General features: G+C 39.7%; 1 protein-coding gene across 14 annotated transcripts; it reads left to right on the top strand.

Moving 5' to 3' along the window:
• The first annotated feature begins 17,012 nt into the window (after positions 1-17,012).
• RIMKLB (ribosomal modification protein rimK like family member B) lies at positions 17,013-62,963 on the top strand. Of its 14 annotated transcripts, none has more exons than XM_060413451.1 (9): positions 17,013-17,078; positions 33,080-33,310; positions 45,142-45,372; positions 47,817-47,903; positions 48,907-49,110; positions 52,652-57,179; positions 59,386-59,463; positions 59,911-60,070; positions 62,102-62,963. In XM_060413451.1, the coding sequence occupies exons 2-6, from the start codon at positions 33,136-33,138 to the stop codon at positions 53,113-53,115; spliced, it is 1,161 nt and encodes a 386-aa protein (XP_060269434.1). In that variant the 5' UTR covers positions 17,013-17,078; positions 33,080-33,135; the 3' UTR covers positions 53,116-57,179; positions 59,386-59,463; positions 59,911-60,070; positions 62,102-62,963. The 14 variants fall into 14 exon arrangements, with proteins under 14 accessions (XP_060269434.1, XP_060269433.1, XP_042103515.1 ...); XM_060413448.1 differs by lacking the exon at positions 17,013-17,078 and adding an exon at positions 17,692-17,801; XM_042247579.2 differs by lacking the exon at positions 17,013-17,078 and adding an exon at positions 17,956-18,163.
• Positions 62,964-72,089: the final 9,126 nt, after the last annotated feature.

Below are 72,089 nucleotides of genomic sequence, written 5' to 3'. Positions count from 1 at the left end.
GAGTGACTTCACTTCACTTCACTCTAATTTAGAATGCTGTCCATTATGTGGGTTTTGACAAATGTGTACTGATACGCATCCACCATTATAGTATTGTACAGAGTAGTTTTACTGCCTTCAAAGTACTCTGTGCTCTGCATTTTCATGACCCCTTCTCTGAGTCCCGACAACAACTGATCTTTTTGCTGCCTCTTAGTTTTGTTTTTTTTTTTCAGGATACATATAGTTGGAATCATACGGTATGTGGTTTTTTTCAGATTGCCTCTCTTACTTGATCATAATACATTTAGGTTCAGTCCATGCCTTTTCATGCTTGGTAATTTATTTCTTTTTAGTGTTGAATAACAGTTAAACCACATTCACCTACTCGATTGTTTCTGTTTGGGCAAGTATGAAGCTGCAATAAGCAGACATGTGCAATTTTTTGCATAAGTTTTTCCTTTGGATAAGTACCAAGGAGCTTGAGACTAGATCATATGGTAAGGGTATGTTTAGTTTTATAAGAAACTAATCTGTCTTACAAATTGGTGGTACCATTTTGGATTCTCAGCAGTGAATGGGAGTTCCTGTTGCTCGACATCCTTGCCCTTGTTTCATGCTATCGGTATTTTGGGTTCAGCCACTCTAATAGTCATGTAGTGTTGTCTGATTGTTTTTTAATTCTTCCTTCTCTAATGACATAGGGTATGGAGCGTTTTTTCATTTGCTTATTTGGCATCTTATTTTTTATTGGTGAGGTACATGTTTCAGGTCTTTTGCCCATTTTAAAATCAGTTGCTTTCTTTTAATATTTACTTATTTGGCTGCATCGGGTCTTAGGCGTGGCTCTCGAGGACTTGGGCTCAGTAGTTGGACCCCTCCGGCTGCGTTGACCCATGGCAGGTGGGATCTTAGTTCCTCAACCAGGGACAGAATCTGAGTTCCCTGGACTGAACCCAAATCCCTGCGTTGGAAAGTGGATTCTTAACCACTGGACCGCTAGAGAAGTCCCTGTTTATTTGTCTTATTGTTGATTTTTAAGAGTTATTTGTATATTTTGGATACCTATTCTTTTTCTGATATGTATTTTGCAGATATTTTCTGCCAGTCTGTGGTTTGTCTCCTCATACTCTTGAGACCATGTTTTGCTAAGCAGAATTTTGGAATTTTAATGAAGTTTCAGCTTATTAATGACAGTGACTTAGTATGTGAAAAAGTCAGCACCATATCCAAGGTCATTTATCTATGTTATCTTCCAGAAATTTTATAGCTTTTCATATTAGGTCTATGACACATTTCTCTAAATCTTTTAGAGAAGAGCATAAGGTCTGTGTCCAGCTGTTCCATACCATTAAAAAAAAATTTATTTATTTATTTATTTTTGGTTGTGCTGGGTCTTTGCTTTATGAGGATTTTTCTCCAGTTGTGGTGAGTAGGGGCTTCTGTCTGGTTGTGGTGCAAGGGCTTCTCATTGCGGTGGCTTCTGTTGTAGCAGAGCACAGGCTTTTGAGCTAGCAGGCTTCAGTAGCGCTTGCGCTCAGTAGTTGTGGCACACGGGCTTAGTTGCCCTGCAGCATGTGGAATCTTCCTAGACCAGGGATTGAACCCATGTTCCCTGCATTGGCAGGCAGATTCTTAACCACTGACCACCCGGGAAGTCACAGGACCATTTCTTAATAAAGACTGTCTTCGCTCCATTGTATTGCCTTTTATTCTTTGTTCTAGATCACCTGATTGTTATTTATGTAGGCCTATTTCTGGACTCTATGATGTATCTTTGATCTTTTGTTGCCAATACCACACTGCCTTAATTACTGTAGCTTTCTACTGTTTGATGCACAGAAAGCCAAATGCTGAGACACAGGTGTGCTGCAGAGAAAGGGTATATTCATGAAGCAGCCAAGCAAGGAGCACCAAGCTCAAATACACCTCCCGGAGGTGAAGGGCTTAGGATGTTAATGAGACAAAGAAGCAGGGTGGCCTGAAGTGGGGCTTCCTACGGGGAGAAGGATGGGAGGCAAGGTAAAGGTGAAGTAATCAGTGTTCTGTGAAGGTATATCTGATTTTCATGCTTCTCATGGGATGCTTGTTCAGAAAGAAGCATCAGCATGATCCGAGGGTGGAAGTTTTGACCCCCTGATGTCAAAGGTTATCAGGCCCAGTGGTTGGTTTGACCTGGACAAGACTAGCTCCCAGTTTCTGAAAAACAATTTAAGCAATTGTAGTGTAGCATGCATACATCAGAGGTGTTATTTATAAGGGCTGTTAAAGAAGTCTTATGACGTTTCATCTAAGCTACGTGAAGTTTTGAGCGTATGCAATCTGCAAGAACAATTAAAGCAAGCTTGGTCAATGAAGGCAGGTTACGGGTTATCATTTATTAAGCAAGTTGTAGTTCAAAGGATCTCAATAGTAAGTCTTGAGGTCAGTTAGTTTCAGTCCTCCATTTTGTTGTCTGTTCTTGGTCTGGGTCAGTCTGTGGACATTCAGAAAATAACTTGCTGGAATTTTGATTGGGATCATATTGAGTCTATAGATCAACTGGAAAGAACTAACATCTCTTTTTTCAGAGCTTATGGTTTCCTTTGATCATTTTTATATATTCTGTTAGGTTTATACCTGTGTGTTCAGTCACTCAGTCGTGTCTGACTGTTTTCGACCCCATGGACTGTAGCCCACCTCTGTCCATGGGAATTTTCCAGGCAAGAATACTGGAGTGCTTGCCACTTCTTCCTCCGGGGGATCCTCCCCACCCAAGGATGGAAGCCTCTTCTCTTGCATCTCCTAAGTAGTTCCTTTTATTGGGTTTCTGCTGCCCCCATCTCCCTCCCTCCTAGTACACAGCACATAAAACCCTGGGAATATCAAATGTTACTTGTCTATTCTAAGCTAATGAGATGACTGGTGTTGGGGACTCTAGGATCATCATGGGATGAATGTTCATTGCTGGGTTAATTACCCATGTGATTAGAAGGTTGAAAATTTCAGCCATCTCCCCATCTCCAAGGAGGTATGAATTATTGTTGATGGACTATGATTTAATCCTCCCCCATATCATGGAGCTCCATAAAAATTACCTGATGGAAGGGGTTTGGAGAGTGTATCGTGTGGGGAATACATCCCAGTGCTGTCACAGTACAGTGCCCAAGGATGGCACAGGAGCTCTGCGTATTCCGCCCTCATACCTTGCCCAACATGCCCCGTCCCTTTGGCTGCTCCTGTTTCTAGCCTTTACAATGAATGGGTAATACTGAATAAGTAAAATACTTTCTTGAGTTCCGTGAGTCATTTAACAAAATTATTGAACTTGAGGAAGATTGTGAGAACACTGATTTATAGCCCAGTGTTCAGAAGTACAGGAGGCAGGACTTGTAACCGGCAGCAGAAATGGAAGCAGTCTTGTGGCACTAAGCCCCAGACTTGAGAGGTCCAACACTAACTCTGGTTACGTAATTTTGCAATCTAACTGAATCGTAGGATACCCTGCTAGTGTTTGGAAATTGGGAAGTGTCAGAGAGTCAGATCCACACATTTGGTATGTAGAAAAAAAAACAAAAAAACAGCTAGCTTCTTGGAGTGAGACTTTTGCAGAAAAAAAGGCAGAAGCAAAGCAAGAGAATTATTGCTTGGCTATAACTTAAGGCCTTTATGGCTGTTTGTGGTTGGCTTACTCCTTGGAAGAAAAGCTGTGACAAACCTAGACAGTGTATTTAAAAAGCAGAGACATCACTTTGCCAACAAAGGTCTGTATAGTCAAAGCTCTGGTTTTTCTAGTAGTCCTGTACAGATGTGAGAGTTGGACCATAAAGAAGGCTGAGTGCTGAAGAAACGATGCCCTTGTACAGCAAGGAGAGCAAATCCTAAAGAAAGTCAACCTTGAATATTAATTGAAAGGACTGATGTTGAAGCTGAAGTTCCAAAACTTTGGCCACGTGATGGGAAGAGCTGACTCATTGGAAGAGACCTCGATGCTGGGAACGATTGAGGGCAGGAGGAGAAGGGGCAAAAGAGGAGGATAAGATGGTTGGATGGTATCAATGACTCAATAGACGTGCATCTGAACAAATTCCGGGAGATGGTGAAGGACAGGGAAGCCTGGTGTGCTGCGGCAGTCCATGGGGTTGCAAAGAGTCTGATATGACTTAGCCACTGAACAGCAACAACCCTTAAGTTTCAATTTCATAACCTTGAGACATTTACAGGCTTAGATTTTGGTTTGCTTATATACAGCCACCTTGGAATTAGAGCCTCCACAGTCTAATGGCTCCCTGCTTAATTAACTTAACGATTTCTCCCTTCTGACCATCCTCTTGTACATGGGAGATTCACCAAAAATTTGGTATTAGCAGAACTCCTCAGTCACCATCAGAATTAAGTTGCTTTTGTCTCATTGTGATAGTGATTATGATGTCAGGTTCACAGAATTTGTTTTGGGGGAGTTCCCTGGCAGTCCAGTGATTAAGACTCTGTGCTCTCACTGCCAAGGACTGGGGTTCAATCCCTGGTTGGGGGAACTAAGATCCCACTAGCTGCATGGCCCGGCCAAAAAGGAAAAAATAATTTTTTTTGGTTATTCATCTTGTTTCTGTTCTGCAAGCACAATGAAATCATTTGACACGCAGCTGATGGCTATGAATGTGCATTTAAGACCTGTGGGAGAACACAGTGCACCAAGGAACCAAGCATGGTTATTATTCAATTCAGTTCAGTCACTCACTCATGTCTTTCTGACCTAACCTCACTGACTGCAGCACACCAGGCTTCCCTGTCCATCACCAACTCCCGGGGTTTACTCATGTCCACTGAGTCAGTGATGCCATTCAACCATCTCATCCTTTGTCATCCCCTTCTTCTCCTGCCTTCAGTCTTTCCAAGGATCAGGGTCTTTTCAAATGACTCAGTTTTTCACAGACTATAAGGAGGATAATACCAAGAGTGAGAGGTATATTCCTTAATCAGAACTTCCTATGAACCAAACCAGTTGTTATCAAATAAATCAGGGAATGTACCTGAAGGGTCATCAACCCACCAAAAGGCAAGCGGCTTATTTATTAATCTCATGTATTTAGCACAATACCAGTGTGTAGTGGTGTTAATCCAAGTGTGACAGGAGGCATTCTGCCATGGCACAATTTCCTCCTTGTTAAGCTGATAAGTAAGGTCAAACAATTCTATTATCCAAGACCATCCTAGCAAGAAAGCTTTAGGACTTTTGTTGTGCAACTATATGACCTGAGTTATAGATTTAGGGATAATTGCCAGATTTAAGGGCCTGGCAGGAAGTGACCTTCCTTTACCTGGAAAGGCTGCCAAGAATCCTGTAAACAGGTTAGCAGGCCTGTTTTTCCCAAGGGGCCTGACTGACTCCACAGAGTCTACCTGAGTTTTACTCTAGGCTTTGAATTCCTTCCAGAGCTGAATTTCTGTTCTTATAAGGACTTCACTTAGAGGGGTAAGTATGGTTGTTTTTAATCCTCAAAAGAATAGGCTGAATGAAATCAAGAGGCTGATCCACCCACCCAAATACATGAATTAAGATGAAAATCTAGATTCCTGTGTTCTAGATTTAGAGCTGTGGGTCTCTGGAATGTTTTCCTAAATGCTTCCACAATGACCTCAGCATGTTTGTCTTTCCCTCTGGGTACATAGTTTCATTTTAGCTTAGGAGAAAATGCCTTAAAAAAAAAAAAAAAGACTTTTAATATCTACTTCCAATTAGGCCAACTTTTGACCACAGGCCTACTTTAAAAAAATGTAGAGCTTCTCCTCCCCTCCCTCAAATATTTTGTCAGGTTTCAGCTGGGACAAACAGTAAAATTTCCTGGTAGTTTGGAACAATCCCAGGGATCCAAGAGGTGTCTCCAAAGAGGATGCGAATGATAATACCTTCCTAGATCTGGAGCTACTTCCAAAAATAACCCAAAGACAGCCAGCCAGTCTGACTAAAGACAGTCAGTAGGACCCTAGCCACAAATAGCCCACGTTTCTGTCCAGCTATATTTTGGGGCTGAGCTGCCTGCATATGTCCCTAAGAACTGAAAACCTGAGTGCCCCAGGCAGGCAGAGAAACTTGTTTAGTTGCCAAGTCGTGTCTGATTCTTTTGCGACACCAAGGACTGTAGCCCACCAGGCTCTTCTGTCCATGGGATTATTCAGCTAAGAATACTGGATTGGGTTGCTATTTCCTCCTTCCCTACCCAGGGACTGATCCAGGATCTCCTGCATTTCCTGCACTGGCAGGTGAACTCTTCACCACTGAGCCACCTGGGAAGCAAAGAAACTGTAGAGGAGAATAAATAATTTTCCTTCTACTCTTGAGAGAGGCTGGGAATCCTTGTTGTCTAGGGCATCTCTTGACTGGATCTAAAAATTAAAAGTTCCCCCACTCTGGCCACTGCAATTCAAGATTATCTTTGTTGAGATTAATATACTTGTTCAGTTTTAAAATTTATTCACCTGCAGGCTCACACTGGACCCAGTTCAGTTTAGGTCAGATCCAATCCCATCCCCAACCCAGTCTGGTTTTAATTTAAGTTGGACCAAGTTTGACTTTGGCTGATTTCTGGACCCAATCTGGAAAGATGAAATGCTCAGATAAAGTCTGACAGCTCATAACCCAAGGATCCAAGAGGGTTTCAGCCACATCCTCCAGAGAAGCCATGCGTTAAAGGGGCTAAGTGGGTACTTTTACATGGTTCCTCATTTCTCTAGGAGGCCACTCAGGAGCTCCTTCTGTTTCCTCTGCTGACAACAGAAAGCTAAAAGACCAACTGAGGCATATTAAGAGTATGTGAAAATGTTAGTTGCTCAGTTGTGTCCAACTCTTTGGGACCCCATGGATTGTAGCCCTCAAGGCTTCTCTGCCCATGGAATTCTCCAGGCAACAGTAATGGAGTGGGTCATCATTCCCTTCTCCAGGATTTCTTCCCTACCCAAGGATCAGACCTCCGTCTCCTGCATTATAAATGGAGTCTTTACTGTCTGAGCCACCAGGGAAGCCCAAAAACAAAGACACCAAGGCAAGCTACAGTCATGTGCCATGACTCAGATTTTTAAAATCGGAGTATTTTACAAGTATACATGAACAAAAATCAATTCTAATTGAGCAGCTTCAATGGGAGTTGAGATTTTTATAAGGAAAAGGGAGAAGCAAGAAAAATATTGGTGGGATGTATTATGTTGGTCAAAATGTTCGTTTTGGGGGTTCTTCCATAAGACCTTACTTATATTCTACTTGGTGGCCATTCATTCTAATGGCCCCCTAATTTAATTAACACATGCAGATTTAGGGAGGGCTCCATGAAAGAATTGTGAGGAAGAGTGGTTATCAAGCCTTAGTGCATCGACATAATCCAATGTACATCACAATGAAGCTTGAGCTTCTTTCAGTCTGGTGTGACTGGCGTGGGGATTAGAAACTGCAAATGGGGATAAGAACACCTCCAGTTGTTCTTACTAAAAGCGAAGACTTCAGACTTCTTCATACCAGTATTTCTCAAACTTCCTCTGAGGATGTGACTGCCAGAAAACATGCAGGATGGTTAAATAAATTTGACCCGCACTAATAATTTTAGTATATCTCAAAAACTGCACTATTTGGGATAGATCATCTGTTAGTTTAACTGAAATTCAAATGTACTTTCCAAGCATCTTTCAAATGTGTAGTTTGTGTTCCTGTTGTGACTGTTGTCTGTCTTTTTCAGACATTTCAAATGATACAATCTCATCAGGAGATTGTTTTATCTCTGATTCACCTACTGAATCTTCTGACCTACTTCTAGAATCACCTCAGTTACTTAGTGGGTAACAAAAATTTCAATAAATCTTTATACTTCTTTTTTCTTAGTTTCTCCGTTGATTTTCACACTTCCGTTTTGTCTCTCCTCTGCTGTCCCCTCCTAACTCTGTTTCTCTGCTTTTGTTGAAGTTGTCTTCATGGAAATGCCTCCCGCGGCTTTCTCTCCTTCCTTCCCTTCTTTTTGTTTCCTTTCTCCTTTTTCCTTCTCCCCAAGCCTCCCACGGCAAAATTAAACTCTGTGCAAACAAGTTAGGACACTAGGGACCAGGCCACAGTATTGTGTTCCAGAAGGTTCTGCTCTGACTGTCCTTTTGCAAGAGCAAGTTCCCAGTCTGGGGAAAAGAGAGCTTCAGGAAACAATCGCTTCACCCGAGGATCTGTTGGGGGAGTGATGGATGGTACCGCAGTTACTTAACTGCCGGAAAAGGAGGGGAGTCACTGCCAGGCAGCAGGAGGGGCGGAGGTGGCTGGGAGAAAGAGCCAGTCAGGAAGAGCCATGGAAGGGGGCGGGGAATGCGCTGCCTGTGTATGCTGCCCGCAAGACCTTTCTGCAGATACTGTGTCTTTGTGAGCTGACTGCGGAGGCCATGTGCATGCAGAATGCATGTGAATGTATGCGTTGCTTATTTCAGATGGCGGGTCTATGTGAACTGCTGACTGCAAGAAACAGGAATGTCCCGTTGAAAGGATTTTGCAGTCAGAGTGCTTGTTTGTGGTTGTGTGGTATGTGTGACTGACTTTTTGCCAAATGCGCTGTTTCAGATTCCAGCTCTCAGAGTGGCGTAGAAGTCTGGCTGACCAAGCCAAGATGCAACAAAGTCAGAAGGAAATATGGGGGCAACCTGAGGTGGAAACAGAGAAGCTGTTGCAATAAGAAAAAAATTGGAGAAAGGAGAAATGAATGAGAAACAATATAAGCTGGAAAAATTCCTCACTTGGAAGAAATTTGTAAGGAAGAGAGAAAGAAAAGCCACATTCTTCCAAATGTAGGCACTATATATATATACATATATAGTCATTATATACTATACATAGTATATAGTGCATATATATGTGTATATATATATATATATCCTTACTTCCTCTGGTAACTTAATGAGATTATTTCCTAGTTTTTCCTCCCTTATTTCTTTCTAGACACAATTCATCTTGGCAGGTACATTACCCATATATTTTGGTTACACCAGGGGATAGTTTAAAACTTAACAGTTATCCAGAAAGGAACACTCAGTTCACTTCAGTTCAGTTCAGTCACTCAGTCAGTGTCCGACTCTTTGCAACTCCATGCCAGGCCTCCCTGTCTATCACCAACTCCTGGAGTTCACTCAAACTCAGATCCATTGAGTCGGTGATGCCATCCAGCCATCTCATCCTCCGTTGTCCCCTTCTTCTCCTGCCCCCAATCCCTCCCAGCATCAGAGTCTTTTCCAGTGAGTCAACTCTTCACATAAGGTGGTCAAAGTATTGGAGTTTCAGCTTTAGCATCATTCCTTCCAAAGAACACCCCGGGCTGATCTCCTTTAGAATGGACTGGTTGGATATCCTTGCAGTCCAAGGGACTCTCAAGAGTCTTCTCCAACACCACAGTTCAAAAGCATCAATTCGTCAGCGCTCAGCTTTCTTCACAGTCCAACTATCACATCCATACATGACCACTGGAAAAACCATAGCCTTGACTAGACGGACCTTTGTTGGCAAAGTAATGTCTCTGCTTTTGAATATGCTATCTAGGTTGGTTATAACTTTTCTTCCAAGGAGTAAGCGTCTTTTAATTTCATGGCCAGTTCTTAAATGAGAGATAGGGTTTTTTTTTGTTTGTTCGGTGCTGTTAATAGACCAGAGAGCTATTGGCTGTAATGGAAAGATGTCCAGTTTGGGGTTTTATTTTGGGGGGGGGGGCATCCCTGGATAGGCTCACACCAAGGACATTCAGTTTTGATCAGCAATTTGTTTCATTTTAATTCTTTAAAATTGTTTAGTGATTGAAATAGTTCATGATGTCCACGATATTTCAAAAACAGGGGTGTTGAAATACAGTCTCTACATTCCAGAAGTAGTTATTGTTATTACTATGATTATTAACAATTTGACAGAGACTACCTACACCTGGAGTGAGGTATTCAACTTAGTCATGAGAACTTCTAGATTTCCATGGATAAATAGCATAACTTTTAACTTGGAGGTGGGCTGGGGAGAGAAGTCTTAATTGGGACCCTATCAGTTTTGCTTTGTTGCAAAAACAGTACATATTTTGGATGGTTTCAAATTGCAGTCATTACAATGTCTTCCTCAGGTCTTTGCTTGCTTCATTTTTAAAACATTAGAGATTATTATAACTGTATTTCCGGTACTACTTGTCCTCCATTCATTAATATGTCTTTTATTTTATTCAGTCATCCTCTCCCTTTCTTTTCATCTGCCTTGCTCCTTCTTCTCTCTCATCATGTTTCCCTGGATTTGATTAAAATTCTCTTCACTTCTCACCACTCTCTCCATTATGGAAATTATTCCTCTTCAGGCTTGTCTTTTTCCTCATTCCCTTCTCCAGTGTCTTTGTCTCCAGCAGAGGGGGTCTGATGTTGATCCGAGGTAGGGAATAAGGCCTGGGAGAAAGCAGCCTGGGGAAAAAGGAGGAGGAAGCAGAGATTCAGCTGTTTCTGCCATTAGCCAGTGAAAGGCAGGCTTTAAGCCCGCCTCTGTAAATTCCTCCCTGCCTGCCCCAACAGTTCCCCACCTCAAAGGGTCTCCACTTCTCCACCTTAAATTCCATTTCCCTTCCCCCTCCCCCCTCCCCTCCTCCCATTTCTCCGGTGACATTACTCTCTACCAGCTCTGACTGCCAGGGACACTGACCTACTTTCTGCCCTCTGTCAGGCATGAACCCTGGTTTGTCTAGTAAACCCTGAGTTTCCTCTAAATCTTTTTTTGCCCTAGCCTATTAATGGGTCCCTTTTGAACCTCAAAGCATTTCACAGTTTCCCACAAAATAGTAGTTTTTATGTTTAGTAACTGAAATTTGAGAAGCTTAATGATAAAAAATCTTCTGTGATTTTAGCAAATCCATCTATGACAAATGAATTGGTACTTTGTTGATCACAGTAGAATCTATACATATTCAGAGAGTAACAGTAATAGTTTTTTGGTTGAATCTTTATATGTTTGATTGATGGATTTGTAGATCCTTTGTGACAAATTCTGACACACACACACTGTTATTTATCAATTGTATGTTATGTTAGAGACATAAGTCAAAATATCAGGCATTGCTATCCTAATACTAGTTTACATACTAAGTAGTAGGAGGAAACTGCAGACAAAATCAACTGTGCAGTCATTGAGGGTTTATAAGAAGTTGGTTCAGAGTATGTACTTTGATGCTTGAATTCAAATCATAGCTTTGCCACTTGCTAGCTAGTAATAGCTGTGTAAGTTTGAACAAGTTATTCAACCTCTCTGTTCCTCAGATGGTTCAGTGGTAAAGAATCCGCCACCAATGCAGGAGACACAGGTTTGATCCCTGGGTCAGGAAGATTCCCTAGAGAAGGAAATGGCAACCCACTCCAGCATTCTTGCCTGGGAAACCCCGTGGACAGAGGAGCCTGGAGGGCTACAGTCCATAGGGTCATAAAGAGTTGGACATGACTGACCAATTAAACAACAACAACAATCTTGGCCTAGCTTGTCTGTCCTAACTGTCCCGAAAACTTTTGGAAAACTAGCAGGAAGGTTTGGAACTTTCATATTAGAGATTTGCCTAGTAATTGCACTGTGTCACTCAACATAAAATTTCTTTTTCCTTTTTTTTCTTTCTTTCTTTTCAGTGTTTCCTCATGCTGCCAGGATGAATCCCAAACTGAGAGACACTGAGATGAAAAATCAAGGAACCAGTTAGTTTGGGGGAGTCAGGTGGAGTTTTCTATTTAACCTACGAGAAAAGAAAGGAAGATTAAATCTAGCTTAATGATCACCCTGGGTTTGAAACCCAAGAGAGCAAGAGTGATTTAAAAACAAAATGAATAGATATTGTTCTGTTTCTTTGCATCAAAGATAATTACATGAACTCAGACTAATGAATGGAGCTCCCCAGTCTAACTTTTTATAATTTATTTATTTACTTATTGGGTGTACTAGGTCTTTGTCGCTGCTCAGGCTTTTCTCTGATTGCAGAGAGTGGGTGCTACTCTCTAGTTGCAGTGTGAGGGCTTCTCATTTTGGTGGCTACTTTTGTTGCTGAGTGCTCTAGGGCTTCAGCAGTCTTGGCTTCCAGGCTCCAGAGCACAGGCTTAGTAGTTGTGGCACACACACTTAGTTGCCCCATGCTACGTGGGATCTTCTGAGATAGGGATTGAACCGGCATCTCCTGCATTGGCAGGCAGATTCTTTACCACACAGCCACCAGGGAAGCCCTAGTCTAACTTTTTAAATGTGAAAAATACAGCAACAGGACCAGAGCAATCAAGATGGTGCCAGATCATTAGAATGATCCCAGAACTCATTCATTCTTTCATCCAATCAATCTGTAAATATTTGTTAATCATTCAAGGTGGTATTGTGACATTCATGGCAGGTCCAACAGCTGTTGTGTAGTTTGATACCATTTCTACGGTTGAAATGTCAACAAATTCAATCAGGTGACTCTCTGCCCTGAGTGGAGGGTTCTCCCCTATTTCTTTTTCCCCCTATTATTTCTTTATAGAGAACATGCTGTTACCTTTCCACATTTGCTTAGTCCATTCTCTCTCCTTCCATTCTTCCTAGATTGAGATGCTACCAATAAAATTTTACTTTTATTATTTATTTATTTTTGGCTGTACCGGATCTTTATTGCTGTTGGGGTTTTTCTTTAGCTGCAAAGAGCTGGGACTACTCTCCAGTTGCAGTATGCGGGCTTCTCATTGTGGTGGCTTCTCTTGTGGAGCACGGGCTCTAGGGTGCACGGGTGTCAGTAGTTTTCGTTCCCGGGCTCTAAAGCACAGGCTCAATAGTTGTGGCTCACGGGCTTAGTTGCTCTGTGGCATGTGGGATCTTCCCCGCCCAGGAATTGAACCCATGTCTCGTGCATTGGCAGGCAGACTCTACGCAGTGAGCCACCACGGAAGCCTAGATTTAGATACTTTTAGTAAACTCCAGTGGATAGAGAATCCGGAGACTGGGAAATTGCCACCAATGATGTTACCTCATTGCCTCAATTTTCTCTTCTGTTAGAAGAGACTAACAATATTTACTCAACATTACAAGGTTGCTTGGGGCTTCCATTGAGTTTATAAATGCCGAGTGCTTTAAATTAAGAATATTTTACAGATGGCTTGTTTCTTTAAGACACTATTCTCAAACTTTCATGTGTCTAAGAATTACATGGTAAGCTTGCAGCCTATTGGCTGATTCTATAATTTTGCTTGTGTTTGGCTCAAAAAAGAAAAAATTCAGATACTCTGGCAAATTCAGAAAGTCAAAGGTGAAGGCTAAGGAATCTGCATTAAACGTTCTGTGTACTCTTGTGTAGTATAGTAAAAGAGACAGTGGGCAGATACAACTAAAGGAAGGGGGCAAAAAAAGCCTACATTGTGCTCTTTCTTTTTCCTTTACACTTTTTCCTTCTGTGATTCAGCCAATGTACCGTCTTTCCTGCCTCTTCACATCCCATCCTCCTTTGTGTTGGCATTGACATTTTCTTAGCATAGTTAGAGGCGCTCAGCTTACTGTGCAGAAATGGAGTGGAGGGAAAGGAGGAGGGACGTGGGTGGAGAAAGGCTAGATCAGGGTTTAGCGATTTCTAACTGTGAAGACTGTTGTTGCCAGGCTGGTTCTAGCCGGCTGACTCTGGGAGAGGAAGCCTGGGGAGAGCTAGACTGACTGCAGCTGCTGCTACTGTTCCTTATTTGTTTGTGTACATTCTGATAGAAGACTCACTACCTTTTCTCCACCCACAAAAATCACATTAGATATCCCACTGGTGGACACTATTTTAGGTACTGATAACAATCCTGGATTCCTTCCTGTTTATAGTTTTTCTTTTTACTACTTTGGGCCTTTCGTTTCAATCAAATCCCAGCTGGTTTCTTTGTCTTTAACCCCAGGAGGTGAAGACTTGCACCAGATGGTGGCTATGGGGTACTTAAAGATTTTTGCTTGACCTGCAGTCTCCGAGGTAGATGAGTTATGCTTTTCTGACTGAGGTAACTATACACCAGTGCAACTCGAGTGGAATCAGAGAGAACCTGGGCAACTTTGTTGGGAGATTTTGTTTCATCAAATCTTCTGTTTCATGTGCCTCCCCCATTACTGTTTTCACATTGTCCACCAAGAGCATTTTAATAAAGTCATACAGATAATTCCAGCATCTCTGTTGTCTAAACCTTGGTCTTTAGCTTGGGTGCACATTAGAATTCCCAGAAGAGTGTTAGCAAATACTGGTGTCTGGACCCCAACCCCAGATATTCTGATGTAAGCTCCCCAGTGGTTCTATTATGTCTAGGAACAAAAATCTGGAAATGTTTTGCTTTATGCAAAGGATGTACTTTAACTTTGTCTCACATATTATTCAGGGTAGAGTTGGTCTCACAATCAAAGGGACATCAGTAAATATGTATATTTGTACTATCACCACATGTCTGAACGTTGTATAACTTCTCTTTGGTATTTGACTATTTTGGTATCAGCCATGTATAATAATAGCTAATGTGCAGTTTCTATATAGTGCATTATATTTATGTTACCTCATGAATCCTTGAGTTTCCCTGGTGGCTCAACTGGTAAAGAATACGCCTGCAATGCAGGAGACCTGGGTTCAATCCCTGAATTGGGAAGATCCCCTGGAGAAGGGAATAGCTACCCACTCCAGTATTCTGGCCTGGAGAATTCCATGGACTGTATAGTTCATGGGGTTGCAAAGAATCAGACACGACAGAGCCACTTTCACTTTCATGAGTCCTTAAAGTTCAATGAAATAATCTTCATTTTGTTGACGAGAAAACTGAGGCGACGATCCCATGACACCAGTAAATAAAGCTAGGATTTCAAATCAGATAAATCAGATTTACCTGACTCCAGAGATGTAAGGTTACTAATAACATATCTTCTCAAGAGATTCAACTGACCCTCTTCTGAAGAGTATTAATTTATGGGTTAAAAACAAACGGTGCATGATTAAATCAAGATAAACTACACTGTTCCCCAAAAGATATGTGAGTCCTTACCTGTCCAGACATAACTACCATCAACCTGTGAAACCTATAACTACTTCGAACCTATGATTGAAACTAAGAAACTGAACCTTGCTTTCCCACTATGGAAATGCTAAAAATACAGTGTCATGCCACTAGCTTTGTGTTTTCTTTTTCTAAAGTTATGTATTTAATTTGGCTGCACCAGGTCTTAGGCCTGTGGGATCTAGTTCCCCGAACAGGAAAGGAAGACAGAGTCTTAGCCGCTGGACCACCAGGGAAGTCCCTCACTGGTTTTGTTTTTTTAAAAATATACTCCCAGGTTTGTTTGTTTCCCTGACTAGGTTACATGAAAGCAAAATTGCTGTGTTTTCTGAATTTCTTAGGATGTGTCTGGCACATAGTGATAGTGTATTGAATGATTGATAGCATTTTTAAAAAAGATAAGCAGCTAGTTACTTACTAGTCTAATACTCCCTATCCACGCTTTCACCTATACAACCTGGTTTTCCTGGGTGTTCATGGCACTGTGAATTGGGATCCTCTGTTGGGCATGTCGGCAACCTTTTCTCTGTGCTAGTTTTCCTGTGTTTCTTGGGCTCACTGTGGTCAGATCTCTGTGATCAAGCTTTGATTGCAAAATAATTCTCTTTTCCTCTTCAGATTGAAGAGAAGTACTTTATGTTCCAGGAGATAGTATCAGAGGAGACTATGTAGTAACATTTTAGTTCTGTAGACCTTTCCCCCCTTTCTCTTGAAGGTTGTAGATCATATGTATTTCCCCGTTGGCTCAGTGGTAAAGAATCCACCTGCTAATGCAGGAGATGTGGGTTCAATCCCTGAGTCAGGAAGATACCCTGGAGAAGGAAATGGCAACCCACTCCAGTATTTCTGCCTGGGAAAGCCCATGGACAGGACAGCCCGGTGGGCTACAGTCCATGCGGTTGCAAAAGAGTGTCATACAACTTAGCTGCTAGACAACAATAGGTCATATAGCACTTTTGCCCCTCTATGTGTATCTTTAATGAAAATTGTTCACTACTCTAGGTTACGCTCAGTGTCATAACATATAGTAACAGCAGTACAACACCCTAAATCCTGCTACATTTCTCAGTCAGGGGACTCTGTGGTAAATAAATTAGAAAGCAGACTGTAAAGATTGAGAAAGGAATGCTGAAAAGAATTTGTTGGCTGAAGGGACTGAGAAGCTATTGTGATCTGCAAGAAAGCTGACTTGTTAGGACACAACTGTAGCACAGCTGGGGATATCTGGGGGTAAGAAATAAGTAAGGTTATTTGGAAATGACTATCTTCCATATAAATATGGTTTATCACAGGATATTGAATATAGTTCCTTGTGCTATATGGTAGGACCTTGTGTATCCATTCACTATAACAGAGTTTGTAACTGCTAATCCCAAACTTCCAAGCCATCTCTCCCCCAGTTCCACTCTCGGAAGCCTGTTCCCAGTCTGTTTCTCTTTTGTAGATAAGTTACTTCATTTGTGTCTTATTTTAGATTCCACATATAAGTGATATCATATGGTATTGGTCTTTGTCTGGTTTGAGTTCATTGAGTATGGATACTCTCTAGGGTCATCCACCTTTCTACAAAGGGCACTATTTCATTCTTTTTTATGGCTGAATAGTATTCCTTCCTACCTATACACATCTTCCTTCCCCATTCACATTTGGGTTGTTTTCAACAGATTCATATTCTTAACGCTCCTTTGCAGAGGAGTTTTTGGACCTTCCTCACCAGCGTGCAATTACCAGCACCATCTTTTTAAAAATCTGTCCCTCTCAGCCATACTGTGAGGAAACATACTGAAGTGAACATTCCTTTTCACGCAAAGCTTGAGAATTTACAAAATGCTTTCAAGTGTATTATCACATTTCATTCTCACAGCAACCTTGGAACATACGCTGTTCAGAACAAAGGCTCAGAGAAAGTTAGGTAACTTCATTTGCCCAAGGTTTACACTGGTTTCTAAGTGGTAGAGGTGGCTGTGCCACGCGGCCCCGCCTGCATCTTAAAACCTGCCAAAAGCCCTGAGAACATAGGATGTAGTTAAAAATTGGCCTCACACTATACAGAGGCATCGTCCTTACTCTGAACACGGGGAAGGACCTCAGAGGTATTTACGATCTTTGTCCCCAGATCTTTGCCTCCTGCCTCCGGAGGGGAGACCACCGTTTGAAGGGACTCGCCGGGACAAGGGTCCGCAGGGGAGCGCGGGCGGTGGGCGGGGCCGGGCGGGAGGCGCCGAGGGGCGGACACACACAGCGCCCACCGCGTCCGGGGACTCAGGGAGCTCGCGTCAGGGGTGGACTAAGTGGGGCCCGAGGAGGGGCTGTGAGGGAGGGGAGGGTATGTACAACGGAAGGGATTCACCACGCGGTTTCGAGTTGGGAACAGACCTCGCCCCTCCACCGGTTTCCCTTTCTCAGTGAGGACGGTTTAGGGGCGGGCGGGGAAGGCGCGTCCTCGAAGCGCTCTCGCGCTCCCACAGCCCTCCGGGTGCGCGCGCCCACCGCTTCGCCTCGACCCCAGAGGCCGCAAGGGCTGCGAATGGGGACGGGGCGCCTGAGGGGCGGGTCCCGACGCAGGTGTCAGATCCGCTCGGCCGGGTTCGACTGGCTGGCTAGCTGGCTCAGCCCCTCGCTCGCCGGCCACCGCCCCCCGGCCCGCGGCCGCGCCGCAGCAGCGCCTGGAGGGCGGGGCCGGGGGTGCGCGCGGGTCCTCAGCACGCGGGCGGGCGGTGCGCGGCGCTTCGGTCTCAGGGAGCGCGGGGCTGCCCCCCCGGCGTCGCGCGCGCTGTGTGCGAGCGGGGTCGCGCGCGGGAGCGCGCGCACGCCAGGCAAGTGAGGGAGTGTGAAGGGAGTGTGAGGGAGTGAGGAGCGGCCGGGGGTGAGTGTGTGTGTGTGTGTGTGTGTGGGGTGGGGGGGTTGAGTGTGTGCCGGGGTGGGGGTGAGGGAGAGCCGCACCAACCGCGCGGCTGTGAGCAAGGGGGCGGGGGGTGAGTGGGCGAGGGCGTCGGGCCTGGCTGCTGGAGCCGCGGCGGCGGCGGCGGCGGAGAAAGGAGGCGGCTCCCGGCATCCCGACCCCCCTTCCCCTGCCCTCCTTCTCGGACTTCCAGCCCGCCTGGCTGCCGGCGCTGCCCTCAGAGGCCCCCAGCCCGGCGCCGCCGGCCAAGAGCGAGGGAGGAGCCGCCCGAGCCAGGTGAGCTGGACCCTCACGTCCCTCCCCGGGGGTCGTGGCGAGACGGGAGGCGCTCCCGCCCTCCGCCTCACCCCCCTCCCCCGCCCCCCGCGGCCGAGTTGGGGCGGAACGTGCTCCGGAGGAGCGGGCCGGAGCCGGGGAGCCGCCGGAGACGGAGTCTTGTGGAGGCCGGTGGTCTCCTCAGAGCCGGGGGCGGCGGGCGCGAGGCAGACCCCGGGCGGGGAATGCGCGCCGAGAGGGGTTGAGGATGCCGGTGCGGGAAGCTGGAGGGAGGGAGGCGGCGGCGGCTTCGAGCGCGGAGCAGTGCGGTCCCCCCTCGGCGAGGGGGTGTGGTGACCCGGGAAGGCGCGGCCGAGCCGCACACGCGTGGCGCTAACCTGTCCCCGGGAGCCCGGTAATCGCTGCCTCGCCTGGTGCCATCAGACGGATTCCTGTGGTGTGAAACCGAGGCGGGCGGGGGTGGTGATGGTCCTGCAGTTAATTCTGTTCTGATTTCACGTTTTCCTCCTTACGTTTTAGAAAGAGTGACAGCCATTCCCCCTTTTCCTTTTGACAGTCCTCTGGATAAGAATCGGGTGACAGTTAATAATTGCACGTCGTGATTTTTTTTAAAAGGCATTTGACCATGATGCAAATCTTTTAACCCCCTCCCCCCATAAATACAAAATAGTTAAGAGGATAATAACTACAGATTTGCCTTACTAATTTGTCCTCATCTCTGGTAGCAGATTTGTTTTATCCCCCGTATGTGTGTGAATAGAGATGAGGCGTTGATTCTGTTCTGGGAGTGGGATTTTTGCACTAACCGTGCTCCATGTAACCTCCTTGTAAATTTTTTCATTGTGCTGTTTTCCCATTAATTACCAGACTTGTTCCCACATCTTTGTGGAGTTGGGTTAGATTTGAAATCTGTATGGAAACTGGGCAGCCTAATATGGAAGATTTTCTTTTTGTGGGCTTGATAGGTTGATTATGTTTATGGACGACTTAACTTTTAACTAACCATTAAAATGTAAATATTATTTGTTTTAAACCTCACTTTGATAGCATCGGATAGTTTCAAGGTCGCTGGAAAAACAGTTGATTGTCCAAACACTTTAAAATATTCATTTGGATTAAAAACAGCCTCTGAAATTTCAGTCATGGAGAGTGATCATTCATTTTCAAACTTTCAGAATAAAAGGCTCTCATAGTTATAGTTTAAATTTCTTTTATATTGTTTGGTGTGTCAAAGGGGAGGAGGCCTATTCTGTTTTGACGTGATCTTTTGTTTATTCCATTCTGTCTTGGTTAGCTATTAGTTTCCTTCTTTCACGTCATGGATTTAGTTGTTAGTTTGGCAACATGGCTGATGTTTTTCTCCCTCTGTCTGCCTTGTTTTCTCTCATCTTCTCTTATTGTTGCCCCCAGATGCTGGAGTCTCCTTGTTGGGGAGGTGGGCAGTCTGTGATTCTGAGAACCAAGAAGGGGAACAGCAAATTCAAATTCAGTCTTCTGTTCAGTCACATTGAGAATCCTCTAGTCATGAGCCAGTTTTCTCATCCTGCCTTTCTCTCTGCAGGGGGTAAGGAGCTGTTAAATATCAAACTTCAAGACTTGTGGCTACCAGCTAAAATTCCACTGATCTTAGTTTCTGGTTATGATATCCATGTGTGCTCAGCTGTGTTCAGCTCTTTGCTGCGACCTCATGGACTGCAGCCCGCTAGACCCCTCTGTCCATGGGATTCTCCAGTCAAGAATACTGGAGTAGGTTGCCATTTCCCACTCCATGGGATCTTTCTGACCCAGGGATCGAACCTGGGAAGCCCAGTTCCTGGTTGGATAAGTTAATCATTTCTCCTGAATATGATGGCACCTAGGGATGGAGGGGAGTGTAACAACAAGAAATTGTTCTTTTCTTCCCCCTTTTCCCTTCTCATTCTGTCACCTTTTGCTCACCAGAGGGAAATTACCAGTAGTATCTTATAAATATTCTAGCACTTCTTAGCCATATTGTAAAGAAAGTTCTAAAGTGAAGGTTCATTTTTTCCTCTGAACACCAACCAAGCTTAGTGCATTACTTTGTTGGGACACAAGATGAAACATACCTTTCAAATTATCTCCCAATTCTTACTTTCCCCTGTTTGTGGTCCCCTGGAATTTGCTACTGGATAAGTCACTAGAGTGATCTCAAGTCTTCTCTTCTCCCTCTGAGCTGAAGGACTGAACACTGGGCCAGATCAGGGAAATGGGACAGAGCAGAATGAATTGTTCCACACTTTGAGACATAACACTTTCCTCTGGGGAGCAGACAGAAAGCTAAATACAGAAAATGGGTGAAGAAAGAGCTTCTGTACCCATGAACAACCCACGAAGAGAGAGAAAATTGAGTTTTATTGTATGTTGTTTGCTGATAGCGGTTTTCTTGGTGGGGGCGTACTTAAGTGAGGTAGATTTGTAGAAACTTTATGGCTGGTTAGTTTTTGAAGAGTGCTCTCTGCAAGTGGGATTGTCATAAGCATTTGAGAAAAGAACCTTTAGAAATGTTATTTAATTGAGGGGGTAGATAATGATAAGGACAATGAGAAAAGTAGTATTATCCAATGTTAGCTGTACTGGCGTGTGCAGTTATTGCAAGAGAGGTTGAATAGGGGAGATTAGGCGCAGAGGTTGGGTAAATTGTCTTGCAGTACTTGGGAATTTTCCTGCTTCTCATATTTTTAGGGTCATTAAGAAATAATATCTTCAAAAATATCCGTATATTATATACTTTAGATTTATGTACATATCTGTGTAAATGTTCAGCTTGCAGAAAAGGACTGATTTTCTGGCTTCATGGTAACTGATGCCATGGTGTTAGTTGCAGTGTTTTCTTTTCCAGTGTTTTTTCCCTTTTAAAATTGGCTTGGAGGACAAAAGCCACAGAGCTAGCCAGCTCTACTCCCTTAGAGTCTGATCTGCATGGAACCCTGCTTATATCTGCTTATATCTTTTTTCCTCTCTTTTCTGACCCTAACCCTAGTCCCTACTTTAATTGTTAACAAAAGTAATTATTTCAATATTAGTTGTGTAACAAGGATGGGAAGTAGCAGTAGGTTTGGGTTGTTTGTTTCTGATGAGAAACTGAAAACTTAAATTTCTAACAGTTACATTTAGATATTATGTGGCACAGTTTGCTTGGTGTTGGTGTTTAATATTGAAAATAGCTATTTTTTTTTTCATCTCCAGTAATACTTCAGTATAACAAACTCCTTTAAAGTAACTCCCTGACTCTTAACCCTGTCCTTTCTGAGGTTCTGTGCTTCCCATTGGGGATTAGTAGAGAATAAAATAGATGAGGATTCTGTCCTCATAAAGTATATAGTTTTATTTCATTGTTCTCTGTCCTTTGCCCTGTCAGTCACTCTCTCTTCAATGTCTTGAGGAGTCTGCTCTATCTGTGAATTGATGAGTTAGCAAAACAAATTTGTGTGAATATTGTTATGCCAGTTTTTTTTTACTAGTTTTCTTTCAAAAGTGACAGCGCACCACAAAATGTGGTAAAAACAAACAAAAACTACCTCTTAAATGTTTTTGTTCAGTTCATCTTCTTAACAGTCCTCCTTTCTCTTTGTCTCTCTCTCTTGACCGCTTCTAATACTAGCTCTTACCTTCATGTTATTAGAAATACAAAGATAGAACATGGATTGGCTGTATAAGATCAGACCTTACTGCTCTGCTGTCCCATATTTGGCATTATTTCAGTCTTTTGATACTTTATCAGAAAACTGCATCTTGAAAATACATGTGAGTTTGCCCAATTATAGCAGCGTTGGAATTCTTCCCTGATGTTTTGGAGTTCTCAACAGTTTCCCAATTGTTTTTTTCAACATAGTGTCCAGAAAGAAAATTTGGAAAGAAGGCCCAACATTTAACATGTTAAATGTGATGAACTTTGAACTGTACTGTGCATTGCATCTCAGGAAATTTTTGAAATTTTGTGCCACGTTCCAGAGATACTCTGATGTAACATTTCTCTGTTAAGTGAAATCATTAGAAATGTTATTTGGATTCCAGAGAAAACATAGGTTTTCTTTATACCACAAAGTATTTTAGGAATTTTAGTAACTAACCTACAGATTATTTAACGGTAGTATTTCAGGCCCTTTAGTTGGGAATGTGTGAACATTTGCATGTTAATTTGTTCATGACAATTTTTTCTTCTTCCAGTTTTCTTTTTACGGTATAGTATACACCTAAATTTTACCATCTTAAAAAGTTAGTGGTATTCAGTACACACATATTTTGCAACCACCACTATGGCCATCTCCAGAACTCTTTTCTTTCTCCTGCATTATTGACAACCTGTACCCATAAAACATTAACTCCCCAATCTCTCAGTGCCCCAGCCATTAACAACCACCATTATGCTTTCTGTCTCTGTGAGTTTGAGCACTCTAGTACTGGAGCATAAGATTCATTCATGTTAAGCATGTAACAGAATCTGATGTCTTTCAAAGGCATTGTGTGTATACTGCATTTTTCATCTGGCATAACGGTGGCTTGCATCCACCTTCGAGCTCTTGTGAATAGTGTTGCATGTGTGTACAAATACCTCTTTAAGACTCAGCTTTCAGTTCTTTTGGGTATATACCTAAAAGTGGAATTCCTGGATTGTATGTTGATTCTATTTTTAATTTTTTGAGGAACTGCCATACTGTTTTCCATAGCAGCTGCACTATTTAACATTCCCGCTAACAGTTTGCAAGGCTTCCAGTTTCTCCACATCCCTCCCCAACACTTGTTATTTTCTGTTGTTATTGCTCTTTTTTTCTTTTTGATAGTAACCATCCTGTGTGTGAGGTAGTTTCATGTTTTTGTTTGCATTTTCCTAGTGCTTAGTCATACTGAACACTGTTTCTTATTCATGACATTTTAACATCAGCTCATTTTTAGTTCTCAGAGGGCTGGGGCTTCATTTCTTACCATGATTTTCAGTGTCTTCAGATAAAGTGCATAGTAGATATTCATTAATTAAATGTACTATGCAACTGAATGTTTAGTTTTGTATATTTAGTAGTTTATCTTTTTTGACTATAAAGGAATCCACAGATATCTTTGACATAAGTTACACTTATTTCTTCCTCATGAAAAAGAGATGGTAAAGAGTTTAAGGCTATGATACTGTGCAGTCAAGTTCTTGTAACATGTAGCTGTGCTTTTCTTAGAGTTGACTTACTCCAAATGGATGTTAGAGATACATAACAACTATGGAGCACGGACCAAGGAAGAGTACGTCCCTTTAATATGCTTCCTGGAAGTTGGAGTGCAGTACTTTGACTCAGTGCTTTGATCATATTTAGTTGCGAGAAAACCTAGGGAATACAAATAAAGGTTCTTAGTTCTATGGCACTTTGCTGAGCTAAATATCAGATACATTATTGCTGAGGAGTAAGTAGATAGCGGATATTGGAAAGCAAGTGGCAGTCTCTACTATCAAGTATGTGGAATTTGAAGTGACTCTGGGCTCTTCCTCTTTCTAATTTAGACAAGTGACCTCTCTGCTAGTTTAGCTTCACCTGCCAAATGATGATAATAATGTTTCATGAGGATGATTGTGAGGATTAAATGAGAAGATACAAATAAACTGTCTTAACATTGTATTTGGTACATGTAATCACTCAAAAGTGAATTTATTTTCTTTATTTAAATTCCCTTCGATATCTTTAAGTATCAAAATAGTTCAGAGAAATTAAAAAACCTGAATCCTAGTCTTGGATCTGCTATTGTGATATCTTGGGCAGGTCGTTCCTTTAGGATGGGATATGTTATGTCTGTGTTTCTCACATAATTATGTACGGACTAAATGACAATCACATAATTGTGTGCAGATTAAATAACAAAATATAGAGACTTCCCTGGCAGTCCAGTGGTTAAGACTTCCCATTTCAGTGTAGGGGTGTATGTTTGATCCCTGGTGGAGAAGCTAATCTCCCACATGTCTCTCCACCAAAAGACCAAAACATAAAACAAGCAGTATTGAAGCAAATTTTCAATAAAGACTAAAAATAGTCCACAACAACAAAAATCTTAAAAAAAAAAAAAAAAGGCAAAGTGGGAAATGTTTTGTGAACTATAAATGGAGAATGTTTTTAACTCCACTTGTATGCATTGTTTTGCTTTTGTCTTGCATATGTTTCTTTGTATAAAAGGGGGAATTTATAGATGCTTGTTTATGTATTCAAAGTGTTGCCTTTCTTTATTACCTTCATTGTTTTCTGTTTCTGTGTAGACACTCAGTGTTTTAGTGTTTTTCTTATGTCTTTTGATGGAGGGTCCCTATTGAGTCTGTACAGAAAAATGGCTATCCTCTCATTTTTTCACCCTCCAAATCATATGTATACTTTTTTTTAAAAGGGGTGTCATTCCCGTGGTGGATTCATGTCAATGTATGGCAAAACCAATACAGTATTGTAAATTAAAATAAAGTTAAAAAAAATAAATAAAAGGGGTGTCATAGATTAAAGAGCTAAATGGAGAGAGTGTGAATGAGTGTGTCATATAAAATTTGGAAAATTAGCTATTTGCTCTGTTTTTGAGGTATACGCTTTCAAGAATAAAGAGGGAACTGTCATACTTTTCTATCACTGTAATCTTTGATTAATACCTAACCTCCTGCTCCTGCTTTCAAAGCATTTCAGTCTACCTTAAAGTTAATGTGCTGATGAAAATGGTGTCCAAACAGTGATATTATTGTTAAAGTGGCACCTTAGCTAAAGGATGAGATTGTAGAGGAAGTACCTCTACCAGTTTCAAAGGGAGAGTCGTTTTGTGGGTAATGGGGTAACAGGCATATAACACTTCAGAAAACTATATTTATTGATTTGGCTGCCCTGGGTCTTAGTTGCAAAAGATGGCATCTTTAGTTGTGGCGTGTGGGATTTAGTTCCTTGACCAGGGATTGAATCTGCACCCCCTGCATGGGGAGCACAGAGTCTTAGCCATTGGCCCACCAGGGAAGCCCCCAGGTCTAATACTACTAATCGATTGTTTGAGACTCTTCTGAGATTTTCATTTTATCATTCATTTTCCTTTGTGGTGGTTGTTCAGTCTCTTGAGTCGTGTCCGACTCTTTTAGGCCCCATGGACTGCAGCACCATGCTTCACTATCCTGGAGTTTGCTGAAATTCATGTCCGTTGAGTTGGTGATGCTATCTGACCATCTCATCCTCTACTGCCTTCTTTTCCTTTTGCCTTCAATCCTTCCCATCATCAGGGTCTTTTCCAATGAGTTGGCTCTTTGTATCAGGGTAATAAAGTATTGGAGCTTCATCTTTAGCATCAGTCCTTCCAATGAATATTCAGGGTTGACTTTCTTCAGGATGGACTGGTTTGATCTCCCTGCTGCAAGGAACTCTCAAGAGTCTTCTCCAGCACCACAGTTTGAGAGCATCAATTCTTTGGTGCTCAGCCTTTTTTATGCTCCAACTTTCACATCCATACACGAATACTGAAAAGACCATAGTTTTGGCTATTTGGACCTTTGTCAGCAAAGTGATGTCTCTGCTTTTTAATATGCCGTCTAGGTTAGTTATAGCTTTTCTTCCAAGAAGCCGGCATCTTTTAATTTCATGGCTGCAGTCACCATCAGTTCAGTTCAGTCTCTCAGTCGTGTCTGACTCTTTGCCACCCCATGGACTGCAGCATGCCAGGCCTCCCTGTCCACCACCAACTCCTGGAGTTTTTTTAAACTCATGTCCATTGAGTTGGTGATGCTGTCCAACCATCTCATCCTCTGTCCTCCCTTTCTCCTCCCACCTTCAATCTTTCCCAGCATCAGGGTCTTTTCAAATGAGTCAGTTCTTCCCATCAGGTGGCCAAAGTATTGGAGTTTCAGCTTTAGCATCAGTCCTTCCAGTAAATATTCAGGACTGATTTCCTTTAGGATGGACTGGGTGGATCTCTTGAAGTCCAAGGGACTCTCTCAAGAGTCTTCTCCAGTACCACAGTTCAAAAGCATAAATTCTTCAGTGCTCAGCTTTCTTTATAGTCCAAGTCTCACAACCATACATGACTATTGGAAAAACCATAACTTTGACTAGACAGACCTTTGTTGGCAAAGTAATGTCTCTGCTTTTTAATATGCTGTCTAGGTTGGTCATAACTTTTCTTCAAGGAGCAAGTGTCTTTCTAATTTTATGGCTGCAGTCACCATCTGCAGTGATTTTGGAACCCAGAAAAATAAAGTCGGTCACTGTTTCCATTGTTTCCCCATCTATTTGCCATGAAATAATGGGACCAGATGCAATGATCTTGGGTTTTCTGCATGTTGAATTTTCAGCCACCTTTTTCACTCTCCTCTTTCACTTTCATCAAGAGGCTCTTTAGTTCTTCTTTGCTTTTTGCCGTAAGGGTGGTGTCATCTGCGTATCTGAGGTTATTGATATTTCTCCTGGCAATCTTGATTCCAGCTTGTGCTTCCTCCAGCCCAGCATTGTTCCATGTCCAGTTCTAACTGTTGTTTCCTGACCTGCATACAGATTTCTCAAGAGGCAGGTCAGGTATTCCCTTCTCTTTGAGAATTTTCCATAGTTTATTGTGATCCACACAGTCAAAGGCTTTGGCATAGTTAATAAAGCAGAAATAGATGTTTTTCTGGAACTCTCTTGCTTTTTCCATGATCCAGCGGATGTTTACAGTTTGATCTCTGGTTCCTCTGCCTTTTCTAAAACCAGCTTGAACATCTGGAAGTTCACAGTTCACGTATTGCTGAAGCTTGCCTTGGAGAATTTTGAGCATTACTTTACTAGCATGTGAGATGAGTGCCATTGTGCGGTAGTTTGAGCATTCTTTGGCATTGCCTTTCTTTGGGATTTGGAATGAAAACTGACCTTTTCCAGTCCCGTGGCCACTGCTGAGTTTTCCAAACTTTCTGGTATATTGAGTGCAGGACTTTCACAGCATCATCGTTTAGGATTTGAAATAGCTCAACTGGAATTCCATCACCTCTACTAGCTTTGTTCATAGTGATGTTTCCTAAGCCCACTTGACTTCACATTCCAGGATGTCTGGCTCTAGGTGAATGATCATACCATTGTGATTATCTGGATTGTGAAGATATTTTTTTGTATAGTTCTTATGATTATTCACCTCTTCTTAATATCTTCTGCTTCTGTTAGGCCTATACTATTTCTGTCCTTTATTGTGCCCATCTATGCATGAAATGTTTCCTTGGTATCTTTGATTTTCTTGAAGAGATCTCTAGTCTTTCACATTCTGTTGTTTTCCTCTATTTTTTTTGCACTGATCATTGAGGAATGCTTTCTTATCTCTCCTTGTTATTCTTTGGAACTCTGCATTCACATGGCTATAGTTTTCCTTTTCTCCTTTGCTTTTTGCTTCTCTTCTTTTCACAGCTATTTGTAAGGCTTCCTCAGACAGCCATATTGCTTTTTTGCATTTCTTTTTCTTGGGGATGGTCTTGATCACTGCGTCCTGTACAGTGTCACAAACCTCCATCTATAGTTCTGTAGGTACTCGATATCAGATCTAATCCATTGAATCTATTCCTCACTTCCACTATATAATCATAAGGTAGTTGATTTAGGTCATACCTGAATGGTCTAGTGGTTTTCTCTACTTTCTTCAATTTAAGTCTGCAGTCACCATACACAGTGATTTTGGAACCCAGGAAAAGAAAGTCTGTCACTTTTTGCATTTTATCCCCATCTGTTTGCCATGAAATGATGGGACTGGATGCCATGATCTTAGTTTTTTGAATGGTGTGTTTTAAGCCAGCTTTTTCACTCCTCTTTTACTGTCATCGAGGGGCTCTTTAGTTCTTTATTTTCTGTACCTTTAGAAATCGCACCCTCCACCACCACATATGCATACTAAAATGTTTCTTCCTTACTCGCATCCTTTTTGTCCCTGTGCCTCTTATTCCCACTCTTATTTGTAACAGTAATACAGTCCCACTTGTGGGATGGGTGACCTTTGGATAAGACAAGGAAAGGACAAAGGATAAATTTCATATATATTCCAAATTGTGTTTTGTTGGGTTTGAGGGCGTGGAGGGAAGCATTAGAATTTATTGAGAGAAAAGCATTGATAATCACATCCTTGGTTAAAAACTAAGCATAACACATTAGGTGTTAAAAGTTTTAATTGAAGTCAGTATAGGTGGGTAGTATGATTTGGAGGGAGGCTGTTGGGACTGAAAGAACATCTTTGGAAATTCAGGCTATGCTATTTAGTATCACTTAATAAAGAAAATACATGCATTTCTTAATTGTATTAACGTACATTTCTTAATCTGTAAATGTTTGCTTTAGTCAGTTCAGTTTAGTCGCTCAGTCGTGTCTGATTCTTTGGGACCCCATGGACTGCAGTACGCCAGGCTTCTGTGTCCATCACCAACTCCCAACTCCCTGAGTTTGCTCACACTCGTCCATCGAATTGATGATGCCATTCAACCATCTCATCCTCTGTTGTCCCCTTCTCCTCCCGCCTTCAGTCTTTCCCAGCATCAGGGTCTTTTCAGATGAGTTAGTTCTTCCCATCAGGTAGCCAAAGTATTGGAGTTTCAGCTTTAGCATCAGTCCTTCCAATGAATATTCAGGACTGATTTTGTTTAGGACGGACTGGTTTGTTCTCCTTGCAGTCCAAGGGATTCTCAAGAGTGTTCTCCAACACCACAGTTCAGTAGCATCAATTCTTCCGCTCTCAGCTTTCTTTGTAGTCCAACTCTCACATTCATACATGACTACTGGAAAAACCATAGCTTTGATTAGTAATACTCAAGGTTTAATTTGAAGTAGTGTTCATTTAACTTTCAGTTTTAAAATAATTCATTATTCAATTTGGAGTTTGATAAGGCATGCCATTCAATATCTTTAAACATTGTGATTCTATTAGATCATCTGTTTATAATATATATTATCACACACATACACACACAGAGTTGACCCTTGAACAGCATGGCTTGGAACTGTGCAAATCCACTGATTCAATAAATATGTACTATAGTTCTTTGTTTGCTTAACTGAGGCAGTAGTGGGAGGCACTGAGTTAGGGATGCCCATTAGGGACATTAAAACAGGATCTGAAATTCAGTTCAACTTCTGGTTGGAAAAATATATTTAGTAGGTCAATGATAGTAGTTGAAACTGGGCTGAGAATGACTTTTCTAGAGAAGGGAAAGAAAGATTTAAGAATGAAGCCCTGGGGATTATGTACAGGAGGAGAGCTGACAGGAGGAAAGAGTTAGAGAAGATAATAGGCAAAGACTGACTGTTCACACATTTGTTATTTGTCTGTATAAACTGGATCCAGCTCCTGTATTTCACATCCAGAACGGAATAATGTCATTGAAAGCACATCTGTGGTAATTGCCAAATGGAGTAAATCCTAGTTTTTATGTAAGTGTATATATATTTTTTCCAACATTTTTTCCTTTTCTGTGTTTTTAATCTGAGTTCATTTGATGTATCTTATCTGGAATAAAGAATTTTTCTAGTAGTAAGAGATGTCCTTAATATTATCAGATGGTAGACTGTGATTTTGCTTTTTCCTTAGCAGAATAATTACCACTGGGAAGAGGCCTCTCAAGAAAAATGAATGAAGAAGCATCTTAGGATTCTCATTTAATTAGCCTTGCCTGGACTATTGGAAGATAACAGATAGAGATAAATTGGTGTGCTTATCCATAATTTTCATAGGAAAACTCTCTAATATAAAATTAAATTTTATAAATTTCCTCTATTTCAAAAACACTATTTTAGCATTCACTTAGTATCTGATATTTATGTATCATTTTCCTTGGTACTTTTAGATGAAGAGGATGAGAGTTAGTAGATCTGATTTTACATTCTAAGAGAAAAAATAAGCTCCTATGTGTACGTGGACATTTGCAAATGCTGTGTTTATCTTACACTTTTGGAGAAAAACTCTTCTCATACAGATATGTTATTGAGTAGCCAGACTTACTCAGTTAAATGTCAGGGGAAAAGGGGGAAACCATTTTATTTTACAACGGACCCTTTCTTGTCATTGATAAGTTTCTGTGTGGCACAGCTTGCAAGTTCTTAGTTACCCAACAAGGGATTCACTCCGTGCCCCCTGCAGTGGAAGCAGAGTCTTAACCACTGGACCTCCAGGGAATTCCCTCCTGTCTTTTAAAATAGTGAATATGATTTGAACTTCAAGGTAGTCCTTTTATTGGCATACTTTGGGATCCTAGGCGGTGTAGGTTTACGGTTATGCTTTTGACTTTTTATCGTTTTCCTTCATGTTAAGAGTTTGGGAAAAAGAAAAGTAGATGTTTTAAAATAATAGGGAAGGAGACACCAATCTATTGGTCTCTGGCCCGTAGGAATGCGTTGGTGGCCTCTCAGGCCAGAAGGGGCCATATGGGTGGGGACAGTTGGGGACACAGAGTCTGTGCCTTTGTGGTTGGCGTCTTCACCTGCCTGTTTCCTGGGTTACACTGTCACATGGTTAGATGTGGATTCCAGTGGAACAGCCTGAAAAAGACAAACAGCCACTGTAGCAGCATCCCTGAGCACCAAGCCACTTACCCTCCTATGAAAACTGGAGTGGATCATTGGGCAAAGAAGAGGTTGTACCCTTTCACCCGCTGGCAATAAGTGGTCTTTGGAGATGACTAAGATTATAGTAGATAAAAATCTAGACAGGTGTCATTTGAAGATACCAACACCAATGGAACAGTAAGCTACGGATGGTTAAGCACACTTTGCCTTTTATAACCTGGTGATGCTATTTTCTTGGTGTACAGGAAGACTGAGTTGGAACACAGTGTTGCCACATACCTCCGTAAAACTTTACAAGAAAACCAGGGTATAACATAATATTCTGAAGATTTTTAAGTATTCTACATGAAGATACGTCAGTGCAGCACAGGGTGACAACCCCCATGTTGTCTGCCACTCAGGTGGGCTTTGAGGAGCCATAGCCATTGACATCATCAATGTAGTCTCTACCTTCTTCTGCAGGGTAATAGCATTCTTCCAGTTCTACATTAGGGGGTTGAGGCACCCCTTCTTGAAAAGCTGGGGTCCAGTTGTGGCAGTGTTTGCTTCAACTCACCCAGACAGAGACGGAACATCGTTTTCTTTCTTAAAACCCTGGGTGCAAGAGGATTTAGAGCCTCTTCATTAAAAAGAAAATGAAAAGAGAAAGGGAGCCTAATTTGAGCATGTAGTTAGTTGTTGGTCATGTACCAGCATATAAATACCCAAACTTTACTACATGAGGCTATCAGAGCTGTGGCCATGAGGCCAGACAAGATGGGTATGCTCACAAGCATCATCTCTTAGGAGTCTGCAAGACTGTATGAGACTGCAGTCTTGGGATGCTTTTTATTGTGTGATTATAGAATCATTGGAAGCATCATGTGTATTACTCTTGTGGCCTGGGCATTTTCCTGAAAGCTGATTTACCATAACTGCTTCCCACTGTGGTACCAGTGGCTACCACAGCCCCATCCTGATTTCTACTGAGGCCACAACTGAACTAGTAATGCAGGGCAGTTCCAATCATAAAAATAGACAGTGGTCAAGACTTCAGTGTGAGTGGAGGCACAGTATTGGAGGTCAATGAGTGGGTGTTTCAAAAGCTACCCATTGTAAACACTTTAAGGGCATTTTTACATTAATAGTTTCCCTCTCAGTGGAAACTGGGCATCTCTCTGGTGTGACTTGTGGAGCTTTTTCTTCTGAGCGAGACCTTTTCCAGTGGTCTGGAAGGCCACATTCCATATTCCTAGTGTGTAAGTTGAGCTCAAAACTCAAAACCCCTTTCTTGTGCTTATTTACTGGTATCAGTGACTGATGCCTTTGGGTGGGTCCTGGGGTAGGTGGGTCAAGGTCTTGACAGAGTGGGTAGTGTGAGTGTTTTTTGTGTGTATGCAAATGGTAGTGCCTCTGTCCCATGATGTTCTGCTTTTACTGTGTGCATCTGTGGAGCAGGCCCTTCTGGTTTAGACTGGCAAAAGCCCACGAATGGTACCAGTTCCAGCTGCTATGAAGCAGTCTTATCTGTAGGGCTGTTGCTTCCCCTTGTTCTTTCCTTTTGCTTTAGTTTTGCCATGTCATATGGAATAATACTAGAAATATTTTATTTGTTAAAATCACCTATTAATGCTTGTTAGTAAAACTTGTAACTTTTTGCTACTTTTCATGAAAATGATTTCCAATTCTCTTACTCAAGATATAAACTCTTGAGAAGTAGCACTTTCTTTTTTGGTGGCATTCTAGTAAATAAGCTATGTTTGTTGAATAAAATTGAATAAGAGCATGCTGTCTCTTGACTGAAAAATAAATTTTACTGAAGAGCTTTGGCGTTTATTTTGATTATTTAAAAATTTTCCGCCACATTCTCAAATTTTTATTTGGATTAAATGGTGGTTTTCATCAGTAGTGATGCTCATTTAGTAATATAGGTACTACCTTCTCATTTTTAAACATACGTATAAAGATGTTTATAATAAATTATACATGTGCTGTGTGTGTGTTTAGTCACATCCAACTCCGCGACCCTGTGGACTATAGCCCACCAAGCTCCTCTGTCCATGGGATTCTCCAGGCAAGAATCCTGGAGTGGGCTGCCATTTCCTCTTCAAGGGGACCATCCCGACCCAGGGGGTAGAATCCAAGTGTCTTGTGTCTCCTGCATTGGCAGCCGGGTTCTTTACTACTAGCTCTTCCTGGGAAGCCCAGCAAATTATACATACACATATGGAATAAGGAAAGCAGTTGAACAGTAACTGCACAAGTGTACATTATTTCTTTGAGTTTGTAGTGATGGAAAAGATACAGGGATATAGTTTTCCCTATTTCTTTTATGGTTAGTATATAATTGTGTTTATTTGTGTGTATGAAAGGAAAAAAAATAAGATTTCTTGATTTATTTTTTGTGTGTATTTTCTTTTCCATCTAGGAGGAATCTATATTCAGGACGAAGTAATCCCTGGAAAGGAAGAACAGCAGATCAAGATGTGTAGCTCTGTGGCTGCCAAGTTGTGGTTCTTGACAGATCGTCGAATCAGGGAAGACTATCCCCAGAAAGAGATCTTACGAGCGTTAAAGGCCAAATGTTGTGAGGAGGAACTGGACTTTAGGGCTGTGGTGATGGATGAGTTGGTGCTAACAGTTGAACAAGGAAACCTGGGTAAGTCTATAGTTAAGTAACAGTCTGGATTTTTACCTAGAATTTGGTGATTCTTTTTGTTTTAGGAATAATTAGGTCAAAGGATCTGGTAATAGGCTTTATCATTACTAAGTATCATCTAGTCTAAATATCTAGTATATCTTACAGAAGAAATGAAAACAGCAGTATTTATTAAACCCCTCATTGTATTATTTATTAAATAGTTGTGAGGGAAGTTAAAGATAACCTACTACTTTTTCCCCATTATTATTGTCTTCTAGTTTTTAAAAAGCCTTGTTTTTAAGATGCCTCTAAAGGAACCTGTACTCCAGTCAGGGGTCTGTCTAGTAAATTAATCAAAATCCATGTGTGATTCTTCTTTTCTTTTTTCTTTAGCAAATACTTTGTATGTATAATGTAAAATATTAATAGTATTTTTAATGAATAAAAGTGTCTTAACTGAGTTTAAAAAAAATATTTCTAATAGTTCATATTGTTTTTGGATTACTAGGGGAAGATATTTTGGAAATGTGTTGGAAATTCTTTAGGACTGTCTTTCAGGAATCTTTCAGGACACTTTTCCTTTGGAAAAGTTAGGATTTGTTACAGCTAAATTGGTCACCTCTGTTAGGGAAAGGTGGTTATTGGTGGTGCTCGTGGTGAAGAATCTACTTCAACTCTAGTATTCTTGCCTGGCGAGTTACAGTCCATGGGGCCACAAAGTCCGGCTTGACTAAGCAACTGAGCTCGCACAATAGTAAGGCGAAGTACAGGTCTGCTATTGTAGGGTAGTTTCATTCATGAGCTAGTTAATAATAGATCCAGAATCTTGCCTGATTTATACCATGATATCGGGTTTAAATAAGTAGAATCTTCTAACAATCACTCTCTATCTCAGTCTTCTTAACGTTTTTTATTGCACCCTCATTATCTTTTGGCAGTTATTGTTTCTTTACAAATAACTGCATTAGAAATATTTCTAAATTATTTCACTTGAATTAATAAGTAGCTACTACCTTTATAAGAAAAATGCATGCCATGTTAATTCAGTCCAGTTTTTTTTTAATACATGTGCCCAGTTGCAGCACCTTACATGGATTCAGAAAAATCTGGGATAGAGCATGTGTCATTCGTTCATTAAATATTGAGTACACACTTTGTGCTAGTTAATTGGTATGGTGTGTAAAATTAGACATTAACATTAATCAGTTGATCACACAAAGAAATGTAAAATTATTATGAAAGGAATTGGATGTCACTGCACCTTCCTGTACCTATAACAGATAGATTTCCCTTGAAATCTTTTATCTAGTATCTATTACATGCTTTTACAACTGTTGTTGAAAATAAAAACTCAAGATACTTTATGTTAGAAGCATATTCTTGAAGTCTGAGTGAGAAGAGATCTCAAGGACTGTGGTATTCTAGCTCACTAAACACAACTTCCACAGGCTTCTGGTGTATGTTTCTATGTTTTAAAGGTTGAAAGAGTCCCCTGTGTTCGTCATGTGACCTAGCTTCTGTCAAATAGGCACATTACAGAAAGATTTAGGAGGTTAGAAGATCACTATTTTTCAGCAGTTTCGTAGGTTGAAAATCATTGTGCTTGGTTTTTTCTTAGGTGCCTCATGGACATTTTTACTTTGTTCTCAACTGTTTCCATGCCAGTCTGTCAAAACTGAATCCATGTTTTCCCCCTAAAACAATCTTCTTATTTCAGTTTTTCTGTCTCTGTAACATTGCCTTTTGGCCTTTTTATCCATTCATAAGAGCCATTTATATGACAAAATATTGTTGTTTTTTCCTTCTAAGCCACAGCTATTCTAACACAACAGCCCCATATCTCTTTTTCACAGTCTTTCTTCTCCACCCTCTCTCATTCACAAATACTACCTTTATCATTTTAACATGATAAAACCTTGAGAAACGCTTGTTTCCCCATAACATTGAATCTAATTTTCACTGATGTACATCATATGAATCCAGGAATTCCTAGTTTGTTTTTTTTTTTCACATTTTGTATATTTTTTAATTATTTAAATCTCATACCATCTTGTAAGGAAGGTAATAGTATCATTTTATAGATGATGAAATAGATGAAGAATTAAGTGGAGAAATAATAATAAACACTATTTATATACCTTTATTGAGAGATTTATTTTTGCATACTACTTTGAGTTAACTGACAAATGTCCTGTCTTTTCACCTGGCAGCTCATAAACTCATTCAGTATTTGCTTTTCTATGAATGCCTCTTTTTTGAATTAGAGTTTTGCTGGGTATAGGAGTCCTAGTTGGCAGTTTTTTCTTTCAGCATTTTGAATGTATTACCTTCCTATCTTCTGGCCTCCAAAGTTTCTGATGAGAAATCTGCCAGTAATTTTATTGAGGATCCATAGAATGTGGTGATTTGCTTCTCTCTTGCTTTTTTCAGAATTCTGTTTGTCTTTTGAAAGATTGATTATAGTGCATCCCACCATGTGTCTGTCAAAAGGTGGAGATTGTTGAGCTTCTTGGATGTTTATGTTCACATCTTTCATTGAATTTGGGAAGTTTTCAGCCGCTATTTCTTCAAATATTATCCTCCCCACAGTCTTCCTGGGACTCCAACAATGCATAAGTTTATTGCTCTGTCTGCTCAAATCCACTTTGAATTCCTTTACATCAATTTTCATTTCTGTTACTGTTCTTTTCAGCTCCAGAGTTACTTACTGGTTTCCTTTTATGTGTTCTGTCTGCTGATATTAACATTTTGTTCACACATTGTTTCCTTGCCTTTTTTCATTCTTTGAGTATCTTTAAGGTAGTTTCCCCCCTTAAAAAAACTTTTTTAAATTAGGTATAGTTGATTTACAATGTTGTGTTAGTTTCAGGTATACAGCAAAGTGAGTCAGTTATATTACATATAAGTATATCTGCTCCAAATTTATCTCCCCTGCCCCCCATAGTTTCTTTTAATGTCATTGTCATGCTCAGTTACTCAGTCATGTCCAACTCTTTGCAACCCCATGGGCTGTAGCCCACCTGGCTCCTCTGTCCATGGGATTCTCCAGGCAAGAGTACTGGAGTGAGTTGCCATGCTCTTCTCTAGGGAATCTTCTTGACCCAGAGATCAAACCCAAGTCTTTTATGTCTCCTGCATTGACAGGTGAGTTCTTTACCACTAGCACTACCTGGGAAGCCCAGTGGAGAGAGTAGTATAACAATAAGTACTGTGGCCTCTTTGTCTGCACCTCTGTGATCAGAAGCTGCATGCAGCCATCAGAGCAGAGATCCCAGATATTTTGAGGGCAGGTCGTTATAGTCACCCTGACTCCTGCAGGGTGTTCAGGTGCTCCAGAACCAAGTGCACAGTATGGCTAGAGAATGGGGGATGAGTAGTTGCTGCTGTTCTGAAATTGATCAAAATTAACTGCATTTATGATCCCAGTCTTTTTCTGAAAGTTGTGGTCGTTCAGCAAATTGACCAGGGGTTGTCTAGATGGCAAGACAGAGTCCTGATGCTTCCTACTCCTTGATCCTCCCAGAATCCTCTCTATACTTATTTTTGATTGAGGTGTATCTTTTTGTTTTGTTGTTTTATATTTTGGGAACAAGTCTCTTACAGGATTATGTGTACCATGAATACCTTTTATCTGTGGCTTGCTTTTTTCACTCTGTTAATGACATCTTCTAGTCAGTAAAAGTTTTGAATTAAGTCCAATTTATATTTTTCTTTTTTTGATTGGTGCCTTTTGTGTTGCAGTTCAGAAAGTTGTGTGTGCCCAAGAGTCTTTATTTTATAATACATGCTGAAAATCTATTTGATAAAACACAGCATTATTAGGTGAAATTATTGTTAAGAAAAGGGCATTATAGTGTGGTACCATTTTCTAAGGATAGGTGAGTGTTAACTTTTGCTGGCTTAAGAAATAATTAATAAAAGGATAATTTTCTAAGTATGGGCTTTCCAGGTGGCTCAGTGGTAAAAAATCCGCCTGCTAATGCAGGATATGCGGGTTTGATCCCTGGGTCAAGATGATCTCCCTGGAGAAGGAAATGGCAACCTACCCCAGTACTCTTGCCTGGAAAATCCCATGGACAGAGGAGTCTGGTGGGCTGTATAGTTCATGGAATCACAAAGAGCTGGACGTGACTTAGAGATTAAACAACAAGAACAACGATGATTCCCTTTAGGGAAAAGAAAAGGATCAAGAGGACAGGGATGAGCAAGACTACTCTGACAAGTTTGGGCATGTATTGATAATTTTTGAAACTAGGTGATAGTACATTGGATTTATTATAATATTTTTATTTTCTATTTAGAATTTTACTTAATAAAAAGTTGAAATGTTTGACCTGATGAAAGTTTGTTTGACTCAAGGTTAGAAGGAGAAATTTTGGAATTTAGTTATTTTTGGTATGGCACCTTGTTGAGTTTATAAGAAGCAAGTTCTTCTTGCTTCCTGGATTCCCAGAATTGCCCTGGTATTTTTTTTTACCCTGGTTTTTACATTATTTTTTTTAATTCTGTGCATGATCCTATATACATCCATTATTATTTTTCCTGCTCAAGTTAACTAGAGATATTTTAATTGCTTACAAATCAAATAAGCTTCCCCAATACAAAAATTAATTCCAGAGAGCACGTTGCCAACAGTAGTCCTTCAGAGACTTGGTTACTTGGCATAGATAGGGCAGAAATCAATTAAGACTACCTTTCCAGAATGGGATTCTAATAACCCAAGGCACACAGTGGTGAAACTGGAGATTAAGTAATTACTTTTATTCACTTGGAACCATGGCCTCTTGATGAAAGTCAAAGAAGAGAGTGAAAAAGTTGGCTGAAAATTTAACATGCAGAAAACTAATATCTTGGCATCTGGTCCTGTCACTTCATGGCAAATAGATGGAGAAACAATGGAATCAGTGACAGACTTTATCTTTTTGGGCTCCAAAATCACTGCAGATGGTGACTGCAGCCATGAAATTAAGACTTCTGCTCCTTGGAAGAAAAGTTATGACCAACCTAGACAGCATATTAAAAAGCAGAGACATTACTTTGCCAACAAAGGTCCGTCTAGTCAAAGCTGTGGTTTTTCCAGTAGTCGTGTATGGATGTGAGAGTTGGACTATAAGGAAAGCTGAGTGCCGAAGAATTGACGCTTTTGAAGTGTGGTGTTGGAGAAGACTCTTGAGAGTCCCCTGGACTGCAAGGAGAACAAACCAGTCAATCCTAAGGAAATCAGTCCTGAATATTCACTGGAAGGACTGATGCTGAAGCTGAAACTCCAATACTTTGGCCACCTGATGGGAAGAACTGACTCATTTGAAAAGACCCTGGTGCTGGGAAGGATTGAAGGCAGGAGGAAAAGGAGACGACAGAGGATGAGATCATTGGATAGTATCACCTATTCAATGGACATGAGTTTGAGTCAACTCCGGGAGTTGGTGATGGACAGGGAAGCCTGATGTGCTGCAGTCCATGGGGTCACAAAGAGTTGGACACAACTGAATGACTGACTGGAACTGATGGTTTATTGAAGATAAACCTTTGCAGTCTGTTAGATACTGCTGCAGAAAACTTTCAGTTTAAAAATTATATTTCTTTTTACAAACACGTTAGTTTTCTAGGAACCAACTTTTATCTTGGCCGTTTTTTTCTTTAGATTTTTAGTTACTGTTAGTTACCCAGTCATGTCCGACTCTTTGCAACCCCATGAACTGTAGCCCAACAGGCTCCTCCGTCCCTTGAATTCTCCAGGCAGGAGTTGGAGTGGGTAGCCATTCCCTTCAGGGGATCTTCCCAATGCCAGGGATCAAACCCGGGACTCCTGCATTGCAGGCAGATTCTTTACTGTCTGAGCCACCAGGGAAGCCCCAAAAGAAAGCCTGTTTCTGCCTGGCTTCAAATTGAGGACCTTTCGAGTGTGAGGCGAATGTGATAACCACTCCATTATGGAAGCACAGTTATTTTGCTGAACCTCGCCACATGCAGGACCTTAGCTCCCTGACCAGGGAGTTTGCTTTTAGTTCATTAATTTCTGTTCTTCCTTTTTCTTACATGTTAATATGATTTGATTTACCTCTGGTGTTTGAGTTATTTACATCTTGTTTTACGCAGTTATGTCTTCCATTAAGTAAAGCACATGCTCTGTGTCTTAAAAAATGGTGAGCGGAATTTCCCTGGTGGTTCGGTGGTTAAAACTCCAATGCATGGGGCGAAAGTTTGATCCATCCCTGTTTGGAGAACTAAGATTCCACATGCCAATTTGTGTGTCCCACCCCTTCCATGGTGAGACAAGTTCAAATTTCAATATAATAATAATTATCTACTATATTCCAGGTAGTGCTGGGGGATATAGCTTTGAACAAGATAGTATTTCCTACTCTAATGGGAATTTCTGGTTATTCTGACTCTCAGTCTCCCTTGTGCAAAAGAGGAAGGTGGATGTCAGAAATGATTAAAAATTATTAAGTGCTTACTATTTGCCAGGCACTTCAAACTAATGTTAACAAGGTTAATTCTCATCACAACTTTATAAAGGGAATTACTTCTACTATTCTTATTTTAAAGAACCTGTGGCGCAGAGAGGTTCAGTAACTAGCCTGGGGTTACACAGTGGAGAAACAGTAGAGCTTGGATTTGAATCAGATATGGGGTCGTCGTTGCAGTAGATCTGTTCACTTTCTGTGTTTGCCTTTCCTGTCCTTTCATTATCTACCTTTGATAATGAGCGAAGAACCTTAATTTACTTACCCTGTTGGTTTCTTCAGAGTTTTCTGTATTCGATGAGTTTAACACTGTTTCCTTCTTTGTTCTTTATTGTTCTACAGCTTTAAATTTCATTTAAGGTTATATAAATATATATTTTGAATTTTACGTCAAAAAGTTCCAGATACCATGTAGTTATTTATGTCACCTGCTCTACTTTGCCAAAGTAGGTTGGAACAGACTTATACATTTGACTGTAACCTGGAGCTGTTAAAAAGTTTACTCTTTTTCAAAGTGGAAAGTGAGACTTGACATTTAAAGGACACCAAAAAGACACTTTGCTTCCCCTCTCCCCTTGTCTATATTAGTCTGTTGCTGGAAAACGTCAGTAAATTTTTATGACTGGCTTCATTAATAGTGATTAAAATGATACACTTCCCCACTTTTCTTTTCTCTCCATATATATTTTTAACTGTTTCCGAGTAGATTGCTATCTTATGAGGGGAAGAAAATGTATAGAGATAGTATTTCATACTTGGATAATAGTAAGGGAAAAAACTTCATAAAACTTTTCATGCTAAGTGAGAAAAATATGTTTATATCTTTTTGCTTCCAATACTGAGACCTTATGCATCAAGTATTAAGTAAATCAGGTTTGCTTGGGAGCTGAATACAAAGGGGGATAATCAAGTTCCCAAGATATATTACTAATAACAATTAACACATGTGCCATCAGGCTACCTCATCCTACCACTGTAAACTATAGAAAAGGTAAAGAGAATGTACTCTAACATGCTGAGCTTGAATACCAGCATTGAAATTTAAGTTTAATTGGAAGTATTTAGCGGCATCACATTTTTCTGTATTTGTTATATCTTACCTCCTTTTGGGGATATAGCTGGTTATCTTCACTCCAGATTCTATAGTTTTTAAAGGCACTTAGAGTAGAAGCTAGCCAGTCATTGCCTTCAATAAAAGATGTTTTTTAAAAAGACAGTCATAATCTGAATGCTTGTTTGTTTGCTTCTACTTTCCTCATCTCTTTCTCCTTTTCTTTCTCTCCCTCTCCCTTTTTTTCAGACACATGACTGTCAGCTGCTACACAGCAGTGCTCAGTGATAATGAGGCACACTGTTAAAGTAGTCTCCTTTTGTTTCTTTCTGGACCTCTGATGAAGGGCCTGGGAAAGAAATGTTATTAGTTCCTAGTCATTCTCCAAAGAGGACATCTTTGGAGAAAATTTGTTTTTGCTATTTGGGATTAATAGTGAGACAAGTCTTAGAAACAAATTTGAGGGGGAAAAGGATTGCTGAGGATATTAAAGAGGGATGGTTTGATAGGAAACATAAAATTTATTTTGATGGGTAGCAGGTGAACAGATAGGAAACACATATATATTCTCAAAAGAATGGATTCTTACATTATGCCTGGTTTTTTGATACTTGATAATTTCTCGATGTGTGAGTTCTAACCCAGCCTTAATAAAGACTTTTAAAGTATTTTGTATAACTCTTGAGAATCGTTTGACCCTTGGCACTACAGAGTTACTAACTGCCCTATTCTCCTCAAAATTTGGGCAACGATTTCTTCCTACATTTTTGGGACCTGTGGGGCAAATAAGCCAGTGATTTTTTTTTTTTTTCCTTTAAGTTTAAGAAGACCTTTCTGATGTGAAGATAGACCTGCATTTATGATGGGCAGCAGTCCAATGTGACCAAAGCCCTCTTGCTGCAGTCTTTTTTAATGTCCTATTTAAAATATTGAAAAGTAGATTTATAATGAGTTTTTTAAAGCATTCAGAATTATGTGTTTTGCTTTTTTTTTTTTTTTTTTCAAGATTTTACATGTGGTGAATTTAATAGCTTTGTCAAGTAATGGATTCTAGGTTACTGACCTAAACAACTGAATGTGAATTTAGCAGGGTGTAGGGAGTGCTCAGAAGTTATGACTCTGTTATCCTGCCTACTTGCTATTTCCAGGTAGAACTCACAGCCTGAGAAAGAATATGTTAGATTTCTGGTCCAAAATTTGTTTTCGACTACCCCTTCCATTCATGGAAGCCCTTTCAGGCTGTCTAATGTTGTCATAATTCATCTGTCTTAAATCTTTGAGTGCTTCCTTGATTTTTGGCACAGAGATTATGTGGCTTTTAAATCATGTACAAATAGCACCTTCATTTCCAGTTAAGATACTTAAAGTTATGTCAGCTTTAAAAGATTCCTGAAATCCTGGTGAATACTCCTGAACTCTAAAGGATGGAAAAAAAAAAATGCCAGTCAGCAGGGAGCTATCAGTTGTCTGTTTCTTATTCCCTGAGGATAAAAACACTTAATCATGTAGCCAAACTAGACTCAAAAAGCACAGGAGTAGTGAGATTTCCCACTTAATTACTGGCAAGGAGATTATTAATATCCCAAAGGAATCTTTCCACTAGGAGAATAATCAGCCCTTAGCACCTTCTCACTTTGCCGTGACAAAGCAGCAGCCTTTTAATACATAATACACTTTATACAAAAAATATAGGAACAGAAATTTTTCCCAGCCCCATTGCTATTCTAAGGTTAACTCATTACTGACTTTTGATGTTTAATCATATACTTAATTCAAAACTTACATCTAAAATATTTATATTGAAATCTCTATCCCAGTACAAAGCAAAGTTAGATGAATAGCATCATAAGTTACCATTTAAGATGATAAGCAAAAAAAAAAGTAGAGTTGAAAGAACTGACTGGTGGCACATTCATTTGGAATGAATAGCTGTGGCCATAATAAGTAGAGTGCAGTTGTACCTGTGTATCATGAATAACAGAGATCTAAGGAAAAGAATCATTTGCCCCGTATTTCAGTTTCACAAGCTCTACGTCAAAGATAAGTTGTATTTATTGAAAGTACCCAAGAGATCAGTAGTACTTTGCCTTTTTTGGGGGTTCACATTCATCTGTACCTGCCCCTGTTTTTCTGGGTAGCCTCAGATCACATTTTGCTTGCCTGGAGTAATAAAGCATTTTTGTCACAGGAGGCATTGAATTTCTTTCCATCCTCAGTAATATCCATTATAGTGTACTATGCAAATCTGACTGCTTTGGGTAAAGTACTCCCGTATTCCCAGTTTCTTTTTGGCAGCAGACTTAGAGTGAAACACTTCCATTCCCTTCTTTAATCCCTTTTCTTAAAAGTAGCAAAAACTCCAGTTTAGGGAAGTGAGAAGATGAATTTTCTTTTGACAATTAAAGTATCTTTTTTCTGCTCACTCTTCTTTTTACCTTTCATGTAACAAATTTGATTTTCTTCTGGTAACACCGACTTTTCTTATTTTTCATAATAATATTTAAGACTAGATATTTTGAGTTTTTTGACTGATTTTTCTTCAGATTTTTGCTTCTTTCTCGTTGCTGAGATTCATCAGGTCTTGGTCCTAGGAATTTCCATTTTTTCTTTTTCGTTTTTCAGCCTATATGTCCCTATTTCTTAAGTCTTGGGCTGATTCCTATAGGTGCACATTCACACCCCACCTACTAGGTATGAATTCTGTATACATATGTGTATAGTTCCTATCTATACTTCAACTATTACAGAATAGTTCTACTTTGATGTCCTTATGTTATCACCAAGATCGTATCTATGATCCAGAGTCAGCATCTTCTGCCCTAAACTGAATTCCCTTTTCACCTTTTTTCATTTGGTCACTAGGCTTTTTTCTGATTTCAAGGAAAATGCTGTTTAGATCTTGCCTGTTGAGGCAAGTCAGCACAAAAGCCAAAGAAATGAGAAAATGCAGGATTGCAGAAATTTGCTGCTGCTGATCTCTAGCAGCATGATTATGAGGAGAACGCCTGGAGCCATTGGCCAAAAACCTCACATCTGCTGATGACCACAGCGCTACCCATAGCTGCCCCCAGAGAATAATGACTGCTACTTTGACCTTTAAAATTGTGTGTAATTATCTTTCATTGGTGAATTCTCCAAATTGGAGTCCTGCTGGTAAGGGGGTCTTGGAAGTGCGTCTAGCCTCTGCCATACAGGAAAGGATTAAAAGATAAGGATGTATCAACAGGCGGTATCAAGTTCGTTCCCTTATCAGAACAGATATAGTCTCTTTGACTCAGAATTGTGGATCCAGCAGTTTCACTTCTGAATATTACTTAAGGAAAACAAAATCACTATCTGGAAGATTTATCTGTTACCCCCATGCTCATAGCAGCATTATTTGTAATAGTTAGACATGGAAACAAAGTTAATGTCCATTGACAGATTGGATGAGTATATAAAGAAAATATGGTGTACACACACACACACACTCCCTATAAAAGTCTTGGGTATGTAATGTGTAGCATGGTGATTACAGGTAGCTGATATACCTTATTTACCAATCTTCCTAACTTTTAGAAAAGAACCTGACACATAGTAATTAATATTTATTGAATGGATATTCATGAGTAAGGGGTTGATTATATGGTGTATCTTTAAGTATAATTCCATTGAGCCCAATAAAGCTATATTTACATTGGCTTAGATGTCTGGTATAATGTTACATGATGAAAGAAAGTGCCACAAAATATTTGTCAAAATTACCTACATATTTTTCTTTACTTAGTTAACATTAGGGGAAATACTAATAATAACCTGGGATGTTGGATGGGATAAATGTGTTGTATTTTTATATTTGAATGTTTTAATAAGCATATATTTTTTAATGAATATAGGTTTTAAGAAGCAACTTGAGTACCTTGTTCCATTATTTGGGACCTTTTCAAAAATAGAATGGTACTGGATAAAACTGAAGAAACTGCTGTTTTAAAAATTCTTTTTTTGTACTAAAAGCATATGTGAACACAAAGTTATTTGCTTTTTGAAAGCAAATCTCGACATGTTTCTGTCTTCAAACATAGCGATTTATGACAGTCTTTTTAATGAATACATAATATTTCATTGTATTGGCATATACCAGAATTTATTACCCAGTACATAAATTCTTCTCATTAATGTTTTTTTCTTACAAAAGGAAATCATTTAAGGAGGAATGTGTCTCTGTCTCTGTAAAATGTTAGCAGAATAGTACATTTAGTTTTGAGACCTGAACTTTGGTCTGTATCTATTTCTCTGTTTTATTCTATATTCTCCTTTGATGGTTTTGGTTTTATTCCTGTGTATTTCAGGTCTGCGTATCAGTGGAGAACTAATCACTGCCTACCCGCAGGTGGTGGTAGTGAGAGTACCAACCCCTTGGGTGCAGAGTGACAGTGACATCACTGTTTTGCGGCATCTAGAGAAGATGGGATGCAGGCTGATGAACCGACCTCAAGCCATCCTGAACTGTGTTAATAAGTTCTGGACGTTTCAAGAGTTGGCAGGTCATGGTGTTCCTCTGCCAGATACTTTTTCTTATGGTGAGTTTACTAATAAGACTTTATTGCCTTAGTTTTAGAGCACTGATAATATTGAAAGCCCTACTAAACTGATAGGGTTATATGATACAAGGAAATTTGTGAACATGAAAGAACTTCTTATAGAAGTGACTTTAAGTTTTAACAAACTAGGCAGGAGAATTATGAGGCTTATCTTTGGTATGGAGAAGGAAATGGCAAACCACTCTAGTACTCTTGCCTGGAAAATTCCATGGATGGAGGAGCCTGGTAGGCTACAGTCCATGAGGTCACAAAGTTGGACACGACTGAGCGACTTCACTTCACTTCTTTGGTGTAGGTAGAATGGACTTATCAAACTCTTTCTGTAAAGGGTCAAATAGTGAATATTTTTGGCTTTCCAGGCCATATGTTCTCTTTTGTGACCCTCAGTAAAGCTATTGTATTGTGAAAGCTGCTGCTGCTGTTTTTTGTTTAGTTGCTAAGTCGTGTCTGACTTTTTTGTGACCCCGTGGACTATAGCCTGCCAGGCCCCTCCTGTCCATGGGATTTCCCAGGCAAGAATACTGGAGTGGGTTGCCATTTCCTTCTCCAGGGGATCTGTTGACCGAAGGATCGAACCCATATCTCTTACATTGGCAGGAGCGTTCTTTTACCACTGAGCCATCAGGGAAGCCTGAAAGCTGCAGTAGACGAAGCTTAAATAGTAAATGTGGCTATTTTGTAGTAAAACTTTATTACAAAAAGGCTATGAGCCAAATCTGTCCTCAGTTTGACAAGCCCTGAGGTAAAATAATCTGATAATCGTTCTATAGTTTCTGACATTTTCATGTTAATGCTTCATAAATATTTTCATATTTTGAATGAAAGAAAATGACACTAGATATGCTTTAAACCATTGCTTCTGAAGTCATCTGTGGGAGAGGACCATTTTTTTATTTTTAAAAAAATTTACTGTGGCTTTCAATACTATAGTGCTCTAAAACCAATTTACAGTATGCATAAAGTACTGTAAAAATATCAGAACAATGCCAAATTGTTTTCTTGTGTTTACTCTTCTTATATTTTTCTGGACACATATCAGCAGCAAAGAAGTCACAGAGGCAGGGGTTCCTGGACCACACTTGATGTAGCACTGTTATAAACATTGTTGTTTTAATATATTCCTGACTTTCCAGTTCTTCTAGTTTGGAAAGAATCAGGCTTACTATAAATCACTATAGTTTTTTCATTAAAATGTCCAGCCGAATGCTTGAAAAGTTGGAGAGGCTTTAAAAAGAAATTCTTGTCCTCTTGTTATTTTTAATATTTTAAAGAAGGGAACTCCGCCAATTTGTATGGCATATGTAGATACCATTGCTCTTTTTAGCAATTGCACAAGAAGAGACAATATGAATAGTTCTTTCTTCCTCACAATTCTTTCTTCTTTTGAAATGTTACAGCTTACCTCATCAGTCTACAGTACTGATTTTAAGAGAATGGAAAGGAGCAAATTATATTAACCAAATCTGGCTTAAAATGTGGAGACTGGCTAATCATAATTTCTCTTAAGCTACAAATTTATGAAATTGCAGTTGTTTAATGAACTTTTTCTTAGTCTGATTATTCTGTCAGCCATGCTGATTTTTTGCAACTACAATCCATTTTTGCTCTTTATTATTTGTTTCTAGGAAGTATAAACAGAAAGAACAAGACATAACCTGTGGGTTACCTGAATAGCTCATGGTAGAATGAACTCTGTTTTATAATAGAGAAAAGAAAATTTAATTTGTGTATTTGATAAGAGTGAGAGCACACACACACATGCATGTTAGCATTTTTTCAACTTTGGATGAGTCTTCCCCAGTGACTCACTCTTCTTTCTTAATCCAAATAGAATGCTGTATACTAAAGTTGATCTTAGAGCTTCTATTACTTGTGTGGTGGAATAATGAAGGATGAAATATGAAAAATAGAACTTCATTGGTGGTACAGTGGATGAGAATCTGCCTACCATTGCAGGGGACAGGTTCAACTCTTGGTCTGGGAAGATTCTACATGCTGCAGAGTAGCTAAACCTGTGTGGCAACTGCTGAAACCTATGTGCCTAGAGCCTGTACTCTGCAACAAGAGAACCCACAAAAATGAGAAGTCCTACATGAAGAGTGCCCCTTGCTTGCTACAACTAGAGAAAGCCCACACACAGCAATGAAAATGGAGTGCAACCAAAAATAAAAAATTATGAAAAATGTTAATAAAACTAGGAAACTTTGTTTTAACTTCTTTGATTTCAATATTAGAATATTTATAGTTTAATAGTTTTTATCCATTTAAAAAGAAGTAGTTGTTTTAAACTGATAGTTAACTGAAGACAAAATTGAGCCATTAAGTTCTTACCTTCTACCTTCTTTGTCTTGCTGACTTTAGATAAAATTTATCATAAAACACCTCTGCTGCTATTCTTAAATTTTATTTTTTGCTCAAACCAGGTGGTCATGAAAATTTTGCTAAAATGATTGATGAAGCAGAAGTACTGGAGTTCCCAATGGTAGTGAAGAATACACGTGGTCATAGAGGTGTGTATGGGTTGTTGCTATTATACATAATATTGAAACTATTCTTCAGAACTTCTAAAGAATTGTAGGGAAATTGCTAGGTGTGTGGTACCTCAGACTTGTGGAAGGCTTTTGTGAGTTTTGCTCAAAGTTTTTTCTGTTTGTTAAGTGGTTATCTTGGACATTTTAAGGTGCATACTTAATTTAGACTGAGTCTCAAGTTAATGATCTATCTTCCTTTTCAACAGTATAAGGATTCTAGATCACTAACACCATCATCCTCATCCCAATTTATGTTGTTTGAAAACAGTATATAAAATATCTTAACTTTGGATTAATAGTGATTTTTTTTTTAAGGTGTAAAATGATTCATAAATCCAAGTACTTCCAAGCTTTAGTGCCTTGACAGATAACTGGATGAGGGTTCAGCTGGGACTTTAATGCACTACTTCTACCTGACTTCTCCAGTCAGCCAAGAAGTCTCAGGGCTCCTACAGTGACTGCTCCAGGGAACAAAGAATCTGTGTGACCTTTTACAACCTAGCCTCAGAAGTCGGATAGAAGTCCTTACTCTGTATTCTGTTGGGTGAAGCAGTTACATCCCCTCCTAGATTCAAGCAATGGGACATAGATTCCCCTTCCTCTTAATGAGAAAACTGTCAGAGTATTTATAACTATGTTTTAAAAACAGACACTTCTATTGGCACAAAAGTAGTAATATACTGCTATCTTACTAAATGCAAATATAGTATCTTAATATTGCATAATATATAAAACATATATTTTAACTCAGAAAAATGTTTTACTGATAAGTGAGGCTAGTATTATTGGCTAACCTGAAGAAATACAATTCACAAGAACCCAGCCTCACAATAAATTTTGTTAAGAGATTGGGGAATGCGAGAGTGACCATAAACAACTGATTCTGAGAAAGTAGATTGGAACGGAATAAGATATAGGTAGCAGATATCAACTGCTCATAGTCTGATGACATACTCATTTCTTGCTCTTCTTTTGGTCACAGGCAAAGCGGTTTTCTTGGCTCGAGATAAGCACCATTTGGCTGATCTAAGTCACCTTATTCGCCATGAAGCTCCATACCTGTTCCAGAAGTATGTTAAAGAGTCTCATGGAAGGGATGTACGTGTCATTGTCGTGGGAGGCCGTGTGGTTGGCACCATGTTACGCTGTTCTACAGATGGGAGGATGCAAAGCAACTGCTCACTAGGTAAAAGCAATGCAGGAGTTTTTCTGTGATATAAAGTAGTATTATTTAAGCTTATTCAATGAGTATTTGTGTATAACTCAGGTCTTTTTACCTAATAAGTTGAAAAATATGTCTTTCATATGTAAATATCATTAATAGACTTAACACAAACATAATTTATGTATGTATAAATTTGCTTTCACCCAGGCTCAACTTGAAACCCAATTCACACATTTAGGAAATGTCTACCAGTTTCCCTCTTTGGTTTTATATTGAATTGGCCAGAAAGTTCATTTGGGTTTTTCTGTAAGATGTTACTGAACAACCTTTTTGGCCAGCCCAGTATTATTTTCTGTATAATTGAGGTTCATTTAAGCTGAGTCCTAACCTATTTAACTTGTTGGTCCAGATAATATTGCTGATTTTCATTTGTTTAAATGTATATTTTCTGAGATCTTTTAAGTGCCTCAGAGAATAGTCTCGGTGTTTTCCTCTTCTGTGTTTATTTTACTTTCTTAGTAATCTTACTTAGCTTGTGGCTTTAAATGCCATTTATTTGTTACTGTTTTTAAATTTATCTCTCCAGTTTAGGCATTCTTCTTGAACTTGGGCACACATATGTCACTGCTTGTCAATAGCGCCATATAGATAACTGTTAGAGATTTTAGTCTCAACATGTCCAAACCTGAACTCCCCATCTAGCTACCTCTTCCAGTATGTCCCACACACTGTTATCTCCTTATTGTTTATTGGCAGCTGTATCTTTCTAGTTTAGACTAAATCCTTGGAGTCATCCTTGATCCCTTCACTAGTATAAGACTTCACGTCCAGACTCCTTGAAATCTCTACTCTGAAAATGTACCACCTCTTATTCCCTCTCTCCCCCAGTGAGAGGATTAGAATAGTCTTACTTTACTTCTGCTCTCCTCCTCTTGATTCATTTATTCACTGAACAAATATTTTTCAGCATCAAGTACTGTTTTAACAGTATTTTGTATATAACATTGTACAAAACAGACAAAAATTTCTGCTTTCCTGGGTTTATATTCCATTGTTCTGGTAAAACCATTTAATAGTTTTAGTTCAAGTATGGATTAGAATTTCTTTTATTGAGTTATCTCTTCTGCTTTAAGAATCAAGGACTTACTTTATCCGTTCCCAGGCTGTCTTTATCTATTTACAGTTAATTATACCCATATTGGGGCTTCCCCAGTGGCTCTGTGATAAAGAATCCACCTGCAATGCAGGGGATGTAGGAGACACAGGTTCAATCCTTGGGTTGGGAAGATCCCCTGGCAGAGGGCATGGCAACCTACTCCAGTGTTCTTTCCTGGAGAATCCCATGGACAGAGGAGCCTGGTGGGCTACAGTCCATGGGGTCCCAAAGAGTCGGACATGACTAAAGCAACTGGAAATGCACACACACATACCCATATTGCAAGAATTATTACTCATCACTCTTTATTCCCCAGCTGCTCCTTCCCATATCTTGAGTTTTCAGGATGATGTATTGGCTGAGATAGAATTCTGAAATTGTAAAAGTCTTGCTTCAGTTCTGCTGGTTTATAGTTGATGTGTGCATGCTTAATCATGTCCGACTGTTTGTGGACTTATGGACTGTAGCTTGCCAGGCTTTTCTGTTCATGGAATTTTCTAGAGAAGAATACTGGAGTAGGGTGCCGTTTCCTACTGTGAGTGATCTTCCCGACCAAGGGATCAAACCTGTGTCTCTTGTGTCTCCTGCATTAACAGGTGGATTCTTTACCACTAGTGGCACCTGGGAAACCCGCTTTATAGTTTACACTTTTACAATTGAATGTCCAAATCTACTCTGATTGGGCAGTGGGGGTGAAGTGGGGGGGGGGTAGGTAATATATATTCTTTGTAAGTTTTTTTGTTTTGTTCTCTTATTTTTGGTTGTTTTACTTGAAAAGCTCAATATTTTGTCAGGATATTTTTAGATATGTGTCTCTTCTCAGTCTGTCCAACCTGGATTTTAGTAAGCTGTTTCTATCAGACCTACTTGTTTTAAGCCTCAGGAAAACTCTTCTTTCCTTCTTGGGGAGGAGTTTTTCTGATTCAGTTAGCAAATTTTTTATTTGTGGCTTCACCTCAGTGTTTTTGTATGTGCTTCAAAATATTTCTTAAGCTAGATTTTCCAAGTTATAAGTTATACTCACAAAAGCAACTCTCCTTCATTTCTGCTACGGAAGTTTTTAACTTGGGTAGTCATTTTTGTTTTAGTTCAGAGTTTTTTTTTGTGCTAAACTTGAACTTAATGCTTTTCTTTTATTCAGGTTGTAGGTGGCTTGTTGTTTTTGTTCTTGTTACTATCCCATCACATCAGAGCTCTGCTCAGGTTATTTGGAGCATTGCAAATGGTTTTGGAGCATTAAAGATCCATCAGTACTGTGGGTGCCGAGAAGCAGTCTTTAATTCGTTGACTAGTGTGTCATTCCCTTACTGAGGCAGTTACATGAAGCCCTCTTATTTCCTGGGCTTCTCTCCCTTACTCTTCCAGCCTCACTGGTGGTGGTGGTGGTGATGGTGATAGTGGTGGGCAGGTGGGGAGGGGTACCTGAATCCTACTCATGTGTGCATTTCTCTTTTGGTCTTTTCGGGGTCAGGCAATACTCACATAGTAGTGAGGTCAACTTTCCTTCTGTTGAGCTCTTAAAGCCAAGGTTTTGTCAGAGTTCTTTTGCTTTCTGATCCTTATCTAAAGCTTCCTGAAGCTGGTCACCAAATTAGAAAATCTAGTTCTAATTCTTTTCTCTCAGATACCAGCAAAGAGTTCCCCTCTACTCAGCCAACTGCCTTAAGCCCCAGGATCCTTTCAGCTTAGGGATGACACATAGAATAGGGGCTGTTGAGCAAGAGAACCATGTTCCTAGATTCTGTTCCCTGTTGCTGCTGCTGCTGCATCGCTTCAGTTGTGTCTGACTCTGTGCGACCCTAGAAACAGCAGCCCACCAGACTCCCCGGTCCATGGGATTCTCCCGGCAAGAACACTGGAGTGGGTTGTTGCCATTTCCTTCTCCAGTGCGTGAAAGTGAAGTTGCTCAATTGTGTCCGACTCTCAGCGACCCCACGGACCACAGCCTACCAGGCTCCTCTGTCCATGGGATTTTCCAGGCAAGAGTACTGGAGTGGGTTGCCATTGCCTTCTCTGAGTCTCTGTTACACATCTCTATTACTTTTACAAATTAAAACCTGGAACTGATAGAAACCAATAACAATATTAAATAGTTAACTGTATTTTTGTAAAAGTTCCAGGTTATTGCAAGTAAGATAGGCTTTAGTCAAAGTTCATTGTCTTCAGAAAATATAACATTGAAAAAGTACTCACTCATCAATTTGTTAAGAGACTGGCTTCAAAGGGGATTCCCCAATGAAGGAGTCCTAGACTTCAGAGTCCCAGTTTTACATTAGCATAGCACTTTTGTTTTTGCTATTGATTTAGAAGATTTTGAAGAGATGGTTAACCTTAGCGGGGTTATTTTTAAGGTCTGCTTTAGTTTTACTCCAAAAATTTATCATTTCTTTTTTTCTCTTTTGTCAGGTGGTGTCGGGATGATGTGCTCATTGAGTGAACAAGGGAAGCAGCTAGCTATCCAGGTGTCTAATATCCTAGGAATGGATGTGTGTGGCATTGACCTGTTGATGAAAGACGACGGCTCCTTCTGTGTCTGCGAGGCCAATGCAAATGTAGGTTTCATCGCCTTTGATAAGGCTTGTAATCTAGATGTAGCTGGTATCATTGCGGACTATGCCGCCTCCCTTCTGCCCTCTGGCCGGCTCACCCGGCGTATGTCCCTGCTCTCCGTGGTGTCCACGGCCAGTGAGACTAGTGAGCCGGAGCTGGGTCCCCCAGCCAACACTGCTGTCGACAACATGAGCGCAAGTTCCAGCTCTGTTGACAGCGACCCTGAAACCACCGAGCGAGAGCTGCTCACCAAGCTCCCAGGGGGCCTATTCAACATGAACCAACTGCTAGCCAATGAAATCAAACTCCTGGTGGAGTGATTCCACCGGTAAATAATTAACCAACAAAACCCTTGTAAAACTTTCTTTTTCTTCTTTCCTTTTTTTCTTTCTTTTTTCTTTCTTTTTTAAACCAACTTGCAATGCTGTTCATGAAAAATGCTCAGGAAGATGAGTAGGAGTAGTTAGGAGGGAAAAAGTGGGAGATAGACATGATCTCTGCTATTAAGATGTTACTTTTATTTACAAATGCTACAGATAGAGAGGCAGAAGAGGTGAGACACAGAAAAATGTCAGGCTCTTGTAGTTACTCTTTTAAGTTACTCAGAAATGTGTAGGCTCTCAGGCCATGAAGATCATAATTTTTTTCATGGCCCTTTTTGTTTTTGTACAGTTGGTACAAATTTCACAGGAGTGTGATTTCATATTGTGTTTTAATGGATGAGGTAAATATCCACCTAAATTATAATTTTTTCTTTTTTAAAAATCTGAAAATTCAGCCTATACGCTATTAACTAGCAGCTTTATCTTCATATTTACGAAATTCTAAGGGACTCTCTTAGCGACTTTTTTCAACCCTTGATATGGGTGGGAGGGCAATGTGAGTGTGTCCCAATATAAATTTCCTTTAATGACAAAATTGGCATGTTTGCATGATAAAAGGGAAATGAACAGTATTGCAATGTCTGGCACACAAAATAACATTTACTCCATTGTAGATAAAATTGCACTAGTTAAAAATATGTGCATTGACTTGTATTTGTTAGTGTTTTAGCCTTTTTTGAAAGACATATGCTCTGTTAATGTTGCATTTTTTTTAATACATGCTAGTCTTAACATTCCCTGATCTATGCCTGCATCTTTAACAATGGCCAAAGTGAAGAAAATGCTACCTTTTTTGTTAACAAGACACTGACTTGAAACATGTGCATTTAAGCCTTTTATTTTTTCCTTTTTTCTTTTGGTGGTTGGGCATTTAAAGAATAAGGACAAGGTAAAATATTTTGGGGGGGGGCAAATCAAGGGCCTATAAGTTCCTGAGTATAAAATTGAAGTGATTCCATCATTATTTATTTGCATTTTTCACATTTTAAGAGGGTGTTGTGTGTGTGTGCATGTGTGTGCATGTGCTTGCACACGCATGCATGTTTATGTGTTTGCTTTTTGTTTACACCAACCATCAAAAAGGATAGAAACTAGAAAATGGAGCATGATGGGAAACACAGTTTTTTACTTAAAAAAAAAAAAAGTCAAGTTGTTTTCATAATTGTACTCTGCTGGGTAGAGGTACTCACCTGAAGATATGAGGAGAATAGATGCTTTTTAGGCTTTTGTGTATATGTGTGTTGTTTGCTTTTTTTCTTTGATTCTAGACTGTCCAGTGTATGATTTATTCAAGGCTACATGCTTTCCCTCTGCTTCTTGCTGTGCATTTTTTCCTATTACACATAGATTTTGCGGTGGGGTAGAACATTTTTTGTTTGGGGACTTAGCAGTCTCTTATAGCCCTACTCTGAAGCCTTCAATATTCTCTTTATATTTCTTTATTTCTGAATTCATAAAAGCCCCCAAACTGCATATAATATGAGCCTTTAAGCATGGGAAACTATTCCAGCGAATGGTTTGGAAGGTGTGTTAAGAAGTAGAGATGATCCAGAGTTCAACGTAATTTTTTTAAGCAGCAAGTTCCATCTCCCTACAATCCTCTGAAGCTTTTTACCCAAGTCCTTTCTTGCCTCTCCAGTGCTTTTTTTCCTTCAGATGGACCTTAAACATAATTTCTTGGACACTTACTAGAGAGACTTCGAGGCAATAAGATCAGTATTAACCAGTTCTAACAGAGGTTTGATCATGCTTACTTGTACAGTTTTTTCCCCATTTAAAAAAAAAAGGAATGTAATAAAATTTGTTTTCTTTTCCATAGAATTAAATAATATTAAAATGGAGTGAAAGGTTGATTGTTGACAAATAGAATAGTACCTCTAATCTGTGCAGTGTCTCATTTCACCTTAGAAAAAGGTGTATAAGAGGAGTTTCTGGTTTACTTTAGGATATTCTAATCTCATCTAAAAAAATTTGACTTGTACAAGGTTATCGTGGGACATACTGTGGCAGATATAAGTACCTCTGGCTCACTTGGTACTTGCTTTACTGAATGACCGTACTTTGGAAGATGCACACTATTTGGGATAGAGAACTGAAAAGGGAGAACTTTAATTAAATCATCATTCATATGTATATAGAGACCATCTGGTTGCCGCATAGATTATGACACATACACTTGGAATAGTTACATACCACATGCATATAGGTCAGTGAATTTTAAAATACAAGTAGAACAGCCTCTCTATTTGATGAAAAACTCAAGGTTTCTGTTGGATGGGATAAGGCACCAGGAAGGATATAGGTGTAGCCTTGTAAAAAATTATCAAATTGACCAACTACATTAGAAAAAGTATCTGAGATTATTTCACTGTTACTTTTGCTCACTATCCATCTTTTGTGCATTCACACTCTTAAAGCATAGCCTTACCAACCTACTTCTAGATCATACACTCATATGTTAGAATGAGAAGGGCAAGGATGGTCATCTTAGAGTTAAAGAACACAAATACCCTTTTGAATTCTCTCAAAAAAGTAAAGACTATGAACAAACCATACTGGAAGAACCCAAATAAACCAGCCCAGATATTTAAGTGAAAGTTAAGTATATTTTCATATTGTTTAGTAAATTTCTTAAAATCTTTATTGCTATTATGAGAGTTAAAAATGTGTATTAACCAAATATGTATAGTTGTTATCATTGCAAAAATCTGAATTATTGTAAAACTATTATATATTGTTAAAATTGTATTCTGAATTGTATTTAAACATAATTCTTTCTGATATTGCTTTTATGTCACCCATGATGAAAAGCGGACTATATATATATACACAAACATACAGATATGAACTATTCCATTTAAAAGTTTTAATAGTTATTTTCTTTTGATTGGTCATTTCTGCTGGCTCTAACTCCACTGAACTTTGAAATATTTCTGTATATGCTATCAAATAAGAAAACATCCTGGAATATTTAGGAAAAAATCCATTGAGAGACTTGTTTTCATCAACCACTTTATCAGACTTTTGAGAAGGTATTGAAGACATTGAAAGAAGTCATTGACTTTCATGATCATCTCTTCTTTTTCTCAAGAAGAAAACAAGGAAAAAGAAATTATCTTCCTTCAATGAATCCCCAGTTTGGGGTCTGGGGCGCTTAGAGACGTTGTGAAATCCAATCTTGTGTTACATTTTTCTCCTGGCTCACTCACTCTTTTTGAGAAGGTTTATGGGCTATATGGCTGGTGAGACACGATCCCCTCCTAAGAAAATGTAGGTGCTCAGACAGGTAACCTCTGCTGCTACTGTTTTTATTTGTTTGTTTGTTTGTTTAATTTCTTTTAAAATTTGTTTTTGTTGTACTAGGATATTTTTTAATGTAATATATTGCAGGATTTATAACCAGGTACTGCTTTCTTTCTTTCTTTTTTTTTTTTTTTTCTTAAAAAACAAAACAAAAACAATTTCATTTAAGATACATTTAGGCGCCTTTGAAGCTTGGATTTTGGAATGTTTCAGTAGTGGACAGAAATCTGCTGTTGGAATCTCCTAGTCTTCCAGGTTTAATTTGAAATGTTTTTAGTTTTGTTTTGGATTTTTGTGTGGTATTTTATTTCCTTTATACCAATTGCCCTTTTGCCATGCTGTTTTGGGGTGGCTGCCTAACTCTAGTGACAGCTCTTTCTACATTAACGAAAATGTGGTGTTTTAAATTCCATAATGTTTTGCATTTTAAAAATTGTTTTTAAAGAAATATTCTAACTGCTTGCACTATTACTGTTCTTTGCCAGCCTTTTCAGGAGCCAAAAAAACAAAAACAAACAAACAAAAAAATACCCAGAGAAAAAACTTTCCTTCTTCCCCCTTCCTGATGATGAGTGAGAAGTATTGAGAACTTTCGGGGTCAGTGCCCTTCTAAACTCCCCTTCCCCCAATAATGCAGCTGTAGAGTGAATGGTAAATGCAGCGGTTTGGATTCAGGCACAACCCCAGCCTGCTGGCAGGTAATTTGATTCTCCTTTTTTTTTCCATCACAAGGCTAACCTTACTTTCTTTTTAAAAGTTCCTTTCTTTATGTACTTTGAAGCACCCATGGGTTTGTAATTACTTTTGTTTCAAAAAACAATGTGTAAATTCGTCTAGCAAATAATTTGGTTATAGAAAAACCTTTGGGGGTAAAGTTTGAATCAGTTGGGATGAACTCAGAACTTTCTTGGGGGATTTGCTTTAGCCATTTAGATCTTTCCATTTCTTGCATATATGTCTATGATTATTTCAGAGTGTGACTTTTTTGGCTTTGTTTTTGTTTTGGGTTTGTATGTTTCTTCCATTGTGCTACTCTGGCTTAAGCTTTTTCAGAGGTTGGTGTTCCGAATACACAGTGAGCTCACAGTATAAAGACATCAATTAGGAGTTGACAGGTATGGAAAACTAGAGTTTTGAAAAGGTAAAATTAGGTTCTAGGTTATATATATGGTAAAAACTCATCATAGCCTTCGGTTGACCGTAGTAGTGCTTCTCTTTCTCTGACATCATTATAAAAGTGAAAGGTAATGAAACCAAGATAACAGAGAGTATTTATTTCAGGAGCAGCATGATTTCAGAACAAATGACTTTAGTGTTTCTGAAACACTAGTTCTCACAAAGAGGTAGATGTCAGCAGACGTCATAAAGTAATAGTTTAAACATTCAAACAGTTATAGGTTGAATAGATTGGAGGGCACTTTTGAAGCACAAGATCTTGAAGCAATTTATTAATTCCATGAAGCAAAGTTAGTGGCAGAAATAGGGATATAACTTAGCCATTTTAACAGCCTTCCCATTAGTTAATATACTATCCCCTCCTCTGTCTATCCCAGTCCACCTACCCTTTTCCTTTTTCCTGTCCTTCCTGAAGTTTTAGGTGTAATAGGAGTTTTGGGAGATAATCCTCTTTCTAATAGGTAGGATTTTAGTGGCAGAAGTCAGGACCTTTCAAAACTTCTCTTTGGATGTCCTATTCAAGCAGGCTGTAAATCTGATAACCCTCCAGGTTAGTGAATAGGGAATCCTGGCTTGTAATGTGGTTTCTACTGCTAAAGGCATATAAGAAGTTACTAACTTGTTTTGTGCTTCAGTTCACTCCTGTGCGGTAGGGATAATCATTCCCGTAGCATCTTAAGATTTAAAATATTTATCTCTTGAACTGAAATTTACTAACCGAGGAATCCCACTGCACTCCTGCAGTAATTTATGATGTATACTAAATAGGCTTGAATGGACCTTGTTCTGTTGCAGATAAGAATGGCCAGCGTTAGGGTGTATGCACTACGTGATTACTTGGAACGTGGAGGATTTGTGAACCTCCATTCCGCTGCCTCCCCCACTTCCCCCTCCCTGAAGATTACTTACATGTTAAGAATGATTACTTTCAGATTTCACCATATTCAAACTATATTAGATGGTCCTTATATAGCGTATTATCTGGCTGCTGTTGTGGGGTTCGGGCACATGAGGGGTGGGGTGAATTGTTGTTGTTTTAGGTTTCAGTCAGACAGCCATCCCTGTGCCCCAGTTCCCAGAAGCACAGCAGGCCTCTAGAAGCATCCGTGGGAACGGCGCAGTCCTGACATCAGCAACTCTCCTGCTCAGGCTCATCCCATATACAGAGGTCAAAGGGTGGGGCTTGAGATGGGGGAAGGAATGAAAAAGAAGAAACAATGTCACTGCAGTGCCACTGTTGACCAGCCTTTCTTTAGTGCTTATGTCAGTGTTTGCTTTATTTTTTTTAAGTTAACCAAAAAAGATTTTACTTGGGAGTAAAGGTAGTGGGTGGGTGGAACAAAAACATGTCATTTTTACTAGTTCATTATTATCACTAGCTCATTCTTGCATATTGTTCTTTAGTAGCTAATAAAGAATAAATGAAACCTAGACCTCAGTAATAAGGGGAGTCTGAATACAAGTGAATCTCAGGATACTAAAAAAAGAGAAAAAGCATTTTTGTGGTATTAATTTCCAGTTCTACAACAGTTATTACATTTGTCACCGTGTCTCCCTTTTTTTGCCCTAAATCTTCTATGTATGTTTAGAGTATGAGAAAATGTGCCTTTTTTTTTTTTTTGGTGGTCAGTCCTTTTAAAAGGACCTAATGAAATTACTCTTTTGCAAAAAGAAAAATACACCCATTGCTTATATGGGCATACAAATGCTACCCTATTTTAAATGTAGGTGGCGTATGTGTTCGTGTTTTAATGTATTCAGAGCCATTGGGCAATAAGCAGTCCAGAACATTGAAAACTCAAGCAGGTAAAGCACCTAACACCCTTAGTTTCTAGAATTACTTTAAAATACTCCTTTATTGCTGCATCTTCCACGAGTCTTTTGGTAGTCTCTGAACTTAAAATTTGCAGGAGTTGTAGACTACCTAGTTAAAATGTTAAGTTATGCATTTATTATTTGTAGGGACAGGTGAAGAAGAAAAGTGTTAACAGACAAGAAATGGCTCCTTGAGATGGCAACTGCTGAGTGTCTGAATTTCTCCCCCTCCCCCTCCCCCAGCTTAGCATGAACATTGATCATACCTGTTTTGATTTTCTGTGATTGGGATTTTTGTTGTTTTAACTTTTGGCGGGGAGGTTTCAGGGAAACAGGAAGTTCATGCACATGTGAAAATATGAAATATTAAACAAAGGAAGCTTTCTATTTAATGTGACTAGTAAGCGAGAACCTTTTCTATATACTCTTCTGCTGCAGCAGAGAAATAAACTGGTAGGTGGCAGCAGAAGAAAGAATTCTTCAGATTGATGGCTACTAGCAGTCTGCATAGGAGAAGAGAGAGAACGTGACATACCATGTCCAGCAACAGGGCAGAAATGGAAACAGGACTGCAATTGCTGATCTTGACTCTAAAATGGTAAGTTAATTTCAAGAACGTGTTTTCAGTCCGGTACCAGTGTTACATAATTTACTGTAGTGTGTAACCATGAATGGCTATAAATTTTTGATGTGGAATGAATTTGTCCTAAGTAGAGTACTATCATTCTTTAAATTAGGGGAGAAAAATAGCAATATGTAAAATTAGAGATTTCCAGTATCTTGATACGTGTAAATTTTTTTTAATCTCAACTGTATTGAGGTATAAGTGACAGATAAAATTTTAAGAAAGTGTACAGCATGGTGATCTGATACTTACTGTGAAAAGATTTCCCCCATCAAGTTACTAACATATTCTATATGGGGACTTTAATGATGGTAAAAATTTATGCTATCTCATAGTAAATATAACCTCCCATTATTAGGGGGGTAACTACAGAAGTATGTAATTTGACAAAGTTTGGGGCTGAAAATGATCCTGCTGTCTCTTTCCTTTCTAGCCCTATTTCTTCATCACTATCTGCCCATCAGCCCCTCTGCACATACATCCGCCTTCTCTCTTGCTTATTTGGCTCTGCCTTCCCTCTCCTCTTTCTCTGGTGGTTCTTCCACTTTCCTGGCTTCGTATTTCTCTTACCTCTGTCTCTCCATGCTTCTCTTTCTCACTCAGTCCCTGTGGATTTTACTTCATCTCCCCTCTGGCCTACCTTTGTTTCTCTTCTGGGAAATAAAACAATCTGCAACAAATATAGAACATTATACTCTGAATTTCTTTTTCTGACAGATTTCTAGGCTAGCAATGGGAGAAGTAGATAGTTAAGTAGACTGATTATGTATACTTGGGAGAAAGGATTTACAGTAACATGAAGCCGAAATAACTGATATAATCGTTTAAATACATGGTGAATTTTCTTTTTTTAAATGGTATAAAAAGTCACCTATTAAAAATTGATTAATGGTAAACACAGCTTTACATATATTAGAATAGAACATAAGAATACATGGCTTCAGTTAATAAGATTACAATTTCTGAATTTTTAAAAAGAGTTCTGTCATATTTTGGTTAGTATACGGAGATGTCAGAGCTGAAAGAAAATGAACAGCTTGGATCTTAATCAGAGCCAAAATTATTGCTCATTGAATAACTTACTGAAAATGTAGTCTGGAGCACTAGAGGAAGAACCTTTTAAATTAAATTTTGTTTGTTCAGGCATTTTGTTAGAGTAACTTTCTGTGATATTTTTTCTCTTCTTGGTGCTGACTAAAATAAAACACTTGTCTATATGATAAGATTGTTAGGGAGTAATATTACTGACATTTATTGTATAACTTATTTTTTAATTAATATAAAATTCAGTGTCTAAAATTAGGTTGATTTTTTGTAAGATAGCACATGTCTTTATAAAGTGAAGTTGCTCAGTCGTGTCCAACTCTTTAAAATCTCATGGACTGTAGCCTACCAGGCTCCTTTGTCCATGGAATTTTCCAGGCAAGAGTACTAGAGTGTGTTGCCATTTCCTTCTCCAGGGGATCTTCCTGACCCAGGGATCGAACCTAGGTCTCCCGAACTGCAGGCAGACGCTCTATCTTCTGAGCCACCAGGGAAGCCCATATCTCTATAGTACAGTTTAAATCGATCACTAGAAAAATATGCTTACTTGATGTCTAACTGAAATGAGTCACAAAACTCCAGGGACAACAACAAAATTTTGGCTGTGGTGTTGGCAACATCTTGAAAAAAATAGATAAAATAATGGACCTATAAATGCACTGTTGAATCCAGAGAGAAAATTCCAGGAAATAAGAATAGTTTCTCCTGAAAAAGAGTCAAGTAAATTTGAGAAGTAAGGATGATATACCTTAGACCTTTTGTCAGTTGAGACCACCAAGGTAACGTGTGGTGATTACAGAAAGATATGGTTATGGTTTTTGGCAGCAGTCTAGACAGTTTACTATTTTTTATTGTTATATTAGCTACTCTGTGTATCTTCTTTTTATTTTTTCTCATCCTATTTATAGATAGTGTTTAAATCTGTGGTTTGAGTGAGTTGTATGTGTTTTTGCCCTCTAGGTTCTTTTCATCTCACAGAATGGATGAAGATTGATCTTGACTGGATACTTTTTCAAATGGAGGATAGAAGTAACACAAAACAAGGCAACAGTAGCTCTCCAGTGTTTAGTTCAATGTGCTTTCTTTCTAAAATAAAAACACCAGAACTGGGAATGAAACAGCATGGGGTGTGATTCATTCTTCAGTTATCCCTGCTCACTACATTTTGTGTGAATTCACTTGAGTACGTATTTCTAGGCTTGTTCCCCATGGGTCATTCCTTGTTTCTTGTTCTTCACTTTTTGCAAGCTGAAACTCCTTGGTTCTTGACAGACTGATCTCTGTATAATATATTCTGATATGGTTATTACTTTTGGCAGAAAGATAGACACTAAAACATGGATTATGTGGAATTTCTCCTACCCCTTTCATCTCAGTATATCTGTCCGTGCTGAATAATTGTTGCCATGTTTTTGTCTCTGAAGAAGTGCAGCCTTTTTCCTGTCACTCTGACAAGGCTCTGGCACACACCTGTGATAGCACTGCTCACTACGTTTTAATCTTGTGGCTGGAGACCATGTCTGACCTAGTTTATTTGAACTGTAGGAGATCTGATAACATACGTGTATATACAGAGGCAGCTGTCATACTTTCGGTAAAGAATGGCCTTTGTGTTTGATACAAATTCTGATTTCATTACTTACTATTTACATGGCCTTTGATAAGTCACCTGCAAGCCATAAAGGAGTGTTTATAAGAAAAATGGAAATAATTGTACTTGCTTTACTAGATTAATGTCTAAGTAGTAGCTAAACTATAATACATGTATAATTCTTAGCATATAGTTGAGTATTTAATAAATACTGTCCTTGAATTCTATAAATTTTGGTTACTGAAATCTTATTCAAGACCTGCTGAATCTGAATTTTTCTTGATTTCCTTTCAGTTTTATTATTTAAGCTCCTTTCACATGATCTTTTGGTTGGATCACTGTGTGTGCGCATATGTGTGTGTGAGAGAGATTTCTCAATACAGACAGGATTATTTCCACATTTTATTGGCTAAGGAATTTCATATTAAAGAAGGAAAAAAAAAGCTTTTATCTTGGGACTTCCCTGGTGATCCAGTGGATAAGACTCCCAGTGCAGGGGACCTGGGTTTGATCCCTGGTCAGGAAACATAAGATCCCACATGCCAAGACTAGGCCCGACTGCCATAATTACCAAGCCTGCATACTGCAATGAAGACCCATTGCAGCCCAGATAAATTAAAACACAAAATCCTTTTATCTCATTTTTTTCCCCGTTAGCTCATAACAAAAATATTCTTTTCTTTGGATTTGCCTGGTCATCCAGTGGCTAAGACTCCACACCCCCAACACAGGGGGCCTAGGTTCCATCCCTGGTCAGAGAACTAGATCCTACATGCTACAAGTAAGAGTTTGCATGCCACAACTAAAAGCCTACATGCTGAAGCTGGGACCTGGCACAGCCCAAAAAATTTTTTGTACTGTTTTCATTACATGCAACCAAAGAATTCTAATGATACAGGGAAGGAGATAGATTTTTCTTAGGGTAACCAATTGAAAGTAATTTGAGCACAAATTCAACCTTGCTAGAAGAATTAGTATTTTCAGGGGGTAATATGTATACTAATGGTAAAAAATGAAGCACAATCTGGAATCAAGATTTCCGGGAAAGAGATCAATAACCTCAGATATACAGCTGACACCACCCTTATGGCAGAAAGTAAAGAACGAAAGAGCCTCTTGATGAAAGTGAAAGAGGAGAGTGAAAAAGTTGGCTTAAAACTCAACATTCAGAAACCTAAGATCATGGCACCTGGTCCTATCACTTCATGGCAAATAGATGAGGAAACTGGCAGACCTTATTTTTTTGGGCCACAAAATCACTGCAGATGGTGACTGCAGCCATGAAATTAAAAGACACTTACTCCTTGGAAGAAATGCTATAACCAACCTAGACAACATATTAAAAAGCAGAGGCATTACTTTGCCAACAAAAGTCCGTCTAGTCAAGGCTATGGTTTTTCCAGTAGTCATGTATGGTTGGTGAGAGTTGGACTATAAAGAAAGCTGAGCACCGAAGAATTGATGCTTTTGAAATGTGGTGTTGGAGAAGATTCTTGAGTGTCCCTTGGACTTCAAGGAGATCTAACCAGCCCATCCTAAAGGAAATCAGTCCTGAATATTCAGTGGAAGGACTGATGCTGAAGCTGAAACTCCAATACTTTGGCCACCTGATGTGAAGAGCAGACTCATTTGAAAAGACCCTGATGCTGGGAAAGATTGAAGGCGGGAGGAGAAGGGGACAACAGAGGGTGAGGTCGTTGGATGGCATCACCGACTCAGTGGACATGGGTTTAGATGGACTCCAGGAGTTGGTGATGGACAGGGAAGCCTGGTGTGCTGCAGTCTATGGGGTCACAGAGAGTCAGACATGACTGAGTGACTGAACTGAACCCTGGAAAGCTATTGCTGGAGCTTTCCATGGTTATGTTCAAAGAGAATCCCACAGTTTGGTCATGTGATTTATCATCAAAGGATGGGGCGGTAAACATGAGTTTTAAAAAGTAATGGCTCAAGTCCACAAGCCAGACAGATTATTGGATTGGCCTGAGTGACACTAGATCTGATGGAGAGTCACTGGCCAATAATAGGAATGTGGTAGGGTTAAAGAATTGCCAGATCTAGTTAATAACCAGGAAGTAAGGTGCCAATAGGGATGGTGAAGTCATTTGTACCAGTTAATAAAATCAACTTGAGTATTTAAGCACACACTTGGAATATTTGCAGCATCCATATTTGGCGTAATTAGGGTATTTTATACTAAAAGCGGAAAAAATAAAGTTGCCAGTCAATATCTCCAAAACAATTTTTATTATCTCTTTAAGTATGTACTCCCATCTACTGGAAAACCCATTTGAGTAAAAACATATGACAACATTAGTCAGAAACATTAATATATATTTGCTAGCACAAGTAATAAGCTTTTTATAAATTCAATTTATGTGTAAACAAATGGATTAGCATAATTCCAGGCCACTTTATGTAAGTCATCTGCGCCAAAGAGCCTGAAATGTACTGGGGCTGGTTTTCACTGGGCCAGTCCTGACTTAGGATGACACGAATATATTATACCTAGAGTAGATTTATACAGATTTCTAAGTTCAAGGAATTTGCAATGAAGTGAAGTAAGACCAGTCAAGCCTATTATTTGTCCAATAGTCTCTATAACCCTAGCCTAATCATTTGACAAATACCATAAAAGTCAAGTTAAAGCAGTCTAAAATTTAGCCTTGCCACATGCTAATTCTGTTGTGGAGAATTTATCGCACCAATTTTTCCGTCTATGAAAATGATCAATGATAGGTTTTTCTTAGATTTGAAGGTAAGCCTAATAGCATTTGGAACTAAATACTAAATGGCTCAGCTAGAATTTCTCCCTTTTCCCCTTAACCATGTGATAATCTATAAAAGAACTATACGTGATAATCTGTCTTCCACTATCCCAAAATTCAGCTGGAAAATGGAAAGAAGAAAAGACACTGTGAACAATTAAATTTGCATAATATCAATAGTAGAAATGGGAGAAAATATTTGCAAACCTATATCTGATAAAGGATTAGTATCTAGAATTGAGAGTTTCTAAAACAACAGCAAGAACAAAAATCTAATTCAAAAGATGGACAAAGGACTTGAATGGGCATTTCTCCAAAGAACATGGACGAGTGGCCAGTAAGCACATGGAAAGATGCTGACATCACTAATCATTTGGGAAGTGCAAAACAAAACTACAATGAGATAGCACTCCATTACAATGGCTCCCTCCTAATACGTAATAGAGGAGAAGGCGATAGCAACCCACTCCAGTACTCTTGCCTGGAAAACCAAAAGGACAGAAGAGCCTGGTAGGCTGCAGTCCGTGGGGTCACTAAGAGTCAGACACGACTGAGCGACTTCACTTTCACTTTTCACTTGCATGCATTGGAGAAGGAAATGGCAACCCACTCCAGTGTTCTTGCCTGGAGAATCCCAGGGACGGGGGAGCCTGGTGGGCTGTCGTTTCTAGGGTCACACAGAGTCGGACACGACTGAAGCGACACAGCAGCAGCAGCAGCAACAATACATAATTAAATGAGTTTTCCACAAGAATAAAAGGGAAAGAGGGTGGTTTTCTTCTCTAAAAGGAGCCAATGAATGGAATGAAAATGGAGAAGAATAATATAGAGATTATTTTCTTGTTTTACTGGTGATATAATATTTGAAAGGTTAAGACAGATTTGGAAGATTTAAGTGATCTTCCAATGGTTACACAGTAGCAAAGCCTAAGTATTTAAAAAGTACCCTTAGTCTTGGTTCCCATAGTGGAAATTTGAAGCATTTTGGTTTATTATATGAAGACCTATCTGGTAAGTGGAAATGAATTGGAATAGCTCTGGATACTCAGGAAGTGAGAAGAAAGATATTTCTGCCATTAAGCCCCTAAGATTCCCACCCTCTGGTATGTATGTGTGTGTTGCTCAGTCTTGTCCGACTATTTGTGATGCCATGGACTGTAGCCCACCAGGCTCCTCTGTCCATGGAATTTTCCAGGCAAGAATACTGGAGTGGGTTGCCATTCCCTTCTCCAGAGGATCTTCCCAACCTAGGGATCAAACCTGGGTCTCCTGCATTGCAGGCAGCTTCTTTACCGTCTGAGCCATGAGGGAAGCAAGCTCTTATTTCCCTTTTGTTTTTAGAAACTTTTATTATTTATTTATTTGGCTGTACCAGGTCTTTGTTGTGGCATTTGAATTCTTGAGTTGCGGCATGCAGGATCTAATTCCCTGATCAGGCATCAAAACCAGACCCCCTGCATTGGGAGCACAGTCTTAGCCCCTGGACCACAAGGGAAGTCCCTGTTTTTTTCTTAACATGTATTTATTCATTCATTTATTTTTGGCTGTGTCTTAGTTGCAGCACCCAGAATCTTGTTGTGTACATGCTTAGTAGTTGTGGTGTGCAGGCTTAGCAGTTGTGGTGCACGAGCTTAGTTGCCCTGTGGCAAGCGGGATCTTAGTTCCTCTACCCAGGATCAAACTCATGTCCCGTCCATTGGCAGGCAGATTCTTAACCACTGGGCCACCAGGGAAGTCTATATTTCCCGTTCTTTAAATGGGACCTGTGTATATGGTGGCATAGCATTGTGTGATTAGGTTATGTTATATGACAAAGGTCCAGGGACTTTGTAACTATAAGACCTGTAATCAGTGGCTTTAAATTAATCAAATGGCAACCTAGATGTCCATCAGCAGATGAATGGATAAGAAAGCTGTGGTACATATATACAATGGAATATTACTCAGCCATTAAAAAGAATACATTTGAATCAGCTCTAATGAGGTGGATGAAACTGGAGCCTATTATACAGAGTGAAGTAAGCCAGAAAGAAAAACACCAATACAGTATACTAATGCTTTTGAAATGTGTTGGAGAAAACTCTTGAGAGTCCCTTGGACTGCAAGGAGATCCAACCAGTCCATTCTGAAGGAGATCAGCCCTGGGATTTCTTTTGGAAGGAATGATGCTAAAGCTGAAGCTCCAGTACTTTGGCCACCTCATGCGAAGAGTTGACTCATTGGAAAAGACTCTGATGCTGGGAGGGATTCGGGGCAGGAGGAGAAGGGGACGACAGAGGATGAGATGACTGGATGGCATCACTGACTCGATGGATGTGAGTCTGAGTGAATTCCGGAAGTTGGTGATGGACAGGGAGGCCTGGTGTGCTGCGATTCATGGGGTCACAAAGAGTCGGACACGACTGAGTGACTGAACTGAATTGAACTGAACTGAATGCATATATATGGAATTTAGAAAGATGGTAACGATAACCCTGTATGCAAGATAGCAAAAGAGACACAGAGGTATAGAACAGTCTTTTGTACTCTGTGGGAGAGGGCGATGGTGGGATGGTTTGGGAGAATGGCATTGAAAATGTATATTATATGTGAAATGGATCACCAGTCCAGGTTCGATACATGAGACAGGGTGCTCGGGGCTGGTGCACTGGGATGACCTAGAGGGATGGGATGGGGAGGGAGGTGGGAGGGGGGTTCAGGATGGGGAACACATGTACACCCGTGGTGGATTCATGTCAACGTATGGCAAAACCAATACAAAACTGTATAGTAATTAGCCTCCAAAAAAATAAAGTGAAAAAGAAAAAGGAGTTCACTAAATTATAATAATTCAGAAGTGAAAAATATTAATCAATGGGATGAGATTAATCAAATGAGCCTGAGCCGACTCATGCCCAGACTCCCTACCCATTAACTGTGAGGTAATAAATGTGAGTTGTTTTAAATACCTAAACTTATGATAGTGAGTTATGTAGCAGAAGAAACCTAATAAGGACTTGCCTGGTTGTCCAGTGGTTAAGACTCCAAGCTTCCACTGCAGGGGGCATGGGTTTGACCTCTAAACAGGAAAATTCTGCATGCCTTGTGGTGTGGCCAGAAAGGAAAAGTAAAATCTACTGTATGTATACAGAGACTAGGTCTGAAAAGAGAAGCAGTAGAGACAAATTTATGAGAAAGATTGAGGCATGAGGACAAGATGGTGCGGGGGTGGGGAGATGGGAAAGAGAGAACTTACAGAGGTCAAGTCTGGAAATCAAGGGAGAAGTGAGCTTCTCCATGCAGCTGGGATGTGTTTTAAGAAATCGAACTTGCCAATTTGGGGCCACTCAAAGGACGACAGGCAATAAATGTTCTGTGCCTTTTATAACTCTGGCCTAAATGGGAACACCAATGTAATTGCTACCCTGAAAAGCAGAAATCATCTTTTAGAGCTTCTATGGGTACTGCATGCTCCTCTGTCTCCAGTAGAGACCTCAGCCCACACAGACTGCTGCTGGCTTCCCATGAGGTGGCCCTCCATGTAGAGCTCCACCTTTGTCTAGACCAGGAGAACTGGTATTGGCAGCTATCACAGAATAAAAGAATGGAGGACCTGCCACGCAGCCTTCCTGGTAAGGTATATTTGAAAGAAAAATGAGATCTGGCGTTTTGAAAGGTTGAGTGTAGCACACGTTTTTCTACTTAAACAGAGCTGTAAGCTTTTCTACTTCAAAGACAGAACACATGGAATTAGATGGGTCTCTGGGCTTCATTTACACTTTCTTCTGGTTTTACTTATATAACTAATCCCTTCAGGATACTGAAGGAAGAAGTTTCTTTTTAAGCCAACAATTATATACGTATATAAATACTTTTAGGAAAAAATTATTGTTGCACTTTTTTTTTTTTCCTTTTAAGAATGATGGTATTGGGAATTCTCTGGCGGTCCAGTGGTTAAGGCTCTGAGCTTCCACTGCAGGGGTCACGGGTTGAATCTCTGGTCGGGGAACTAAGATCCCACATGCCTCAGTGGTGTGGCCAATAAATAAATGAGAAAACTGATCTTAAAAAAAAATAAGAAGAAGAAGGGTGGTATTGAAACCGTCTGGAGATGGACAGTGGTGATGGTTGCATAGCAAGGTAAATGTACTTACTGCCACTGAACTGGACACTTTAAAGAGGCTAAAAGGGTAAATTTTACATTTCGTATAATTTAGCACACTTTTAAAATAAAAGTTTACAGTTCTACCATTAGTTTCTAAGGCCCGCTTTCACATCTTCAGTGGCATTAAAAATCTTGACGAATTCAGTTTTTAAAGGAGCCTGATGGTATTATATAGCAAGTCTTCAAATATTTCTAGTAGGAATAATATTTTCCAAGTACACATCTGAGCTTCTCCTGAAGTTCTATTAGACATTTTTACCCTTTGAAGTTTTATATTTTTGAGGCATTTCAGGCTGAGCTTAATATCAGATCCTGCTTCCCACAGTTTGCGTCACTTAGCCCAATCTCTAGGTTAAACTCTGATCTCTAGTAAAAGCACATTAGATATCTCTGGTCCAACAATAACACTTGGCATCTAAGAATCATTTTTTACTGGCCAGACTCTGATACTGTACTCCGTGTTCGATAACCAGATCTCTGTTTTGTCTCTTGTGGCTGAGTGTCTGTTCTGTAACCTTCCTAATACCCTGAATGCTCTATGATTAGGTTTAGAGTCTCATTCCACAGATATTTACGGGATCTACTACGTGCCGCACACTATTTTAGATGTTTGGGTTAAATCGGCAAAAAAAAAAAGAAAAAAGAAAGAAATCCTCATCATTTGCTTTATATTACAGTAGGGGAAACAGATAGTAAATGGTAAATGTTATTAAGCTGGAAGTGTGCCTGGAATGTTTGAGGAACAGCAATGAGGCCAGTATGGACGGAACACAGAGCAATGGTAGAAGAAAGGTAATTAAGGGCTAGATTAACAGGCCTTCAGAAAACTGTAGAGACACTGTTTTATGTTGTAAGAAATTGAGAAGCATTGAACAATTTTGAGCAGAGAAGTAATATGGTCTAACATATTTTTAGGGTTTTTTTTTTTTTTTTTTTTTTGGCTATGTGGCATGTGGGCTCTTAGTTCCCTGACCGGGAATCAAACCCAGCCCCTTGCATGGGAAATGCTAAGTCTTAACCACTGGATGGTCAGAGAAGCCCCTACAAGGGCAACAAAAGAAGCACCTCAAATTAGTAGGAACAGTCCCCCAGGTCACAAAAGGACTTGAACAGTTTGTATTCCCACCAACCAGAATGGAAAACTCAAATATATCACGGGACCAAAAGTAGGGAACTCGGAAGTGTATTGCCTCAGCAGTGGGAAAAAAAAATTGCCGTGGTTTAAAAGCCATTCGACCACACTTTACAAAGCTCACCAATAAGCCTTACCAACAAGGACCTACTATATAGCACGGGGAACTCTACTCAGTATTCTGTGATAACCTATATGAGAAAAGGATCTTTAAAACATGAATATGTGTATATATATAACAATCACTTTGCTGTACCCCTGAAACTAATACAACATTGAAAATCAACTGTACTCCAGTGAAATGAAAATATATTTAAGAAAAAAAAAAAAAAAGCAGGCATTTTCCTCTTGGTCCTGTGGCTAAGACTCCATGCTCCCAATGCAGGGGATCCAAGTTCGATCCCTAGTCAAGGAGCTAGATTCCAAATGCTGCAGCTAAGACCTGGCTGCTGTGTAAAATAAATAATGTTTTTAAAAAACCAAACTTTGATCATAGCTGGGGCAAACAATAGATTAACCAGAAAGCTAAAAAAGGAAAAGCTGAAGAGTGAATTAGCCATAAGGGCTTTGAAAGCTTCAATATATCCTGGAATCTAGGAGGCCATATTCATGAGTCAGGCTGTACATGCAAGAAAGACCTGAAGAAGAAAAAAAGAAAAAGGGACCGCCCTGGTGGCCCTGTGGTTAGGACTGGGTGCTTTCACTGCTGTGGTCGTGGGTTCAACTGCTGGTCAGGGAACCAACAACAGTGAACTGGGAAGAGGGGAGAATCTGATTGCCAGAGTTGTTACATTATGTTATTTGATACACCTAGTTTCCAAAAAAATTAAGATATATTAAATTAGCTATTTGAAATATGTTCAAAGAACTAAGTGACAACTTTGTCTAAAGAACTAAGGTTTGAGAACAGTATCTCATCAAATAGAGAATATCAATAAAGAAAGAAATATTATAAAAGGAGCCAGGTTACCTCGCTGGTGATCCAGTGGTTGGGACCCTTGAGCTTCCACTGCAGGGGGCACAGGTTAGATCCTCATCTGGAAATTAGGATCCCACATGCCCTGTGACCTGGCCAAAAAATAAAATAGAAGGAGCCAAAGGGGAACTCTGCCCTTGGAAAATATAATAGCTGAAATGAAGCAAGCACTGAAGGAGTTTTGAGCAGAAATAAGAATCAACAAACTCATTTAAGCATAAAGGTAGGAGTTCAGTTCAGTCGCTCAGTCATGTCTGACTCTGCCGCCCCATGGACTGCAGCACGCTAGGCTTCCCTGTCCATCACCAACTACTGGAGCTTACTCAAACTCATGTCC

Source organism: Ovis aries, chromosome 3 (assembly GCF_016772045.2).
Source record: "Ovis aries strain OAR_USU_Benz2616 breed Rambouillet chromosome 3, ARS-UI_Ramb_v3.0, whole genome shotgun sequence".
Taxonomy (NCBI): Eukaryota; Metazoa; Chordata; class Mammalia; order Artiodactyla; family Bovidae; genus Ovis; species Ovis aries.
The sequence above is the reverse complement of the archived record's forward strand: the minus strand, read 5'-3'. Positions and strand labels throughout refer to the sequence as shown.

Coding starts and splice junctions, on each gene's coding strand:
- RIMKLB (XM_060413450.1), top strand. CDS start 33,136: ATGTGTAGCTCTGTGGCTGCCAAGTTGTGGTTCTTGACAGATCGTCGA. Junction 33,311..45,141: donor AGTTGAACAAGGAAACCTGG/GTAAGTCTATAG, acceptor TGTGTATTTCAG/GTCTGCGTATCAGTGGAGAA. Junction 49,111..52,651: donor GCAAAGCAACTGCTCACTAG/GTAAAAGCAATG, acceptor CTCTTTTGTCAG/GTGGTGTCGGGATGATGTGC.